The following is a 72,089-nucleotide window of genomic DNA, read 5'->3' on the forward strand; positions in this document are numbered from 1 at the left end:
CCTTACCATCTGAGCCACCAGGGAAGCCCAATATCTATATATAGTTTAAAATTACATCACTCATAATTTTAAAGTCTCCTCTGATTCTGTAGGCATGTCACCGTTCCAATCCTTTACCATTGTTGTTTGTGTCTTTACACTTTCTCCTTGATGAGACAAGTCAAAGCCATTTTACTAGTCTTTTTTCAAAGCTACTTATTCATGTACTGATCTTTCCCAAGAGCCAACACATTTGGTTTTAGGTCTTTTCAAAAAGGACTCTGTCTTGCTTTGTCAGTTATTTTTTTCTTTTTAAAATTTTTATTGGAGTATAGCTGCTTTGTTTTGTAAGTTCTATATGTCACAATTTTCTGCTGTTATCAAAAGATCTTTATTGTACTTTAAAAGCATTCTTTGTCATTCTTTTACCTTCAGTAAATTAGGCCTTTACTTTTTTATTATTTATCTTAGTTTTATATTTCATCAGTTGCTGCTCTTTAGAATATGCTCTTTAGTCTACTTTTTTTTAAATTTAATTTTATTTAACTTTACAATATTGTATTGGTTTTGCCATATATCAAAATGAATCTGCCACAGGTACACATGTGTTCCCCATCCTGAACCCTTCTCCCTCCTCCCTCCCCATACTATCCCTCTGGGTCGTCCCAGTGCACCAGCCCCAGGCATCCAGTATCATACATCGAACCTGGACTGGCGACTCATTTCATATATGATATTATACATATTTCAATGCCATTCTCCCAAATCACCCACCCTCTCCCTGTCCCACAGAGTCCAAAAGACTGTTCTATACATCAGTGTCTCTTTTGCTGTCTCATATACAGGGTTATTGTTACCATCTTTCTAAATTCCATATATATGCATTAGTATACTATATTGGTGTTTTTCTTTCTGGCTTACTTCACTCTGTATAATAGGCTCCAGTTTTCTGTCACTTTTTGTAGTGTCTTCCATCGAACGCTTAGATGATTTATTTACCATCTTTATTGCTTTCTAATAAGTATAATTAAGGCTATACATTTTTTCTTGTATGTCACTTTGGCCTTAGTCCCACAAGTTTTTATGTACCATGATCATATTGTCCCTCATTTCCAAATAACAATTTAATCTAACATAAAAATGAGCAAAATATGTAAACATATAAATGATAGACAAATAAATGAAAAATATAACTTAAATAATGAAAAAAATGTTCAACCTTACTTATAATAAGAAAAAGTAAAATATAATTTCTCACCTGTTTGGTAAGTCTCAAAGTTAGACAACACATTCTGTTGATAAGGCTTGGGAAAAGACATTCTCATATGTTACTGGTGGGAACACAAAATCTAACAAAATTACATTTGTATTTTTCTTCTAACCCAGAAATCACGCTTCTGGAAATTCATTCCAAAGATACTCTGGCAAAAACTCAAAAGTTTAAATGCTTGGATCTGCTCATTACAGCAGTACTGTTTGTAATTACATAAGACTGGAACCACCCAATTGACTATGAATAATGGTTAGGTAAAAAAACTAAGGTACATCCACATAACACGATGTTATACAATTGTAAAGGAATGAGTATCTTTATGTTATTATAGAATGTTATCCAGGATATTTTAATAAGATAAAAAGTCAAAGTAAGTAACAGTTTAGAGTATAAAAAGATAGTCAAAGTAAACAATAGAGTTTAGAGTATAAAAAAAGGAGCGGTTGATACCATGATGGTAGATACATGCCATTATAAATTTCTCTAAACCCGTAATATGTACAACACCAAGACTGAATCCAAATATAAGTTGGGCTGTAGATGATAATAATCCATCACTATAGGTTCAGTAGTTGTGAGGTCTGATAATGGAGGAGGCTCTGTTGTGAGGGCAGCAAGGGACATACATGGGAAATCTCTTCCCTTCAATCTCATTGTGAACCTAAAATTGTTCTAAAAAATAAAGTCTATTAAATAAATAAAGTCATTTTAATAAAAGAACAGGATAAAACTATATATGCAAAAATGCCTATATATTTTAAAAAAGAAACACTCAAAGTATCAAACAAAATTAATTTTTTAAAATGTTTACCTTTAGGCAGAGGGAGGTAACAGCGTAGGAGGAATAAGATTGGAAGATAGACTGGTCTGAATGTGCCTTTTAAAAACAGTTTTGAAGGTTTCCAAGTGGCTCAGTGGTAAGAATCTGCCTGCAATGCAGGAGACACAGGTTCGGTCCCTGGGTCAGGAAGGTCCCCTGGCAAAAGAAATGGCAACCCGCTCCAGTATTCTTGCCTGGAAAATCCCATGGACAGAGGAGGCTGGTGTGCTACAGTCCATGGGGTTGCGAAGAGTCTGACATGACTTAGCAATTAAACAACAGCAACCAGGAGAAAATCAGTCTAGTCCCACATATTCACATCTGATGTTATTTACAGGAAGATCATACACATTTAAAACATTAGTAGGAAAGTCCCTTCTGGAAGTGCTAACAACTTTCTAAGCAATATAAGTCATCAAGAATAAAAGCAGATTTGGCTTCATAAAAACGTAAAACATCTGCACATTTGGAAAACACCTTAAACAGACTATTAATGCAAATTAATGAAAGATACTGAGAAAAAAATAAAAATAGTTTTGACATTGGAACTATCTACATGCTTTACATAATTAAAATAAAATTAAAACTAAAAGACAGGGAAATCCCCAAATACTTATTTCAACTAGCCCAAGATGGGACAACCTGAAACCCAAAGTTTCAAAAACTGAAATGAATTGAAACAAACAAATTACATAAAAACCCTTGAGTTAATGTTTCTTCAGCTCTGAAAAATAATCTTCTCTGACTTTGAATGCCCTTCCATCTACTGCCTTTGTTCCTTCCATTACAAAACTCTCTAGACAGATGTAGTAGCTTCTGGAAATTCTTTATATCTTTGTCCTGTTTTGAAAGAGTTCCTCAGCTGAATGTTGCAGCTCGTTAAAATAATATTCATCTGTGCCCATGTCTGGCCAGGCCACTCCAGATGGCTGTTTTCTTGCCCTCTGTACATCCCCTGCCCGACCAGTGCCTGTTTCACCTACGCCCTACTCACAGGACTGAACTGCCTACCTGCCCCAGGCCCCAGCTGATGGTTGTTCTTATCAAAGAGGCAGTGAGGGGTGGCCCCCTCTGCTGGTCTCCTTGGTAACTAATGAGCCCACCTGACTTCAGTTCCCCTATCTTTGGTGATTTCTATCCCTGCCCTGGAGTGAAAAAGGTCTCCATGTCCTACCCGCCCTTAGCCGCACACGGTGAGGTGCTGCTCCGGGACTTTGCTACAGACAAGTGAGTGCCCCCATCCATTAAACAATGCCTCTGTTGCTGACTCCAGGTACTTTCTTAAAGCTGTGAAGCTGGGCGAGTGTAGGCCTTGGAGGCCTTCCAGATGCAGCCCAACAGGTTGTGTGGATATTCAGTCCAGTGTTAAGTATGGTGATTGTACGTTCAATAAGCCAGAAGTCTGGTTATTTCTCTCACCAGCCTGCTTTTCTATCTTATGGCTGCAGTAATCATTATAGTGAATGAAAGTTCTGATCAAAGAGCCAGCTTCTAGGGTGTGCAGAATAGAATATTGCCTCTGTACAGGTATATTATCCTGCTGTGGGAGTCTCTTCAGCAGCTGAGGTCCAGGAACCTCTTTTATCGGAAGCATCTTGTGGTTTCCTGTCGCCTCTTTCTACTCCAGTTCTTGTTGTATGAATATAGTCATCAAGTTCCTCCCTGTTTCTCCATCCAGAATCAGCTCTTCTGATGGAAGACCACCACCCAGGTTCACTGGTTGAAGCAGTTGTTGTTTTTTTTTTTTTAAAGAATTGATTAACTTACTTACGGCTGCACTAGGTCTTTGTTGCTCCATGCAGGCTTTTCCTGCTGCTGCTGCTAAGTCGCTTCAGTCGTGTCTGACTCTGTGCGACCCCATAGACGGCAGCCCACCAGGCTCCCCCGTCCCTCGGATTCTCCAGGCAAGAACACTGGAGTGGGTTGCCATTTCCTTCTCCAATGCATGAAAGTGAAAAGTGAAAGTGAAGTCGCTCAGTCGAGTCCGACTCTTCTCGACCGCATGGTCTGCAGCCTACCAGGCTCCTCCGTCCATGGGATTTTCCAGGCAAGAGTACTGGAGTGGGGTGCCATTGCTTTCTCCAGGCTTATTCCTAGCTGGGGCTCACACTTTGTTCCAGTGTGTGGGTTTCTCATTGCAGTGGCCTCTCCTTGCAGAGCACAGGCCCTGGGATGTGTGCGTCAGTAGTTGTGGCACTCTGACTTAGTTGTCCCGTGGCATGTGGAATCTTCCCAGACCAGGGATGGAACCTGTGTCCCCTGCTCTGACAGGTGGACTTTTAACTGCTGGACCGCCAGGGGAGTCGAATTGTTGAGGTTTTAACAGAGGAGCCGATATGTCATTGCCAGAACTTCAGTATATGAAGGACATGGTGGATTGTGATAAGCCCATCAGTTCATAATGCCATCTTTTAATATACTGACCAGATAATTGACAATTATCTGGCCCCTCCCTACCCTGTACTGTTAACCCTGAGCTTGAAGTTCCTTTAGAAGGTTAGTGTACAAAACGGCTGGTATCTTAGCAGTGTTCTTCTGCTGGCTTTCCAACCGCCCCCCCACCCCGCCCCACTCCACCTCCGCTTTTATTGTTCTTTCAATCCAATTCTTCATTCTCTTTTCCAGGGTATCTTCATATTTTCTGATCTTTGATTGTAACTTTTCTTGACTGTCATTTCAGTGGAATTTGGCAGGGGAAGGAAAAGCATACAGATGTGCTCAGCCTGTCAGTTTATCCTCATATCTTTTCTGACTGTATGAGAACATGAGTGGATATTATTTATAAAATTAGGATCACACTATTTATGTAATTTTGTATTTTGCTTTTTTTTCCCCATGAGAACGACAACACACATTGAAAATGTCATTCTGAATGAATGAGCCTTCCTAGTTCATCATACTGGAGTATATACACTAATTTCCTTCTATTTCTTTGTCACTAAATCATAAGGTGCTTGAGGAAAGAGAAACGTGTCAGATTTTTAGATTCTTAAGACTAAATGAAATATCTGGCATGTAGCAATTCATCAGCATTCCTGATTCAATCTGATTTTTTTTTTTTTTTTCGTTGAACAGGTGAGAACAAAGGGCAGCAGGTAGAGAGGGAACACAGAGAGGGAGGTTAATTTGGGAACAGAGAACGCTGAATAGGTGTGCTTCTGTGTTTTATTTGATTTCCCCTCTCCTCCATTTCTGTGCTATCATAGAAGTTGATCTTTGTGTAGCCACTATGGAAAATAGTATGGATATTTTTCAGAAAATTAAAAATAGAACAACCATATCCAGCTATTCCATTTCTGTGAATATATCCAAAGGGAAAAAACCACTAATTTGAAAAAAATACATACATTCCTAGGCTCACTGTGGCATTGATTACTATAGCCAAAATATGCAAACAACCTAAGTGACTACTGGTGGATGAATGAATTAAAAAAATGTGATATATGCACATAGACAGTGGACTATTACTCGGCCATAAAAAGGGAAAAGGAAAAAAGAAGGAAATCTTGCCATTTATGACAACATGAATGGAACTTGAGAGTATTATGCTAAGTGAAATAAGTCAGGCAGGGAAAAATAAATACTGTGTGATATCACTTGTATGTGGAATCTAAAAAAAGAAACAAAACCAACACCCAGATAGAGAACAGATTGGTAGTTATCAGAGGGGAAGGTGGGGGGGGGTGTAAAATGGTGAGGGGATCTCTTCTATAGTGATGAATGGCAACTAGACTTACATGTTGATCACTTTGTAATGTATACAACACTTTGATTATTATGTTGTACTCCTGATACTAACATAGTGTTATATACCAATTTTACCTCCAAAAAAAAAAAAAAAAAGAAGTTGATCCTTTTAGTTGGTTTGGGAAATATAGTAGAGATTTTCCTCCCTCTGACTAAAGCCTAGAAACAAGAACCTATCTCTAAAGAACAGTGTTTCTTTCAGCGCTTATCAAATAGGTATAAAATGCTTCAGAGGGGATGTGTTTCTAAATTACTGGTGTAGTAAGAAGTATAAAGATGGTGTTGATCTACCCAAGTTGCTATTCGCTGCCTCAGAAGGATGAGTCATTCTCTGTTACATTGAGACTGAGGTCATGTCCCCTCACAGCCAGGAGTGTAATCAAGTTGTGAAAATGCCATGGTAGGACCTGTAAACTCTCCTGGGATTGTGACATTCAGATGGTTAGAAATCTTTACTGAAGCATATTGGGAAGAATAGTTCACTATACTTGAGTAAGTGTTGGAAATTAAACCAAGAAGGCATAAGACAACATATTCAGAGGTTTTATCATCAAACCCAGAATTATTTTTTTGAATTTTATAAGTATAATTGGGAGCCTCAAGAGCTGATTATTCCCATTTTCATCCAGAGTTTTTTTTATTTCCCCTCTCTTTCCCTTTTTTCAGTGCATCTATTTATTTAATACGAGTCACTGGTGTCTAGCAAGCACATAAAGTTGAATCACTTATTAAAATGTTCCTCTCTGAATGAGAAGTTATATTTATACATAAATTATCATCTTTTCACATACTGTAGTTTCATAGATTTTCACAGATCTGTAGGGACCCAAGTTTATTTTTTGAAAGTTGAATGAAAGAAGATTGCTGGGAACACCTTGCTCCTGATGAGTGGAAGGGTAGCAGTGAATACCTTGGTGGGATTTTTTAATCAGTTGGTTTGGCTACATCAGGTCTTAGTTGTGGCACGTGGAATCTTTAGCTGTGGCATGCGGGATCTAGTTCCGCAATCAGGGATTGAGTCTCGGCCCCCTGCACTGGGAGCACAGAGTCTTAGCCGCTAGATCACCAGGGAAGTCCCAGTATCTGGTTTAAACTGAAATATGTGGTTTCTCACATCCCACGGTCCAACATGGAAAACACACCTAAAACAATTGTGATAACAATTTGCTGAGTACCACCATGTACCAGGTACTACCCATTTACCATCTCTGATTACTGCAACAGCACCACAAGGTAAATATGTAAGCTCTAACTGAGGTCAGAGAATGCTGAGTTCTGAGGGCATCAGTGAGTGACCAAGGTCATTTACAGCCAGTTTGCAAACCCTAATGAGCTCTACATCCTATACTCCTCACAATGCCTCTCCTGACAATTGAGTTTAAGTCTGGTGATTTTACTTGATTTACAATTGATATAATTACTGATTACTGCTTCTAATGGATTTTGCAAAAGTTCTAGACTCACAGTACTACCATTACAAGTGTATCAGTCAGGATGGGCTAGGCTTTACTTTGTAGCAACCTCCAGAGCTCAGTGACTTTAAATAACAAAAGTTTATTTCTTGTTCACTCACTATGGTCATCGTAGATCAACTGAGGCTCTGTTATAAGCTGACATTATCCCAGAGTAGTGAGGAACTATTCTCTAGAGCATGAACAGCCACAGTAGCCAAGAAGAAAGATGACCAAAGGGTCTTGCATTGGTGATTTAGTTTTGGCCCAGATGTGTCACACATCACTTTACTTACAACTCATTGGTGGTAATTGGCCACATGTCCCCCCGACCATAAGGGACCAAGAATTGAGAACCAGCTGTAGATCCAGAAGACTCAAATAGCCAGAAATATTTGCTGAGTGGCAATAACTCAGGCATGCACCTAGTTGCTGCGGGGAACACAAAGAGTAAGCCATAGTCTTTGCTCTTAGAAAACTTACTGTGAGACATGCAAACAAGCAATCATAAGGCAAAGGAAAGTTGAGTGCCACACTAGTATAAGCATCACAGTAGAAGATCATGGAGGAAAAAATTACTAATTTTAAATGGCAAGGGTACAGAAGCCTTTGCAGAGAAGGCTACAGATGAGCTTTGTAAGCTTGAAGGATTTCAAAGCATTGAAGGAGAGAGGGAGAAAGGCATTCCAACTAAGGGAACTGCATGAAGGGTTTGGCATGTTCAGGCAAAGACAGGTAGACCAACAGGATAGGAGAGGCAGGTAGGTGAGATAAGCAAGGAAATAACGACCGGAAAAGGCATTTTTGCACAAACCATGGAAGTGTAAATGCCATGTAAGGAAACAGTGCGTTTATATTGGGGTTGCCACATTTTATCAGAACTATATTAGAGACGTTGTCTCAAATAAAGGAGCATCTTGGCATGTTTACCATTCTTAGAAGGATATGTTTTCATGCCAGCTAGAATAAAATAAGACTGTCAGAGCAGAAGGCCCAGTACATAATAGGTAGTCAATAAACATGAATGAATTAGTAGGAAGAAAGTTGAGGAAGACATTTTATGTTAAAGTTTTGACAGTTTGTCAAATTCTGAGTCCCACACCTGATTTTTTTTTTTTTTTTAAGGAAGCAAGGGAGAAGGCAATGGCACCCCACTCCAGTACTCTTGCCTGGAAAATCCCATGGACAGAGGAGCCTGGTGGGCTACAGTCCATGGGGTCTCTAAGAGTCGGACATGACTGAGCGACTTCACTTTCATGCATTGGAGAAGGAAACGGCAACCCACTCTAGCGTTCTTGTCTGGAGAATCCCAGGAACAGGGGAGCCTGGTGGGCTGCCGTCTATGGGGTCGCACAGAGTTGGACACGACTGAAGCGACTTAGCAGCAGCAAGAAAGCAAGAATAAAAATTCCCAAGTAAAGTTGTTTGGGTGAAGCCTCAGTCATCCAGTTTTCCATGTTTAATTACTCCTCTTTCTTCCTTCCCTCAGCCAGCAAATGTTAATCTTTTACCATTTCCTCTTAGGTTCAATTCTCCAATTCTTTAACAAAATTTGTTCTTCTCTGAAATTTTTTTTTTTAGGTCCTCTATGTGTCTCTTAAAGTTTCAGAGCCGGAAACACTGGACAAAACTTGCTAAATGAGAACCTGTCCCAATACTTGAGATTATTTGCTGGAGCTTCAGGGGCAAAGGTTACTTCATGCTCCCTGCAGAGCCTGCAGCAAAAAGAGACTATACTAAAAAATATTTTTTTATTTTAAAAAGGAAACAGAACCCCTCGATTCTGCCTAGGGCTGTGAAAGAAGACTGAACTTTCTGGCAGCCAAGTTATCAGCCTTGGCTAGGATTTCACACCTTGTCAGAACAGGATGATCTAAAGGAACAGTATTAAAGTCGTGGGCGGAGCACAGCTGGAAGCTCGCTGTGTTTATTTTAAAACCTTGCTCTGCCTCCTTATGTAGAGAGTGAAAAGAGGACCTGCTAGAAATATGAAGCAACGCCTTGCAAAGCACGTGTGGCACGCTGGGATTTGTGACAGCAAATCAATAAGTGAGGGAAGAAATGGACGAAGAGCAGAGCAGGGGGAGGCAACGTGGCAGATACCACAGGGGTCCTCGGTATTGAGGCCTGTACTTCTCACACTGCAAGTCCGTGTAATCACGGTAGGAGCCTGAGAACCTACATGTTCTGATTCAGCAGGCCTGGGGTGGGGCTTGAAATCCTGCAGCTCTATCAAGTTCCTGCATGATGCTGATGTTGCTGGTCTCTGGACCCCTCTTTAAGCAGCAGAGGCTAGGTGACCGCTTTCCCTAATGGCCAGGTGTTTACAATACCTTGTGCTCAGGGTGAGTAACCCCTGCTTGGTTCCATGGGATGAGTATATCAAGCAGCTGAAGCCAATTGTGATAATTCTATTCCTGTAAGCTGGCTTGGGCCTAGTGGTGTGATGAATCTTGGCCAGTGAGATAAAAGGGAAGTCTTGTAGATGCTTTTGGGAAGGGCTGCTTGGTCTAATGAAGAGACCCAAGGTTGAGACTTGGCACTTTTTGGCTTTGGATACTACAGTAATGTTGTGGTCTTTGAAGCTGCTGTGTTCAACTTACAAGTGGAAGGAGCAACCTCGCTGACCGCCAGGTCCTTTCCACCCACCTCTCCATGGGATCTGTCTTCTTTGTAGGTACCAACCTTCTCTAGTTGAGCCCTAACCAATGGATTTCCTCATGGTTCTATTTTGGACCCTCTTTTCTTCTCATCATGTGTTCTCTAAATTAGACTTTTCAAACTGTGGCTAGTAACTCACTGTCAGGCCATTAAATCAATATAGACGTTTTGACCAGCATGGGGGAAAGAACAGACAGCCACTGAACATAACACATAGCAAAGGTAAGAACTGTCCAGGGGAATTGCATGTGTGTGTATGATGTAAAATACATTTCTTATTTTAGATCCTCATCAAAAAAGTGCAAGGACCAAAGGTATACATGATCTCATTTATTTCTGTGACCCTCAAACCTCCATCTTTACTTGTCTATCCGTATCAGTTCCAAGCCCATATCTTCAGCTTTCTGCTTGACTTGTCCACTCAGAAAGCGCAGAGCAATTCAGTCAAAGCTCAGCTCTCCATCGTCAGTTTCAGGCCTCCCTCATCCTCACCCCACTGCCAGCTCCTGCTCCTGTGTTTCTTCCATCAGGAACAGACACGGCCATCTACCCACCTAGACAAACTGGAACCCTGGGGGTCATTCTTGGCCCTTCACACTCTGCATTGTCAGTCTCTAAGTTTTATTTTATTCCTATGTACTTTTGTTTTTATTTATTTATTTATTTTTAATTGAAGGATAATTGCTTTATAGCTTTCATCCCTGTTCTTTACATGCTACCATCCTGGTGTAAATTACTGTCCTCTCCCTCCTGGACAAGGGCCTTTGCTTCCTAACTCGCCTCTCCACATCATCTCCTACCCTTTCTAATCCATTCCTCACTCTGCAGACAGAGGGATCTATTAACCATGTCACTTTCCTACTCAAATTGAAGGGTAAAGCCACAAGTCAGTCTAGCTTTTAAGTAGCTCCTTAACTGGTCCCTAAGCAACTGCCCCATCTGGCCCTCATCGCTTCCCATCTGGCACTGCTCTCAGCATTTCATAGGTACCATACTGTCTGATGTTTGGGCCCCCAGAGATGCTTTTCTTTCCAGGAGCTCTCTTCTCCCCTCACCTCTTATTGTATCCAACCCTCCCTCATTTGCTGAAGTCTCAGAAGGCTGTCACCTCCTTAGAAAGGCCTGCCTTGCTTGGCTCCCAAGTAAGATTCAGTCCTTCCAACATGACACAGAGCACAACTGTAATTATTTACTTGTTCTAAGATCTGTATTCCCCATGAAACTCAAAGCTCCATCAAGTTTTGCCTCTGCGCTTTTGACCTGCAGTGCCATGCCCAGGGTTTGGTGTACAGCAGTGGCTCAGTCATTCCTTTTTGAGTGGACTGAAGCAACTGTGTTTAAGACATTTCTTTAAGTAATTTCCATGGTCAATTGCAGTGTTGCATCCTCAGAAAAACATCTGATTGCCTGAAAGTGCAACACTGCCTTGTGATGTATTCTGGGAGGTTTGGACTTCTTTAATATTCCAAAGAAGGGCTATCAACTCCAACTGGAGTTTATCTAACAGAAGCATGTTCACCAGGATTTAGATTCTGCTGCTCACTTGATATTAAGTTGCTGGCTGCTCAGATGCCTACAATGGCTCATCCGACTCTGACTTCTCTGTCTCTCTAAGGATCAGAACACACATCCAGAGATGTGACCTAGTAACAGCGGAAGTAGCCTGATCCCCCTACCTCCTACTGCCTATCATTTTTCTGTCTCTTCTGCTCCTCTGCCAACCTCAGTCCTACAGAGAGGAGCCAGCGAGACCACCGACTCCTGATAACAGAGGCCTTGCTCATTTCACCTTTCCTACCCTTCGACATGGTACACGTCAAGATGTCCCGAGGGGATACTACAGTAATTCCTTTGGCCTCGCTTTGAAGTTGAAAATTAAAATGAGTTTTCTCCAGTGACTTTAAGTAATATAGTTAAATATTACAGCGTGGTTGACCCCTGCCTCCCCACTTCTCTCCTTTGACGTGATTCTGACCAGCCTGCTGATCAGACGGACATGGGTGAGCTACGCAAGGGGGTTAGCAGGGAAAGGGACGTGTTATACTTTAATAAAAACAACAAAAGAAGCCATTTCATGTTCCCAGGAAAGCTATCATGGGCCAGGCCTGGAGGTGCACATACTGGGTTCTAAAGAAACTACGAAGGCCACACCTTGCTCAGGTACATCTTCCCTCCTGCTCCAAGCAGTGCAGGGGATGGTGGAAGTGAGACTCCTTCCCGCTGCAGGTGAAAAGCCTGCACAGCGGTGGGGACTCTGCTGGCATCGCCATCACTTGAAGCCCCAGCACTGTCCCACAGGGAGGAAGCTTGGACCTGCTCCTACCTTTGCAAGCTGCTGTCCAGATGCAAATGCAGAGTAGTCATTGGTTCTCCCACGAGGCCACAGGGAGACCTCTGTGGTGGAGCAAGTTCAAGTTGCATTGAGATAATGTCCCTGGCAGTGCTTCCCTGTTCCGTCCACTCAGAGACAGAAAAGGCCGAGGTGGCCGCTGTATCTTCTTGGCTTTGGGGAATGATGTCTGCCATGGTTCCCAGAGAAGCTCCAGGGAAGTCTTAATGACCATTTTGCTTCTGGGAACTGTTCACCTCATCTCCACTCTATATTGTACATGGACTCTCCCAATTACTGTCTCTCTCTTTACTTTGCCCTCTTTCCAGTGGAATGTGTCTTGGTGAAATGAAGTGTTTCTCTTTCTTCACATGCTTTCTGTGAGTGCAGTGCTCTGCACACCAAAGTAATGCAGCCTTGGCTTGGTTTGGGTTCCCCGGAAACAGACTCTTGATAGACAGCTGCATGCAGGTTCACTGGGGAGCTCTCTGGGAAGCTGTACCAGTAAGGATGTAAGAAAGGCAGACCTGGGCAAGGCAAGAAGTTGGCCCATGATGGGGTTGCAACCCAAAGGCCTTAGCCAGTCCTGCAGGGGTCTGTGAAGCTGGATGGCCCCCGAGAGGTGTTCCAGAAGGAAGCTTGAGGTCAAGTCTTTGTTTCTCTATATCAGCCGGTCATTGGCCACAGCCTATCCTTGGGAAGGGGCTCGCTCTTGGACCAGGTCAGGGAGTTCCCTCCAGCAGAGCGAAGTTCTGAGGGTGGAGACGGTAGTGAGCTGCCCAGAGCTGATGGTCCCAGCAGCTGGCAAGGAACGCAGCAGCCCTCATCTCGAGAACACCACTGCATTCACTCCCAGGCTGAATTTGGTCTTCAGATACCTGTTTTCCTTTTCACAATATTTTAAAAACCGAATAATTCCATAAAATAATCTACATATTCCACTTCTCCTAATGTCAAAAGAACTAGTAGATCAATCAGAGTTCATTTAGGTAAACAAAACCTACACTGGGTATTTCAAAAGAGATTTAATGTAGAGGGTTCATTAAATAAGTATTGGGGAGGCTGAAAAGTAACAATGGGGAACATTGTGGTAACCACAGGTGGTAACTGCAGGAAGGAGCCACCACTCCTGGGTTTGGTGGGATGAAGGGAACAAACAGGGATATCAAAACCCAGAGGCTTAAAGAAGAGAGGTCTGTGGAGCTGAGGGGTAGCTGCTGGTTCCTTTGTAAGGACGCAGGCTGATTCTGAGAGTGGGAAAGGAAGCTGGCATCTGGAAGCAGATGTTGCTGCTGGGGTGAGGCTGGTGGTTCCAGCAAGCAAACAGGCCCAAGGGACTTGGCCCCCAACTCCTGCCATCCAGGCTCCCTCTAGTGCCCCCTGCTGGCAGAACCTACCAGGAAGGCAGTTAAAGAGAAAGGCCTCATTATCAAAACTGAATGTAGAGTAGATAATAGCTTCCTAACCTACGCATCTGGTGATTCTGCATCCCTGGTCCTGCATGATAACAATCCAAGAGCTGCAACTCAGTTGCCTCTTTTAGAAAATAAAGTATAGTTGATTTAAAATGTTGTGTTAGTTTCTGATGTACAAGAAAGTGGTTATACACATTTTAAAAATATTTTTCATTTTGGCTTATTATAGGATATTGGATATAGTTTCCTGTGCTTTACAGTAGGACCTTGTTGTTTCTCTATTTTGTATATAGTAGTTTGTATCTGCTAATCCCAAACTCCTAATTTATCCCTCCCAGCACCTTTCACCTTTGGTAACCATAAATTTGTTATCTATGTCTGTGAATCTGTTTCTCTTTTGTTTCAATATCTAAGTTCATTTCTATCATTTTATTTTCCTTCTAAAGAAGGTGACTTTACTTAGTTTATAATTTCTAGGTCCATTCATCTTGCTGCAAATGGCATTATTTTCTTCTATTTTATGGCTAAGTAATATTTACACATATACACACACCCACACACACACCCACATCTTCTTTATCCATTCCTCTGTCTGGACATTTAGGTTGCATCTGTGTCCTGACTTTTGTGAATAATGCCCCAAGCTGCCATTTTAAAGAGAGACAAATGAGATGTCCTTCTGGTCGCTGTCCCCTCTGGCCTGTGTCTCACTCATTTATCTTCCCAGCTGGCTCTTGTGGCTTTTCTTTGCTACCCTTGTACAAAAAAATTAGGCCCCCAAGGGATGCAAATCTTGAGGCGTTCTAGGAGTGAGTATGGGCGTGGAATTTAACACTCGATCCATGAATCACAGTCAGCACCACTTCATGATGTTTTTCCTGGGACTAAATTCTCCTCTGTTTTCTCCCCCAAACCATGGACACCCAACACCCAGCCTCTCTGACTGAGAGAAGGTTGGGGGCTTCCCTTTACTGGTTTTTCTGGAACTTGTTTGCAGCACTCAGCGCTGGGTTGGTAACCTGTCTGTCCCTCCTTCTTCTCTTTGGTTTCCCTCGCTGTCTTTCTACTTTGGAAAGGGAGCTGTAAGACTAGGCTGTGTTCCACGGTATGTGACTCAGCAAATGCTGTCTTGAGGGAATCAGAATTGTCTTGAGACAGACGAAAGCCCCAAGTGGAAATATTTCCCTTTGCTGTGGATTTAGTTTGTTTTATCTTTTGAAAATTAGTGTAATCAGGATTTGGCAAAAAAGTAAAAAAAGGCTTGGCTTTCTTGAGAAAGACTGCAACGTTTTCTCAGAAAGGCTACAAATGTTGCAGCCAATTACTAGATAGCATTGGAACCAATGATCATTTTGGAAATTAAGATCCTGGGTCTAGACTCTGGAAATATGGGTCTTCAGGGCGTGGAGCCCCTGATCAGCTCAGGAGAAGGGGGCCAATGGGACATCCAGTGGGAAGAGCACAGTGCTCAGAGGGGCCTGAGAGTCTGGCTGCCTCTCACTGCCTAGAGGTTACAGGGAAGGGTCCTGCAGCCCAAAGGCTCTGTGTCCTGACCCATGACCTGAGGAGGAGTGGATTCTGTGATCTCCCTTGCTTTCCAACAGTTCTAAGACGTTTATGATTGAACTGTCCTGTCTCTCCTTATCATCTATTTGGGACCCCTAGCGGATAAGCAGATTCCTCAGATCAGTAGCCCTCCCAGCTTCTTTACCCTGCCTCTGCCGAATGTGAAATGTCACACCCACCCACCCCTTAGCCCACCCCTGCTCTGCTGACACAGGGACAGCAGACACCCCAACCTGTGCTTCATTTCAAGAAGAGAAATAAGGTGGCATGGCTTTTCAAGAAGTGACCACTGAACACAGTGGGTTTTTGAGTACCTACTGTGTGCCTGGCTTGGTATATATGGGATGTCTGCACCTCTGAGGTGGTTCTCATTTTCAGATAGAAACCTGGGGCTCAGGGAAGTCAGATAACACAGGGCAAAGAAGGGACAATATCAGGTTTGGAATCCAGAGCACATAATAAGAGAATGAAGTTTGAGAGTCTTTTATCTGTTGCAGTTATGTTAAGGAGAAAGTCAAGTTTTATAGTGGCATTAATGCATACATTGAATTTTACTTTTTTTTTTGTCTTATGTTTTGGTTTTCATGTATTTTAAACACCTTGGTAACACCTGCTTCTCTCCTCTCCCACTCCTTCTTAACAAAGAGAAAGCAAATCTCTGATCTTGGCAGGCAAGAGAATCAAGCTGAAAGTTAATAACATTGTTCTGCACTCATTCTATCTGTTTTCATAGTTACCTCCTATTTATGGCAAGTGATACTGATTTTTCCATCTATGGTTAGCGACATGAAGTTTCCTTTGGAAACGAACTGAAGTTTAAAAAAACTTCAAGTTAAAAAAGTTCAGTACCTAGTAGCCAATGTGTATTGGCTATAGCAAATATCATGCAGGTATGACTTTGCATGGGCTTCGCTGGTGGCTCAGACAGTAAAGAATCTGCCTGCAATGCAGAGGATCTAACTTTGATCCCTGTCTCAGAAAGATCCCCTGAAGAAGGGAATGGCTACCCACTCCAGTACTCTTGCCTGGAAAATTCCACGGACAGAGGAGCCTGGTGGGCTACAGTCCACGGGGTCGCAGACAGTGACAGAATGACAAAGCACAGCGCAGCATATGGCCTTGCATAATGGTTCTGACCATCCCTGTGCCTCAGTTTCTCCCGGATAACACCTACCTCCCTAGGTGGCTGTGAGGATTGAATGTGTTAACCCATGTCAAGGACATAAAGAAGCTCCTGGGACACAGTAAGCAGTCACAGAAGTGATAGCCAGCATTATTACTATGCATCTGTGTGACATTTAGAGAAGATTTCCATTTGGTTCTTGTATGTCTCTTATGGAATGACAGGCTGATAAAGCAATGACAACCAGGGACATCTAAATTTTACACACTGATTTATTGGTAAAAGCCTTATCTAGTTGCATACTCGTCTGTAAAATTGCGGAGTGTGGGGGAAATTTTACTATAATTTATTGTTATCAGCATGCAGTTTACCTTTTTAAATATTCAAATTATGTTTATGACTGTAACGAACTTACGGCTTTTGAAGTATTTTATTTTCAACATGCTTTCCCTGCAGCCACCCCCCCACCCCCCCACCCACCCTCACCCCCTCTCACTCACCCTCACCCCCCCCACCCCCACACCCCCCCCACCACCACAAGAAATTGAGAACGGAAGTCAAGTTGTGGAGACTGCTCCAATAATCATTTACTAAGTACTAAGCTTATTAAGGAAAGTCCAGGGACTTTTACAGCACGTATTTCACTCACATAATGATGATGAGGTAAAACTTTGGCATCTTCTCAAACAACCAAGTGTCTGGAAACACAAAGTGGAATCTGTGTGTAGAGGCAAAACTTTAAAAGAGCTCATGGGGCATATTTTAGTGCTGTCATGGAGTTTCAGCAGGAATTATCTTTCAACAACCCGCCTTGTAATTTTGGAAGTTAAAGGCTGGTGTGAGGTGTTTCATGGGAAACTGAGGTAAAGTTTACCTGGGTTCTCAAGTGTGAGCTTTTTTGGTAGTCAGCAACAATTAAGTCCTCAGGATTGAAAGTAAAGGAGCATATTCCATGATATTTAAGATACAAGGATTCTAAAGGAATATACTGTCAACTGAAGAAAAATGTACAACTTGAATGATTCAAATTAAGTTTTATTCAGGGACTTTCTGAGAAGTATAGCCTAGGAGACAGCCTCTCAAATAACTCCAAGGAACTGCTCCAAAGAAGTTAGGGAGGAGCCAGGATATATAGTTTTGCTGGGAGAAAAACAAAACCATACAGTCAAACATCAAAAGATTACTGCTAATCACAAAAGCAGACACCTCAAGTTAGTGATTTTAGAGCTTGTCTGTGTATGGGAAGATACAAGAGTCTGGGGTCATTGACGTCTTTACTTGGGTATGCATCTTAACCATCCAGGCCCGTGTCTTCTTCTTCTCCATCCTGAATTCCCCTCAGTGTACGCCATCAGTGGCGGCTGCAGTGGCTGATGGCTCGATGGTGGCAACACCCTTTGTTCATTGAAATGGCAGGTGACCTCGACCCGCACCTTCTTTGGTGAGGGTATTTCAAAGAGGCCAGAGCTGGGCATCTCATCAGTTTAGCCATGGTTCTCACCCTTCATGAATCTACAGCCTGTCCATTGCATAAAGCTCTCACCCTGTCTCTCTGCACCTCTGGGCCGCAATATAATAAAAAGAACAGAGATCGTGATGGTTTTAGCCTGTTATCACAAAGACAAGCGAACCTGCCTTTCTCCTTCACCACTGTTTTCTCCAGGGCCTGGAACACTGTGTGCTACATGTGTATTGATGTGTTATTTGCTCAGTCGTGTCCGATTCTTCGTGACCCCATGGACTGTAGCCCACAGGCTTCTCTGTCCATGGGGTTCTCCAGACAAGAATACTGGAGTGGATTGCCATTCCCTTCTCCAGAGGTATGCTACATAGATGATAAATAGTTGAAAAAACAATTAGTGAGGCTGGCAGTAGAGTTTGTTATCAAGACGAAAAGTGGGGCAGAATTTTCTCCCTCAGACAACCAGGCAGAGAAGAGCAAAAGGGAAGCACTCGTTATAGAGTGCCTTGGTCAATCCAAGGAAATCAGGGTAAGTGTGAAAGTCCAGAAGGGAGGAACGGGGATGAAAACTGGAGACAGTCAGGGGCCAGGAGTTGGGCAGAACTGAACTTAAATGGGATCAAGGGAAAGAAATGAGATGAGGATAGTCCTGGTATCCATCAACTGCCTGGTACATGAGTAGGTAAGGTTGGCTTAGAGTTACATTAACTAATATTCAATAAATATTAAATCCCTGTTCTGTGCCAGAAACTAGTCTAAGTGGCACTTATGATTTTGCAGTGAATAGACAAAAACCTCTATAGTCATGGAGCAGATAGCAATTGGCTCTGGAGAGAATGTTAATAATAGCTACTTAATGACTGATAACAGCAACTAATGATGCTCACCATGTGCCAGGCATTGTCCCCCAGTAGCTCACTTAGACCTTGCAAATGGCTGATGAAGAAGTAGTTTCTATGTTTATCCCAAGTTTCACTTTTCCAAGACTCAGCCTTTTTTAGACCATCATCCTGGGAGCACAAACTTTAGGAGTAAGGCCAGATCTTATGGCCTGGAAAGTAGCATTTCAACTCAGTTACTAACATGGAGGCAGGCACATTATTACTGGTTCAGTTCAGTTCAGTTGCTCAGTCATGTCCGACTCTTTGCAACCCCATGAATTGCAGCACGTCAGGCCTCCCTGTCCATCACCAACTCCCGGAGTTCACTCAGACTCACATCCATCGAGTCAGTGATGCCATCCAGCCATCTCATCCTCTGTCATCCCCTTCTCCTCTTGCCCCCAATCCCTCCCAGCATCAGAGTCTTTTCCAATGAGTCAACTCTTTACATGAGGTGGCCAAAGTATTGGAGTTTCAGCTTTAGCATCAGTCCTTCCAAAGAAATCCCAGGACTGATCTCCTTTAGGATGGACTGGTTGGATCTCCTTGCAGTCCAAGAGACTCTCAAGACTCTTCTCCAACACCACAGTTCATAAGCATCAATTCTTCGGCACTCAGCCTTCTTCACAGTCCAACTCTCACATCCATACATAACCACTGGAAAAACCATAGCCTTGACTAGATGGACCTTTGTTGGCAAAGTAATGTCTCTGCTTTTGAATATGCTATCTAGTTTGGTCATAACTTTCCTTCCAAGGAGCAAGCGTCTTTTAATTTCATGGCTGAAGTCAGCATCTGCAGTGATTTTGGAGCCCAAAAAAATAAAGTCTGACACTGTTTCCCCATATATTTCTGGTTACAAAAGACTAAATAATATGATTGCATTTAATAGAATCAAAAGAGGCTTTGGTGGTGTGTTTATATGAATAATAAGTAAAGGAAATGTTGAAAAAAGAATGAAAAGGAAATGTTTTAAAAGAATGAGCATCAAATGTTTTTATCTCATGGCATGTTGTCAGAAGAACATTAATAATGAACTCTTCTATAAATTCTCTCCATAATGACTTTATAAAAAAATTACACTGTGCAATTGATAAGAGTTTGGTTATGAATTCCAGCCAGATGGTGATTACTTGAAAAATAATCCTTACAAGTTAAACAAACATCCATACTCTTGTGTAAAAAATTTCCATAATACAAATCTAGAAATGTCAGCTCAAAGTGCCTGCAGAACAAGAGTACTCCTAGGCATCAAATAGGCTTTTCAGAAATTTTCAACTTTATCAAGGGGTTCTCATTGTTCTCATACCTTCCACGCATGGAATTTGCTTATACTAAATAAATAAACAATGCTAGTTTAACCAATGACTGATTGTGAAGCATCTACACTGTCCTGGGTGCTAAGGACACACCAGCAAACAAGACAGACAAGGCGATTACCCTCAATGGGAAGACAGATCCTGGACAGGTAAAGCTCAGATGCTGAGAGCTGTTATGAGAGGGGAAACCAGGATATTACTGTGGACTTTCACTAGGTCAGGAGACACAGGGATGGGCTTCAAATGAGCCCTGTGGATGTTCAGTGGCCACCAGGCAGAGGGGAAGAGAGTTGCAGGGAGAAATAGGGGGTTCTTGTTGTGCTCAGTTGTGTCTGACTCTTCGTGACCCCATGGACTGCCACCTGCCAGGCTCTCGTCCATGGTATTTCCTAGGCAAGACTATTGGAGTGGGTTGCCATTTCCTTCTTCAGGGCCTCTTCCCATCCCAGGGATGGAATCTGCATCTCCTGCATTAGCAGGTGGATTCTTCATCACTCCACCACCTGGGAAGCGCAGGCGGAGCATAATGTATCCCTACAGAGTCAAGGCTAAGTCCCGTTTCTGGCTGGGCAGAGACAGCTTACAGCTCATTCAGTTGCTTCTTTGTTTTGCTCACAAGACTGTGAGAACATCTTGAGGGCAGGGGCCAAATCTTGCTTGTTAATGTAGGTCTGGCATCCATCACATCTGACACATCTGTATTTCAAGGAGAACTAACTTCAGAATGTGACTGAGGCATGTAGCCTGCTTGTCCTAATCATTCCAGAACATGAAGGCACTTTGACTCACAGTTGTCCCAGCCCCCATTTGTTTCCTAGCAGGAGATCTGGCCTTTTGCCTCATATACCTCTCCTTGTCTTTTTGGGATTCACCAGGTGAATGCTTTTGTGTGAAAGGGAAGAAAGCATAGCACTTAAGGGCCCAGCCTCAGTAGCCAAGCCACTTATTGGGTTCAATTTCTGGCACTGCCACTCACTAAGCTGTCTGATAATTAAACAAGTTATTTAATTTCCTCATGTCTCATTTTCTCCATCTATAAAATGGGATGGTAATAGTGCATCAGAGGGTGATGAGGAGTGTGCTCATACAGATAAAATGCTTGGTGTGGTCTCTGACACATAGTGTGTTTATGAAGGGAGCTGATCCTATTCTCTTTTAATCTGCCAGGCTGTCTTTTGCCCCTTCAGAGAGCCTAGACTGCCCTTTCTTCTGAAGTCTTTCATCTTCTATCCAGCTTGTCTTCCTTCACATTGCTGCTGCTATCCAATATCGCCCCTGCAGTTCCCCGCAGCCCAGAAGGACCATTAGTATAGAGGAGAGAGACTGCAAAGGCACACACCTTCTAAGACTGGCTTAGGGCTTGGGCCTGGCCTTTTCCACATGACCAGAGACAATTCTGCTCAACCACTCACTCCAGGCCTCCCACACCTCAGAATCTGCCTCCAGAAAATAGAACCCTGTTTTCCCCTCCCCCCAGGCTATGGTCCACCCCTGGAGCATCCTGTCCCTGGACAAACTCCTCTCTAGGATGGCAGAGAGTTGGAGCATCCCTACCCTTCAAGGTAAGCACTACCCTCCTCCACACACACACAGGGATGTGAGACAGCCTTGAGGCCCCCAGAGCCACTCCCATCAGGGTTTGATTTAGAGATTGTCAGAAAGTGCTTTGATAATTGCACATGGGCCCCCATCAGTCAAACCATGCTGTTCAGCTCCCATTCAGCGAATTCCTCCAAATCTAGATTCCAAAAATCTTAGGTCACCTGGGGTCACTTTGACCTGGGAGAGCTTGGGGTTCTGAGAGGCCCATGGGCTGTTCTAGGACTGAGTCCGCTGCTCTATCAAGGACTATTTTAGTTAGAGTTTAGGAAGAATTTGAGCATCCCCCGGGGACTTAACTCTATTTATAACATTGTTTCTATGGGAAAAGTGTTTCAAGTGACAATTTAGAACAGAATTCTTAGAACACAGTCTTTCTGCTGTTGGAGACTGCAAGTAATTATTTTTTCGTATATAGAGATGATGTTGAAGTTTTTTTTTAATGCATATAAGTATAAACAAATAGAACAAGAAAGCAGGTATTGCTTCTTGCATTTTCTGGCAAGTTTTAAAAATTGAGGGATTTTTCTTTTTAAGAAGAAAATATTTTTATTTCAAAAGGTATCATTTATTGAGTATTTACTATTTGCTAGCCACTGAGTTTAAGTCTGTTTGTGCATAATTTCATGTAATCTTCATAACAATCCTCTGAGGTGGTCTAATAAAGAATCGGACCCCATTTTAAGAAATTATTTATTTATTCATTTTGGCTGCATCAGGTCTCTGTTGCAGCTGATGGGATCCTCCCTTGAGGCTTATGGGCTTAGTTCCCCTGGCATGTGAGATCTTAGTTCCCTGGCCAGGGATTGAACCCACGTCCTCTACATTGCAAGATGGATTCTTAATCATTGCACCTCTAGGGAAGTCCTTGACCCCTTTTTTGATGCTTTGCTGCTGACAGCTGTCAGGCCCCACTTTGCCCTTTTACCCTACATCTTGGCAAGCTTATTAAACAAACAAACAAATAAAACACAAGCGCTCCGTACTTTGGTGCTGCTGGGAAATTAAAACAATGTAAACCTGCTGTAAGTGGGAACCCTTACTCCAGCCCCGCCCCTCATCATAAAACATCAAAGCCAATGTACCTCCCTTGTGCCCCTAAACTGTTCTTGGAGTTGCTTGGGAAACCACCTTAGAGTCCCCCAGAAAACCTCCTTATGTGAGTCATAAATCTTCCCAGACCCTCTTCGTGTGTCTGTGTGACATCCTTGGTCTCCACATCCAAACCAAATTTTGAGTGAGGGGTCCATTTCATTTCTACACAGTGACCACAGCAGGTGACTACAGTCTCAGTTCAGTTCAGTCCAGTCGCTCAGTCGTGTCCGACTCTTTGTGACCCCATGAATCGCAGCACACCAGGCCTCCCTGTCCATCACCAACTCCCGGAGTTCACTCAGACTCACGTCCATCAAGTCAGTGATGCCATCCAGCCATCTCATCCTCTGTCGTCCCCTTCTCCTCCTGCCCCCAATCCCTCCCAGCATCAGAGTCTTTTCCAATGAGTCAACTCTTCGCATGAGGTGGCCAAAGTACTGGAGTTTCAGCTTTGGCATCATTCCTTCCAAAGAAATCCTAGGGCTGGTCTCCTTCAAAATGGACTGGTTGGATCTCCTTGCAGTCCAAGGGACTCTCAAGAGTCTTCTCCAACACCAGTTCAAAAGCATCAATTCTTCGGTGCTCAGCCTTCTTCACAGTCCAACTCTCACATCCATACATGACCACAGGAAAAACCATAGCCTTGACTAGATGGACCTTTGTTGGCAAAGTAATGTCTCTGCTTTTGAATATGCTATCTAGGTTGGTCATAACTTTCCTTCCTTTTAATTTCATGGCTGCAGTCACCATCTGCAGTGATTTTGGAGCCCCCCAAAATAAAGTCTGACACTGTTTCCCCATCTATTTCCCATGAAGTGATGGGACCGGATGCATTCTCTATTTTCCAGAGGAAAAAAATGAGGGTTAGAGACATGAAGCTGCTTCCAAAGGTTACCGAGCCAGATAATAGTGTCATCTTAACCACTCTGTTCTTTCTCTGCTTCAGATCAGATGAGCTTGGTCTTTTGAAAACTAGCGAATAAAGTTGCATTGAGGGCTTATACCTCTTGCTAATAGCTAACATGTATGGAACACCTACCTGTTCCAAACCCTTTCCGTGCCTTAACTCATAGCATCCTTTTAACAATTCTTTGAGTTTTACACACCATTATTATCCCTATTTTTATAGATGAGGAAACTGAGAATCAGAAAACTTAAATAACTTATGGAGGGTCGATCAACTAAGAAATGGCAATGCTTGGAAATGAAATGGGCAGTCTGGCTCAGAACTCAGACTCTTAGTCATAGGGCTTCAATGCCTCAGACATAGTGTACAAATAAAGAAGCTGCTGTTAACCCAGGTTACCAGGATTGTATTCTTGCCACTTCTTATGTAGACAGCACTTGTTAAAATGCTATATTTAATGCTATATTAAGGACAAATTCACGGATTTCATTAAAATGAAAATGCTATATTAATGACAAATTCACAGATTTCATTAATGCTCTTATCCATATGTATGTCACTCAATATTGTATACTTCTAGAGGGAAAGGCCAATAATGTGTTGTCTTTGACATTCCTCTCCCTTCCCCCCTATAAATAGGAGACTGTTTTTGAGACAATGGAGGCTCAACAAATACCCTTTGAATAGCTTCAAATCCACGGGTGTTGCGGAATGAATCCCATGGGGTTTTACCTTCATCCTAGATGCTGCATTACACATCATTGCAAACAGGCCACGACTCTTCTGCAATCACCATGGAAACTCTCTAGAATTCTTGTTCTTTGTCTTGTGCCATCTGTCTGACTAAAGCTGTAACTTGGAAAATAATGATCTGTAATTTCTTATAGGAAAGTATCCCAAATTCACCAGGAAATAATTTTTTTAAAAAAGAACCATCTGCTTTTCCTTCAGGCTTTCCAACAACTTCTCTGCAGCCTAATAAATAAAACTATCCCCATTTTTTTTGTGACTGGTTCACCCTACATATCTATTGGGTTTAGAAACCCAGTTTTTGGATGATTAGGATTAAACAAACAAAAACTACAAATCAAAGAATATCAGCATAAATTATAGCACTAGAGTTGAAACAATTGTTAAAACTAGTCTCTTATTCAATCTGGGTACCAGAGAAGGTTTGCTTCTTTTAAATCTTGGCCCCGACCTTGTCTCTCTCAAAACCCTTGGGCAGTAAAGATTTATAATTTGCCCATGAACAAAGCTAGATGAATAGTGGCTTCCATGCAGAACTGTCAGAAGATAAAGGAGGGTGGGAAAGATTATGATGAGTAAAACTTTACATAGTTAAGTGTCAAATGTGTTAATTCCTCTGAAGAAACAGATGGAAGTTAGTAAAGTATTGGAATTGGAAGGTCTAGCTGCAGTGAGTGGGGCTTGCTCTCTAGTTGCGGTGCTCAGGCTTCTTATCCAGATGGCTTCTCTTGTTGCAGAGCACAGGCTCTAGGGCATGCAGGCGTCAGTAGCTGTGGCACGTGGGCTTAGCAGCTGTGGCTCCCAGGCTCTAGAACATAGGTTCAATGGTTGTGGCACGTGGGCTTTGTTGCTCCATAGCTTGTGGGATCTTCCCAGATCAGAAATCGAACCTGTGTCTCCTGCCTTGGCAGGCAGATGGATTCTTTACCACTGAGCCACCAGGGAAGCCCCATGGAATAATATTTTAATTTTAATTTTGAAATAATTTCAAACTTAGAGAGAAGTTGCATTAAGGGTAAAGAATTCACGAATACTTTTTACCCAGATTCACCAATTAACACTTGCTACATTTACTTTATCATTCACTCTCTCTCTCTCCCCCTCTCTCTCTATACATATATGTAAGTAAGTAAGTGTAAGTAAGCGTTAGTCGCTCAGTCGTGCCCAACTCTTTGCGACCCCATGGACTGCAGCTCACCAGGCGCCTTTGTCCATGAGATTTTCCAGGCAAGGATACTGGAGTGGGTTGCCATTTGCTTCTCCAGGGGATCTTCCCAACCCAGGGATCGAACCCAGGTGTCCTGCACTGCTGGCAGATTCTTTACCAACTGAGCTACAAGGGAAGCCCATACATATATGTATATGTATAATATCACATACGTGTCATATAATGAAAGTCTATGTGTGTGTGTGTATATATACACACACACATATATATATATATATATATACACTAATCTTTAGTTCTTAAGGTGTGGTCCTGGGAATAAGTATCACTTGGGTAGTTGGTAGAAATGTAAATTCCTGGGCCCCACCCAGAACTACTAAATCAGAAATTCTGGGACTGGCACCCCCTCCAGGAGATTTGGAGATTACCTGGATTTAAGAACCAGTCCTGTGGCAGAACACTTGAGGGGAAATTGTTCTGAGCACTTGCTATTTTTCTCATAAAACTAGAGTAGTTTGGAAGTGTAGCTTAGTTTTTCTAGGGTTATTGTTCAGTTGCTAAGTTGTATCCAACTCTCTGTGATCCCATGGACTGCAGCACACCAGTATTCCCTGTCCTTCACTTCTAGGGTTGACTGTGACATTAAAGAAAAAAAAAAACAAAACACAAATTAAAGGTTTAATAGAAAAACAACAACAAAAAAATAAAGTAAGTAGACTATTTCATTTAATGGAGAAATAGGAACATTTGATCTTTGCTTTGGTTGGATTAACTGTGCAATTGATATAAAATGAGTAATTTTACCTTATCACCATTTTAGTTATCTGTTTATAAACTAAGATTTTGATTTTAGTCTTAAACATACTTCACCCACAAACTGCTTAGCATGATGTAACTTAGACTGAGAAACTAGATATAGACTTTGAAAAATAAATATTTCTGTATAGACTAAAAAAAAATAAAATAAAATAACCATTGTTAAAATTTTCTCCAGCCCACTGAATTCACGTAAAGGAACTCCATAGGCTCAGGTAAGTTCTAAGGGCTTACAGCTCTAATTCAGGTTCAAATACAACTTTCCAAATTATTGCTTGGAATGGATTCCTTTCTGTGTACTTAATCCCTCTAAAATTGTTCTAACTTTATTCTCACACTCATACAGAAAAATCTTACAGAAAAATACAATCTTTACTGAGAAGCCTAATGACTCTATACATTACCATGTTCCCCAAAGTGGCTTATTATTTTCAGAGGATGAGAGTTCAAATTAAATCTAGAAAGCCGTTTAATAAGATTGTCAGACTTTGAGATAATCGATGAATTCATTGACTGTGTACAATTTCATTAGTCTTTACAATCACAAAATCACATTTATCCCTTTGAATAAATGATTCAGGGTTTTACAACCTGCAAAGTGAAGACTCCCAGCTTGAAAGTGTGTGTGCATGTGTGTATTTGAAAATGGAGACTGTCTTTACAACCATGTAACAGGTTGACATGGTTACATAATTATTTATTTCTATAGCCTGTTTCAGTTACCAGTCATCATAAAACAGGCGGATCATGGTTGTGTATAAAGAGCAAGGAATTAACTTCCAAAGAAATAACACTGGAAAGCATTTCTTTGGGCTGTAAAGTCCGGGTACACCTCTGATCTCTGTGGGCCTAGTCCTTTCAGAGAAGTTCCTTCAGAGTTACGAGAATATGACAATTAAGTCTTCCCAGGTGGCTCAGTTGGTAGACTCCACCTGACAATGCAGGAGACCCAGGTTCGATCCCTGGGTCGGGAAGATCCTCTTGCGTAGGAAGTGGCAACCCACTCCAGTATTCTCGCCTGGGGAATCCCATTGACCAGTGGGCTACAGTCCATGGGGTCAAAAGAGTCAGACACAGCTGGGCACGTGCACACTGTAAGTCAAATTACAATAAATAGCTTAAATTTCAGAGCCTAGATAGTGATACATTTATTTCAGAGAGAAGTCAATAAAGAGGAGGATGGGGAAGGAAGGAGGAGTGGGAAGACGAATAATAGTAATAATAATCAGGGACAGTTTCTTAGAGTGCTATAAAATGAAATCCTTCCTGTATTTACAGTTTTTGTGTGAAGAGGGGAAGGGCTTTATAAGCTGTGGGATTTTGATAGTATATTTTGTTTTTATTCTAAAACTTCAGAGATCCCCATCTTACGACATCTCAGACAACAAAGATGGTTGAACAGATGAATAAAGGACACAACCCTAATATATTTGAGGATTCTTTTTTTTTTTTTTTAATCCTTTCCTACAGGCAAATCGCTCTTTTGGAAACTGACCAATATCAATACTCTCCTTGTGACTTTGGTGCTACGTCTCGTCTCCTCCTCCCAACAATCCCAGCCATCATTTATATTTAAAAGTCTTCCAACCTCCTGCTCGTACCACCCCCGCCCCATTCAGTTCTCTCTCCTTAGGATTCACTTGGACAGCTGGCAACTCTGTCCTGTCCTAATTTCAAGCTCAAGATCCGGCATGTGAAGTCAGATCATGTTTCTGATGTGACCCATGAAAGATTAACAATACAGGTTTTATGGCAATGTAATCATAAGAACTCTGAATTTGGGGTCCAGAAACCTAAATTTGGCTGCTAATTAGTTTGTAACTTTGAACTCACACTAAAACTCATTGTCCTCATTTGTAAAATAAGTTGGTTGGAATAGGTGAACTAGAAAATATCCTTGACCAATCAACTCCTATGACATCTTTTCTCCTCCAGTTTTATTGAGATATAATTTACATATAGACTGTATAAGTTTAAGGTAAATAGCATAATGGCTTGTCTATATTGTGAAAAAATTACTACAAGAAGTTTAGTTAAGGGGACTTCCCTTTTTTTAAGACTCTGTGCTTCCAAGACAGGGGGGCACAGGTTCGATCCCTCGTAAGCAAACTGTGATCCCACATGCCATGTGATGTGGCAAAAAAGACAAAAAAGTTTAGTTAACATCCATCATTTCATATAGACACACATACACAAAGGAAACTAAAGGAAAAAAGAAAAAGGAAAAAAAATGTTTATTTACCTTTGTTGAGAATTCTTAGGATCTATCCTCTTAACAGCTTTCAAATATATCATATAGCAGTGTTAACTATAGTCATCATGTTGTACATGGCATCCCCAGTACTTATAACTGGAGGTGTGAAACTTTTGACCACCTTCATCCAGTTCTCTCATCCACTATCTTCTGCCTCTGATAACTACAAATTTATTCTCCTTTTCTATGAGTTTGGGTTTTTTTTCTTCTTCTTTTTTTAGACTCCACATATGAGATCATTGTTTGTCTTTGTGTGACCTGTTTCACTTAGCATAATACCCATCCATGTTATCACAAATGGCAGGATTTTCTTCTTTTTATGTCTGAGTACTATTCTTGCGTGTCTGTGTGTATATGTATGTGTGTATATATGTACATATATATACACACAGTAGAATAGTGTGTATATATATATTTCACAAGTTCTTTATTCATCCACTGATGGATACTTAAGTTGTTCCCATGTCTTAGCTATTGTAGATATCATGCTGCTATGAATGTGGGTATGAATATATCTCATTAATATCATATTTTTATTTCCTTTGTCTATATTCCCAAAAGTATAATTGCTGGGTCATATGGTAATGCTATTTCTAGTTTTTCGATGAATCTCTATACTGTTTTCCACAGTAGTTATAACAATGTACAACCCAAGCCAACAGTGCAAAAGGGTTCCCTTTTCTGAAAAGCCTCTTCAGCATTTATTATTTGTAGACTTTTTGATGATGGCCTTTCTGACTGGTTTGAGGTGATACCTCATTGTAGTTTTGATTTGTATTTCTCTGATAATTAGTGATGTTGAACATTTTTCTATGTGCTTTTTGTCCATCTGTGTGTCTTCTTTGGAGAAATGTCTATTTAGATCTTCTGCCATTTTTTTTTAAATTGAATTGCTTGGTGGTTTGTTTGTTTGTTTGAGCTGCACTGACTATTTCTATTAATAGATTTTGGAGATTAATCCCTTGTTGGTTGCATCCTTTGCAAATATTTTCTCCCATTCTATAGGCTGTCTTTTAATTTTGTTTATAGTTCTTTTGCTATGCAAAAAGTTTTTAAGTTTAATTAGGTCCCATTTGTTTATTTTTGTTTTTATTCATTACTCTAGGAGGTGGATCCAAAAAGATATGGCTGCAATTTATGTCAAAGAGTGTCCTGTCTATGTTTTCCTCTAGGAGTTTTATAGATGTGATCTTACATTTAAGTATTTAATCTATTTTGAGTTAACTTTTCTGTATGGTGTTAGAGAATGTTTTCCTTCTTTTACATGTGGCTGTCCAGTTTCCCCAGCACCACTTATTGAAAGACCATTCTCCATTGGATATTCCTGCTTCCTTTGTCATAGTTTAATTAACTGTAGATTTGTGGGATTATAACTGGGCTTTCTATCCTGTCCCATTCAACTATACTTCTGTTTTTGTGCCAGTACCATACTGTTTTGATTGCAAAATATTGCCTATATTCCCTGGGCTGTACAGTGAAAGTGAAGTGAAAGTGTGAGTCGCTCAGTTGTGTCTGACTCTTTGCAACCCTATGGACCGTAGCCCACCAGGCTCCTCTGTCCATGGGATTCTCCAGGCAAGAGTACTGGAGTGGATTGCCATGCCCTTCTCTAGAGGATCTTCCCAACCCAGGGATAGAACCTGGGTCCCTTGCATTGCAGGCAGACTCTTTAACCATTTGGGCCACCAGGGAAGCCCATATATCCTTGTAGTTTGTTTATTTTGTACATAGTAGTTGGTACCTCTCAATCCCCTACTCCTGTCTTGCTCCTCCTCCCTTCCCTCACCCCACTGGTAATCACTAGTTTGCTCACCGTGAATCTGTTTCTGTTTTGTTACATTCATTCATTTTATTTTTTAGGTTATGCATATAAGTAATAAGATACAGTCTTTGTCTTTCTCTGTCTGACATTTCACTAAGCATAATACCCTCCAGGTCCATCTAAATTGTTGTAAAGAGCAAAATTTTTATTCTTTTTCATGGCTGAGTAGTACTCCAGTGGGGTAGGGGGTGTGTGTGTGTGTATAAGTAGCACATTTCTTTACCCACCTGTTGATGGACACTAAGGTTGTTCCATATCTTGGCAATTGTAAATAGAGCTTCTGTGAACACTGGAGCATGTGTATCTTTTTGAATTAGTGATTTTGTTTTCTTTAGCTAGATACCCAGGAGTGGAATTGCTGGGTCATATGGTAGTTCTAGTTTTAGAACTATTTTAAGGAACCTCTATACTGTTTTCCAGAGTGGCTACACCAATTTATATTCCTTCCATCAATGTACTAGGGTTCCCTTTTCTCCACATCCTCGTCAATGGCTGTTATTTGTGGTCTTTTGATGATGGGTGTGAGGTATGAGGTGATAGGGCCTCCTTGGTAGCTTAGATGGTATAGAATCCACCTGAAATGCAGGGGACCTCAGTTCAGTTTCTGGGTCGGGAAGATCCCCTGGAGAAGGGATAGGCTACCCACTCCAGTATTCTTGGGCTTCCCTGGTGGCTCAGATGTTAAAGAATCTGCCTGCAATGGGGGAGACATGGGTTCAATCCCTTTGTTGAGAAGGTCCTCTGGAAGAGGGCATGGCAACCCACTCCAGTATTTTGGCCTGGAGAATCGCATGGACAGAGGAGCCTGGTGGGCTACAGTCCATGGGGTCACAAGGAGTCGGACATGACTGAGCAACTAAGCACAGCAATAGCAGGAGGTGATATCGCCTTGTGGCATTAATTTGCATTTCTCTGAGGATTAGCGATGTTGAGCATTTTTCATTTGCCTGTTGGCCATCTGTATATTTTCTATTCAGGTCTTTTTCCCACTCTTAATCAAGTTGTTTGTTTGATTTTTGATATTAAGTTGTATGAGCTGTTTATATATTTTGAATATGAATCCCCTGTTGATCATATCATTTGCTAATATTTTCTCCGATTCAGTAAGTTGTCTTTTCATTTTATCAATGGTTTACTTTGCTGTGCAAAAACTTTTAACTTTAATTAGATCCCACTAGTCTATTTTCGTCTTTGTTTCCTTTGCCTTAGGGACAGATAAAAAAATACGGCTATCATTTATGTCAAAGAGTATTTTGCCTATGTTATCTTCTAAGAATTTTATGGTTTCCAGTCTTACACTTAAGTCCTTAGGCCATTTTGAGTTTATTTTTTATGTGGTATGAGAAAACGTTCTAATCTCATTCTTTTACATGTAGCTCTTCAGTTTTCCTGGCACCACTTAATGAAGAAACGGTCTTTTCCTCACTTTAGATTGTTGCCTCCTTTGTCATAGATTAATGACAAGTTTATTAATGGGATCTCCATTCTATTCCATGATGTCTGTATCTGTTTTTGTGCCATTGTCATACTGTTTTTTATTACTGTAGTTATGTAGTATAGTGTGATATCAGCAAGCATGATACCTCCGGCTCTGTTCTTTCTCAAGATTGCTTTGGCGGTTTAGGGTCTTTTGTGTTAACATACAAAATTTAGAATGACTTTTGGTCTAATTCTGTGAAAAATGCAACTAGTATTTTGATAGGGATTGCATTGACTCTGTAGATTCCCTAGAGAAATTTGGTCATTTTAACAATATTAATTCTTCTAATCCCTGGAAACAGTGTATCTTTCCATCTGCTATGTCAACATCAATTTCTCTCATCAGTGTCTTATAGTTTTCCAAGTATAGATCTTTTACTTTCTTAGTTAAATTTATTTCTAGATATCTTATTCTTTTTGTTGTGATGGTAAGTGAGATTGTTTTATTAATTTCTATTTCTGATAGTTCATTGTTAATGTATAGAAATGCAACAGATTTCAGGGTGCTAATTTGTATCCTGCAACTTTACCAGATTCATTGAGCTCTGGTAGTTTTTTGGTGGTTCCTTTAGGATTTTTCTGAATTGTAGCATATCAAATGTAAATGGTGACAATTTTACTTCTTCCTTTCCAATTTGATTTCCTTTTATTTCTCTTCTTTGTCTGATTATTGTGATATTACAACCAGTTTAGACTGAGAAACTTGACCCACAAGAAATACATAACTCACTTAAGGATTAACTTTCTGATAGTAAAATTGGAAAGGAAGGAATTTTTCCATGTGGGTCTTCTGTAGATTTAGAAGTCAAAGATTTCACAGTGGGCATTGCAAAAACTATGTAGCCATAAGCAGTCTTCCAGGGAGAATGACAAAATGTACCCTCTGAATTAAACTTTTTAAAATTCAAGTAGTTATTTAACAAGCTGTAAATGTCTGTTTGGTGTCATAGGAGAGATCCTCGTGAATGATGTGCAAATGCCATCACCTGCCCGAGGGCCCTAAAAGCCATGGATTAGCTCTGGGCTGCATGGTTTGGGACATTTATTCAAATGACAAGGCTGATTTGGTCCTTAAGGAAAATAGAGCATTCATTTAAAGAAAGTGAAAATCTATTTTTCCCTAAGATGAGCCAAAAAAATTATGCAAATTCCATCCCACACAAGGTGTCACCAAAAAGCAAGTGTCAAAGGAAATACTTCTAATGGAAGAATACTGGCCAGTAAAGCTTAACTGCCCACTTTGCTTAAGTCCCTGATCTTTGCTAGGAGAGAAAGGTTCCTAGTTGGTTAATAAAGTAAACAATGCCACGCTACTGAGTTGACCATTTAGTGCTCTATGCCTGTAGGCAAGAAATATCCTTGGTAACATGTCCAGATCTAATGATTCATAGGCATTCAATACCTGATTATTGAATTGTCTCAAGAATAATAAGAATAATAAAACTTCAGAACTACTCTTCTGAAGAATGCTGCTGCTGCTGTTAAGTCGCTTCAGTCGTGTCCGACTCTGTGCGACCCCATAGACGGCAGCCCACCAGGCTCCCCCGTCCCTGGGATTCTCCAGGCAAGAACACTGGAGTGGGTTGCCATTTCCTTCTCCAGTGCATGAAAGTGAAAAGGGAAAGTGAAGTCACTCAGTCGTAGCCGACTCTTAGCGACCCCACGGACTGCAGCCTGCCAGGCTCCTCCGTCCACAGGATTTTCCAGGCAAGAGTACTGGAGTGGGGTGCCATTGCCTTCTCCAGTTCTGAAGAATAGTAGTTTTTAATTTCAGTAGGTATAGGGCTCTATAACAAACTAATGAAGGAGCTATTTGGGGGCGTTTTTGACTCTCTTTTACAACTGTTCTCTTTAGGGCTGATTCTATGCAAATTCTACATACCTCCTCACCCTGCAGTCTAAAGGCTATATTAAATCACCAAGAAACACCAGATCAACACATTTTTAAAATCAACATTAACTTTAGGTTCATTGGGCTCTCGTTTTTGGCATAATCAACTGGAAGACACCCTTGTAAAACTGTGTTTTGAAACATTTCTTTTCTAATTATGCTTTTATATACACAGTTGGCTTAGCTGGTAAAGAATCCACCTGCAATGCAGGAGACCCAGGAAGATCCACTGGAGAAGGGATAGGCTACCCAGTGCAGTATTCTTGGGCTTCCCTTGTGGCTCAGCTGGTAAAGAATCTGCCTGCAATGCAGGATACCTGGGTTCAATCCCTGGGTTGAGAAGACCCTCTGGAGAAGGGAAAGGCTAGCTACTCCAGTATTCTGGCCTGGAAAATTCCATGGACTGTATAGTCCATAGGGTTGCAAATAGTTGGACACAACTGAGCAACTTTCATTTATAGAGTTGGACAAAATGTCTATTTCCCCTAGAGAAAGAACCATCAGCATAAACAAAGGTAGTAAAACTACTTCCTTCATTTTGGTCTTTATTTCTTTCATTCATTCATGTACATAATAACTCATTAACTACATAACCTACTGGTTGCTGAAAAGTATAAAGTGACAGAAATGTAGTTTCTGTCCTCCAGAAGTATGAATTTGATTAGGAAAGATGAATAAGTAAATAGTCACTGAAATATGTGATAGAGAAAATTATTTGAGGATAAAAAAATGATTCTGAGCAAATGAGGCAATGACCCAAAAGTCAGGGAACAGAGAGAGATGAGGGAGCAGTCACAGCAGTGGGTTGCTTGAGTCTGCCCAGCAGAGACTAGGAAGAGGAGGAGGGTTATTCTACAGGGGACTGAGAGAGTATGTAGAGCTCCTGGCTTTTCTATTTCACATGAGCCTGAGAATCTATGGGAGAAAGAAGGGGAACTGCTGCTCTACTTTGGGGTCAATGTGATGTCCATGCTGAAGAGAGAGAAATGCAGAAGGGAAGCTTGCAGTGAAAGGATAAGCCCCTAGTTGGGTAATAAAGAGCTTAGGAATTAAGAATGAATATCCAGATTTATGAAGAAAAAATTAAAATGTCTTCAACTTTTTTATCTTGATTTTTAATGATGACTTGGGTGGGACATGATTTTTGTTCTTTAATAACAGCAATTGGTGGACGGCATATTCAGTTATGTTTTTCTGTTTGTTTTGGTTCAGTCAATTATGTGGTCATTTAGCTACTTTTGGGATTTTGGGTGATTAAGACTTGCTATTTTCTTTCAGATATTTAGTGTCCAGACTCTGCCCCAGTAGGGATGCTCTGTATCATTGACCCACACAGTCTAAGATGGATATGGCAGAAATGCATCCACAGACTCTGCATATCCAACTATGGGGAAGAACAGAAGGAATCCTTGTGGTTTATAAATGTATCTTTTAAGGTCACCCCTACCTCCCAATGGGCTTTCCAGGTGGTTCAGTCAGTAAAGAATCTGCCTGCAATGCAGGAGATACAGGAGATGTGGGTTTGATCTCTGGGTCAGGAAGATCCCCTGGAGGAGGGCTTGGCAACCCACTTCAGTATTCTTGCCAGGAAAATCCCATGGACAGAGGAGCCTGGTGGGCTACCATCCATAGGGTTACAGAGAGTTGGACACAACTGAAGCAACTGAGCAACCAACCAACTGCTTCTGAATGCATATCCTAGAACAGAGACGAAAACACATCTAGGATGTACAGCTCTGACCAATCGACTGTGGGCCTTGCAGAATCTCTGTCGGGAAGGGTTCTGCTGCTGTGCACAGACTATACTGGTAGAGACGCATGTTTTGACTGTGGATCTTGATACCACGTCTAGCTTTGCCACAAGATAGTTGTGTGATATTACAGGAGTCATTTCACCATCCTGGACCTCAGTTTCTTCACATCTAAAACACAGAAGTTAGGTTATCATTTCGTTCAGCCTTACCTTCAAATTCAAGATATGAAGAGGACTTTTTCTTTTACAGATTAATTCTCAGCTACTTCTTGTGCAGTTTACCAAAAAAAAAAAAAAAGGACCCTGGACACAGCATGTTAAGAAATAATTCATTTTCAACCTTAAGCTAATTTAATGGCAGGCTCTATTTTGATAGAGTGACAGTAAACGTTTGACACTAACCCACAATTCATTGTGACCATGTGTGCACATCAACATGTGAGACGTTAATGGTCTGAGTTGAAGCTGTGGTTGGGTGAGGCCCTTAGTTCCTACTTAGCTGCGTTTTCCATCTTTTCATTCTTTCCTTATTTGTTGTTCTTTCTGTCTTTATTCTTTTTGCTCCACTCAACCACCTTCCTTTTGAATCACGTTCCCTGGAGTCATAAGGGGACTGGATTCCTGCCTTGATGGAGGGCAAGGCCTAGTTCTCAGCATTTGTGTTTTGGTAGTAGATAGAAATGCTGGAGGATGGGTTGTTAGAGGGAAAGGTTATAGGGGAAGATGTCCAGATGAAGTTCTCAAGACAGAGAACCAGTTCAGTTCGGTCGCTCAGTCATTTCAACTGTTTATGACGCCCTGGACTGCAGCACACCAGGCTTCCCTGTCCATCACCAACTCCCCGAGCTTACTCAAACTCTTCTCCATCGAGTCGGTGATGCCATCCAGCCATCTCATTCTCTGTCGTCCCCTTCTCCTCCTGCCCTCAATCTTTTCCCAGCATCAGGGTCTTTTCAAATGAATCAGCTCTTCACATCAGGTGGCCAAAGTATTGGAGTTTCAGCTTTACCATCAGTCCTTCCAATGAACACCCAGGACTGATTTCCTTTAGGATGGATCGGTTGGATCTCCTTGCAGTCCAAGGGACTCTCAAGAGTCTTATCCAACACCACAGTTCAAAAGCATCAGTTCTTCAGTGCTCAGCTTTCTTCACAGTCCAACTCTCACATCCATACATGACCACAGGAAAAGCCATAGCCTTGACTAGACGAACCTTTGTTGGCAAAATAATGTCTCTGCTTTTGAATATGCTATCTAGGTTGGTCATAACTTTCCTTCCAAGGAGTAAGCGTCTTTTAATTTCATGGCTGCAGTCACCATCTGCAGTGATTTTGGAGCTCAAAAAAATAAAGTCTGACACTGTTTCCACTGTTTCCCCATCTATTTCCCATGAAGTGATGAAGATATAGTAGCACTGAGATCAGATCAGATCAGTCACTCAGTCGTGTCCGACTCTTTGCGACCCCATGAATCGCAGCACACCAGGCCTCCCTGTCCATCACCAACTCCCGGAGTTCACTCAGACTCACGTCCATCGAGTCAGTGATGCCATCCAGCCATCTCATCCTCTGTCATCCCCTTCTCCTCCTGCCTCCAATCCCTCCCAGCATCAGAGTCTTTTCCAATGAGTCAACTCTTCACATGAGGTGGCCAAAGTACTGGAGTTTCAGCTTTACCATCAGTCCTTGCAAAGAAATCCCAGGGCTGATCTCCTTCAGGATGGACTGGTTGGATCTCCTTGCAGTCCAAGGGACTCTCAAGAGTCTTCTCCAACACCACAGTTCAAAAGCATCAATTCTTCAGTGCTCAGGCTTCTTCACAGTCCAACTCTCACATCCACACATGACCACTGGAAAAACCATAGCCTTGACTAGACAAACCTTTGTTGGCAAAGTAATGTCTCTGCTTTTGAATATGCTATCTAGGTTGGTCATAACTTTCCTTCCAAGGAGTCGTCTTTTAATTTCATGGCTGCAGTCACCATCTGCAGTGATTTTGGAGCCCAGAAAAATAAAGTCTGACACTGTTTCCACTGTTTCCCCACCTATTTCCCATGAAGTGGTGGGACCGGATGCCACGATCTTTGTTTTCTGAATGTTGAGCTTTAAGCCAACTTTTTCACTCTCCTCTTTCACTTTCATCAAAAGGCTTTTTAGTTCCTCTTCACTTTCTGCCATAAGGGTGGTGTCATCTACATATCAGAGGTTATTAATATTTCTCCCGGCAATCTTGATTCCAGCTTGTGTTTCTTCCAGCCCAGCATTTCTCATGATGTACTCTGCATATAAGTTAAATAAACAGGGTGACAATATACAGCCTTGACGAACTCCTTTTCCTATTTGGAACCAGTCTGTTGTTCCATGTCCAGTTCTAACTGTTGCTTCCTGACCTGCATACAAATTTCTCAAGAGGCAGATCAGGTGGTGTGGTATTCCCATCTCTTGAAGAATTTTCCACAGTTTATTGTGATCCACACAGTCAAAGGCTTTGGCATAGTCAATAAAGCAGAAATGATGTTTTTCTGGAACTCTCTTGCTTTTTCTATGATCCAGCAGATGTTGGCCATTTGATCTCTGGTTCCTCTGCCTTTTCTAAAACCAGCTTGAACATCAGGAAGTTCACAGTTCACATATTGCTGAAGCCTGGCTTGGAGAATTTTGAGCATTACTTTACTAGCGTGTGAGATGAGTGCAATTGTCAGGTCTTAATTTCCTTATCTAAGGAGATAAGCCAGGTCTGCAGGAATCTGTAGGAACTACAAGGACCACCAGAACATCCTTGAAAGTGTCTTCTCCAAACTTAGCCTTACCCAAAGGGTATCTGAGGGCATTCCTATTGGCTTGTTTCTCAGGGCTGTCTCTGCTCCTTTGTTTGGAAGAGCAGCAGCAAAGCAGCCTGAAGATGATGGTCCTCCAACTTAGCTGCTCAGTAGACTCCTTAAGGAAGCTTTTGAAAAATAGTAATGCCCAGTCCCCACCCCCAAAGATTCTGGATGAATTGGTCTGGTATAGAATCAAGAACTCATTTATGACTATGTTTTTATTCTTTAACTATGTATTTTTATTTGGCTGTGCTGAGTCGTAGCTGTGGCATACAAACTCTTAGTTGTGACATGGGGGATCTAGTTCCCTGACCAGGGATCAAAGCTGGGTGGGGCCAGAGTCTTAGTCACTGGATCACAAGGGAAGTCCCTTATGAGTATGTTTTTTAAAATTCTTCATGTGATTCAAGTGGAGAACTGAGGTTGAGAGAGGACGAGAAGGGTATTATGCCTAGTGACATGAGCCAGACAGAGAATGACAAATGCCATATGATATGTGGAATCTAAAAAATACCACAAACTACTGAATGTAACAAAAAAGAAACATACTCACGGATACAGAGAATGAGCTAGTGGTTACCAGTGGGAAGGGAGGGAGTTGCAATATAGGGGTAGGGGGTTAAGTGGTACAAATGACTATGTCTAAATAAATAAGCTACAAGGATATATTATACAACACAGGGAATATAGCCAATATTTATTTTATAATAACTTTAAATGGATTATAACCTCTAAAAATTGTGAATCACTATGTTGTTTACCTGAAACCTACATCGTATTATAAATCAACTACACCTCACTAAAATAAGTAAATAAAAATTTAAAAGCTGCTCATGAAAGAAAGGATGGTCCACATCAGAAGTAACCCACTGGTGGCCTGTGAAGCTAGCATATGGACTGTAGATATATTTTGTTTGGCCAAAACAATGTTAAAATAAAAATTATCAAACAAACAACCCTGAATCTGAGTACCTTTTCAAGAGGCGTGACACTCAGCAGGCTTCTGTAATTTCTATTATTGAACACTTGCTTGGTGTTTAGTTATACAGCTGCTGGTTTGCTGAGACAAATGTACAGAAAGCCAGCTGTTGTCCCCTCGTGAGAGGAAGAACACTGGTAGAGCGGTAGTGATCATGCTGGGGGCGATGGAGTAAGGAGGTCATCAGAAGCTCACAGGTAATCCACCTGAAATTAAGACTCCTCCCTTCCCTGAGTTCCTACCCATTAGCCACACTGTTTTCATGGCTAGAATAGCGCTCCAGCCCCAGTTATATGACAGGTACTTCCGGGGGAAAGGGTCTCGTAGGATGGGTCAGTTTTATGGATGTTAATTGGACCCTGGTGCTAGAGGATCATGCAGCAGAGGTGCAGCACATGGAGCCCACTCCAGAAAAGCTTCTTTTTAGGCGCCTTGTTTGGAACAGTGAGTTGAGTCTGGGCAGGGACCCAGAAAGACTATTGTTGCAGGCTTCTACCAGCAGCATTGACTGGCAATGGGAAATATTCAGCAAGGTCAGGAGCAGGGCCTGTGCTCACATGTAGACAATCAGGAGACATAGGATGCACTCACACATTGGGACTTTCCTGCCCCCTTCAGTATTTCTCAATATATAGGAAATCTCTTTCTAGAAAATTACTAACACCCGTTATCTCAAACTGTCAACACAGATAGTGGTACTAACCCATCTTTTTTCTACAGCAGGTATTGACTCATTTTCTTGGCATCAGAGATTCTATCACAGTTTTCAGCCTGCTGCCCCTGCTCCTACGCTACTCTTCCCAGCTGCAGGGCAAGGCACACTGTAGATGTCAATGAATGGTAAATGGGTTTGGTTCATTCCCAGTTCCATGTTTGTATACTTACAGGTTGGGCTATACAAATCTCACAATTCACTTGGTGATCACACATTACTACTAGTAGTGAAAGCTCAGAAGTAATCGTAATTCCTCAGCCATAAAAAAGAAGGAAAGAATGCCATTTGCAGCAACATGGAGGGACCCAGAGATCATACCAAGTGAAAGAAGTCAGAGAAAGACAGATATCAATCGATATCACTTATATGTGAAATCTAAACTATGACACAAAATGAATCTATATACAAAACAGAAACAGACTCACAGACATAGAGAACAAACCCATGGTTACCAGAGGGGACAGGGCGAGGGGAGTGATAAATTAGGAGTGCGGGGTTAACAGATACAAACTGCTATACATAAAATAGATAAGCAACAAGGATTTACTATATAGCACAGGGTACTATATTCAATATCTTGTAATAATATTAACATATATCTCTACATTCAGTTATATGTATATTACAAAGTGATTCAGTTATATATACTTGCTTTTGAACTGTGGTGTTGGAGAAGACTCTTGAGAGTCCCTTGGACTGCAAGGAGATCCAATGAGTCCATTCTGAAGGAGATCAGCCCTGGGATTTCTTTGGAAGGAATGATGCTAAAGCTGAAACTCCAGTACTTTGGCCACCTCATGCGAAGAGTTGACTCATTGGAAAAGACTCTGATCCTGGGAGGGATTGGGGGCAAGAGGAGAAGGGGACGACAGAGGATGAGATGGCTGGATGGCATCACTGACTCGATGGACGTGAGTCTGAGTGGACTCCGGGAGTTGGTGATGGACAGGGAGGCCTGGCGTGCTGTGATTCATGGGGTCGCAAAGAGTCGGACATGACTGAGCGACTGATCTGATCTGATCTGATATATAACAATCACTTTGTTGTATACTTGAAACTAATATAATACTGTAAATCAACTTTAATGTTTTTTAAAAAGAAGTAATTATGGTGTGAATTAGCTGTACATCTTTAAACTGCCAAAGCCAGCCCCAGTTTGTGGTCAGGACTTCCATTTCTGCCTCCTTGAAAAGTTGTTACAAGGGTCAGTTCAGTTGGTGTCTTAATCCTTTAATTCACTGTGTACCCGTCTGGTTATGTCCACAGTGAAAAGGGCACATAAGCGGACAGACCTGCATTCAGATTCAAATACGGTGGAAAGGAAGTGGCCTGGGTTCCCTTTCTGCTTCAGGCACTGTCGCCCCTCGCCTTTCCAGACTCAGTATGCTGTTCCCTCAACTGCTGGGAACATAGCTAAGTGTCAGAATGTACTATTTTTTTGTTTGTTTGTTTGTTTCCTTGTTCATTTCTAAGACTCTGAAACACACAAGACTTATGTAACAAAGTCTGTATACCAGGATCTTATTTGGGTATGATTTTTGTGGCAGTTTCTCCCCAGTCTTCTAGGCTGGACGGCACAGGTGAGCTATGCATGAAACCCTCAGATTCACTGCACGTTTTTTCTACAGGACAACCCATGTTAGGGGTCCATCAATGGGAATGTAAGAAAGGAGAGTATCTTTATTTGAACATAGCTACCTCCTTGCTGCTGCTGCTACTGCTGCTAAGTCGCTTCGGTCGTGTCCGACTCTGTGCGACCCCATAGACGGCAGCCCACCAGGCTCCCCCGTCCCTGGGATTCTCCAGGCAAGAACACTGGAGTGGGTTGCCATTTCATTCTCCAATGCATGAAAGTGAAAAGTGAAAGGGAAGTTGCTCAGTCGTGTCTGACTCTTAGTGACCCCATGGACTGCAGCCTACCAGGCTCCTCCATCCATGGGATTTTCCAGGCAAGAGTACTGGAGTGGGGTGCCATTGCCTTCTCCGAGCTACCTCCCTATAGGAAGACAAAATTTCTACCAAAAAACTAGACCCATTTTGACTAAAATAAGCCTCACGAATGGAGGTCATTCTGGTTTTAATCTTTGCTCCTTCTTCTGGGATAGTGGATGGTGATGCAGTTCTCTGACTGTGAGCAGTTGGGACAGAGCCACTTTCTTGTTTATGAGGTTTTCACACATCTGTGTATTCTCTTCATCATCATGTAAGATATTTATGGGCACAAAAACTTATCTTCTGGGCTGTTTATTGCCACTCCCCATGGGGAGACTGACTTCGATCTCTTCTTTTTCTGTTCTCACATTGGACTCTGAATCACCTTCTCATGTTGCCCTGGGGATGGACTTGCAGGGTTTCATTTGCTCTTGGGTCACTCAATGATAGGTGCAGGGTCACATTAAACCCCTTCCTGTCCATTCTAAGGCCAGGACCAGGACCACAGTGGTCACATCTTTCTTGAGGTCACACTCACGCATGGGTGATTCCAGTTCTTTGGAAGGTTTGACTCTGGAAACCAACCCAGTTCTGCTGTCTCTGTCATCGGAGGGGCCTATGCCCAAACCCCAGTGTCCTGGATAAGGAGAAGTTAGCTCTCTGGCTGAACAATCTTTCTTTACCAAAATCTAATCCATAGAGCACTGGGTAAAGGGGATGTAAGTACACATAACATAAAGCAAAAACTGGCACCATGTGTGCCCTTATGGAGGGGTGGGGGCCTTGTACTTGTTCGTTGATCCACTCATTTGTTACACCCTCAGTGAGAACTCGAGGGGACACCCCTGACACACTTCCCAGGCCCCAGCTTTTCTGTGCTGCAGGGCTAGCTGCTTACGGTGTCACCTTTCCTCCAAGCTCTGACTGTGGCTGCTGAAGTCATCTTGTCTGCTTGGAGAGTGGGAGTTTATTACCCACTGTGCACTCCCTGGCCTCTGCCGCTCGGTGACTGACCTCACTGTGGGAGGGAATATTTGGAATACTGCCTTCCTTGCCTCCCAGAGGGACAAACTCTGAGGTGCAACTGACTTTCCAGAGCTCCCCTGGGACTCAGAGACCAGGACTTTCTTCTGCCATTGCACCATTTCTTGACAGCATCCTCTTCTCTCTCCAGCCTCCCTGCTTCCTTAGCAGTTTCTCCCAGAAGCATGTCCTTAATAAATCACACACACTTACATTTCTTGATTCAGGGTCTGTTTCTAAGAAAAAGCCATCTAAGAGAAGTACCTTCTATATGCCAGGCAATGTGATTATGTTCTAGTGTGAGAGACCACAATAGGAAAATTAAAAATAAAATATATCGGTTTTAAAACGTCATTTGACCAACAAGGACCTACTGTCTAGCACAGGGAACCGTGCTCAATGTTATGTGGCAGCCTGAGTGGGAGCGGAGTTTGGGAGCAAATGGATACATGTATATATACATGGCTTAGTTGCTCTGCTGTGCACTCGAAACTATCACAACATTGTTAATTGGCTATATCCCAATATAAAATAAAAAAGAAATTTAAATGTCATTAGGCATCTTGGATCTGTAATGAAATACATGCCGTGCCAGTCAGTGTCATTAAAAACTTAACTTACCTACAGGTAAAAGGTCTGTTCTCAGGAAGCTATATGACTAATGCTGATGAAATTGAAAATGACACAAACAGACAGAAAGATACACTGTGTTCTTGGATTGGAAGAATGTACATTGTTAAAATGACCACACTACCCAAGGCAATCTACAGATTCAATGTAATCCCTATCAAAATACGAATGGCATTTTTCACAGAATTAGAACAAATAATTTTAAAATTTTGTATGGAGACACAAAAGATCCTGAATAGCCAAAACAATCTTGAGAAGGAAGAACAGAGCTGGAGGAATCATGCTCCCAGACCTCACTACACTACAAAGCTACAGGCAGCACACCCCCACTTCATACCTTGTTATTTGTACTCTCAATCATAGACCCACCTTGCCTCTCTCCTCACTGTGGTCTTTGCTCCCATCTTGACTCTGGTTCAGATTCTCCTCCAGTTATGCTCCCCTGGCTAATATCTGCTTGCTCTTCCATTACCGCTGGGCTGGAAGAAGCACAAGCTGGAATCAAGATTGCCGGGAGAAATATCAATAACCTCCGATGTGCAGATGACACCACCCTTATGGCAGAAAGTGAAGAATAACTAAAGAGCCTCTTGATGAAAGTGAAAGAGGAAAGTGAAAAAGTTGGCTTAAAGCTCAACATTCAGAAAACTAAGACCATGGCATCTGGTCCCATCACTTCATGGGAAATAGATGGGAAAACAGTGGAAACAGTGGCTGACTTTATTTTAGGGGGCTCCAAAATCACTGCAGATGGTGACTGCAGCCATGAAATTAAAAGACGCTTACTCCTTGGAAGGAAAGTTATGACCAACCTAGACAGCATATTCGGAGAAGGCAATGGCACCCTACTCCAGTACTTCTGCTTGGAAAATCCCATGGATGGAGGAGCCTGGAAGGCTGTAGTCCATGGGGTCGCTGAGGGTTGGACACGACTGAGCGATTTCACTTTCACTTTCCCTTTTCACTTTAATGCATTGGAGAAGGAAATGGCAACTCACTCCAGTGTTCTTGCCTGGAGAATCCCAGGGATGGAGGAGCCTGGTGGGCTGCCTTCTATGGGGTCGCACAGAGTCAGACATGATTGAAGCAACTTGGCAGCAGCAGCAGCAGCAGCAGACAGCATGTTAAAAAGCAGAGACATTACTTTGTCAACAAAGGTCCGTCTAGTCAAGGCTATGGTTTTTCCAGTGGTCATGTATGGATGTGAGAGTTGGACTGTGAAGAAGGCTGAGGGCCAAAGAATTGATGCTTTTGAACTGTGGTGTTGGAGAAGACTCTTGAGAGTCCCTTGGACTGCAAGGAGATCCAACCAATCCATCCTAAAGGAGATCAGTCCTGGGTGTTCATTGGAAGGACTAATGTTGAAGCTAAAACTCCAATACTTTGGCCACCTGATGCAAAGAGCTGACTCATTTGAAAAGACCCTGATGCTGGGAGGGATTGGGGGCAGGAGTAGAAGGGGACGACAGAGGAGGAGATGGTTGGTTGGCATCACTGACTCAATGGACATGGGTTTGGGTGGACTCCGGGAGTTGGTGATGGACAGGGAGGCCTGGCGTGCTGCAGCCCATGGGGTCGCAAAGAGTTAGACACAACTGAGCGACTGAACTGAACTTCCATTACCACTACCTGCAAGACCGTTTTCTGTCAAACAGTAGCCTGCCCTCCCAGCAGTACCCAACCCGAACACTAGGGGCCAGTGCTTCCAGGCCAGGGAGTAGAATCCAGCCTACCCTCCCTCCAATCAGGAGACAAAAGACAAAATAGGATTGCCTCCAAAGCTCCCCGCTCACATGATCAGCCGCCCATCCTAAACAAAAAAGTCTTTTAACACTTTCATTTTTTTATTTTTATTTTTTTAGTTCTTTTCTACTCTTTAGGTACGGATTCCATGGATGCTAAAAGGCATGCATGTATTCAGACAGGAGATTAAGTGTTTTGCAAACAGGGAAAGAATTCAGATATTCCCGCTGGAGCCTATTTAACCTATGGCATAAAGCAAAATTCTAATGAGCTCTGTTACCTCCTTTCTGAGTCCACAGCAGATTGGAGAGACGTGAAGTCAACAGTGGTGTTAGAAATGGGCGATAAGACAGGGACAGAACAGGTGAAAATGGAAATAGAAGAGCTCAGAATGTAGGACAGGCAGTTCATATGAAGGCCACTAGGCTTGTAGTAGGAAAACGTTGGATAACCGTACTCAGACCTCTGCCACTTCTTAGCTCTTCATTGCCTTATTTACGGGCATAGAGTCATTTTTCACAAGGAGAAATAGGAGCCTCCTAGGAAATGATTAATGTTGGTCATTGTACTTTGTCATAGAAGGCAACAAAGAAAGTAATACACCTTTTAAAAACTGTTAATCTTCGGGTTAAATAGTAATAGCATTTGCTAAGTACAATGTGTTAATATATTTATTTGCATGCGTCCTCAGTTGTTTCTGACTCATTGTGACCCTGTGGACTGTAACCCAGCAGTCTCCTCTCTTTAGGGGATTTCCCAGGCAAAAATACTGGAGTGGGTTGCCATTTCCTTCTGCAGGAGATCTTCCAGACCCAGGGATCGAACCTGAGTCTCCTGAGTCTCCTGCATCCGCAGGCCAATTCTTCACCACTGAATTGTCATAACTCTGCAAGGTGGGAACTATCAGCACTCTCATTTTATAGGAAAGTGAGGTTTTGAAAACTTAAGTCAGGTGCCTGCCTGCAGGTGCCTGCCTGGTTAGCAGAACCAGCACGGGAAGTAGGCATCACAGCCCACATCTTTAATCATTATCTTCTATCTGCAAAACCTGACAAGTTATCCTGGTCCATGGGTTGCACTATCAGCTCTTGGGAGCGTTCTCTTTATTCATGGACCATGTCTGATAAACAGGGCTATATTCTACTACTTAATTTGGCTAATTCCAAGAGGACGTTCAAAGTCACAGAATAAATAGAACATCAACAAGTATTTTTTTAAAAAGACAATTAAATCATGAGAATTTATTTGATTCTGCTTCTAAGACATCTCGGTGTGTGGAACACGTCCACAAGCTCTGGCGGAGGTGACTCGTGTTTACCAGTCCCTCAGGTCAAGTTAGGGTTAGGGTTACTGACCAACTTCACTTTCACTTTTCACTTTCATGCATTGGAGAAGGAAATGGTAACCCACTCCAGTGTTCTTGCCTGGAAAATCCCAGGGACGGGGGAGCCTGATGGGCTGCCATCTATGGGGTCACACAGAGTCGGACACGACTGAAGTGACTTAGCAGCAGCAGCAGCAGGTCAAGTTAGTCTTTGCCAATCCCCGGGCGCAGTCCAGGTCTCTGCCCTTATGAGAAATGTGGACACCTTCTCCTGCCCTCCACAAGAGGGCGCTGGGTTTCCCAGTACAGGACCCACCCAAGTGCCAAGAGACCAGCTGAAACAGGACATAACCACTAGAGGGAAGCAATGAGGTCCCTATGCTTCATTCTTCCCTGAGGTTCAAATTTGTAGTATTTGTTTTTGATGTCATCATTTTAAAGATGCTCGTATCTGAGAGACAAATTTTATCGTACGTGGATGGTGCCAGAGAAAACCGGACTATGCAAACCAAGGGGGCACACTTCAGCTCAGCATTTCTATCTCATCAGGGTGAGTCTGATATCAGCAGCAGTTAACTTCTCAGCAGGCCCCAGGTACAGCTTACCTAGTAGAAAAGGCATTTTCTTCTGCTCAGTCTACTCATAAACATTTTGCAGGATCTACTGAATCCATTAATTTTTTCCCTGTTTCAAGAATGCATCATCAATCACGAACAACTGCAAAACATCACATTCTTGTCGTTTCTTTTTTGAGGGAGTTGGAGTGAATACAGAAATACAAGACACTAGAAGTGGGGTCAAGTCCGCACAGAAGTAGCCCACATAGTCATCAGATGAGTCATCTGTGTTCTGAAGGAACTGTGCCGCCTAATAGCACCACCTGAAGACTCTCTGCCAGACGGCAGAATGCTCCATCAGGTAAGCAATGGAAAGAGCTCTAAAGTGATTGACATAATGGGGATGATTACTCTGGGTTTGATTTTTCAAGTGCCCTCTTCTGTACATGTGGCTAAGAACACATCGCTCGAATGGATACAGTTAAGATTTTAACACGAATAGAAGTGGGAGATTGAAGACGGTTCAAGATGTTCTTCAATATGGACTAAAAAATGGCCGTTTAAAATGATGCTGGGGAATGTATTTATTTATATGGAAAGATAGTCACAGGATATTAAGTTTTCTAAAGTGGGTTCTAAAGCAGTATGAGCCCACTTATGTAACATAAATTTATATCCATACATTGAGAGAAGTCTGAAAGGCATAATATCTCTGGATGGTAGTATTATAAGTGTTATTTCTTTTTTCTTTCTTTTGCTTATGCATGTTTTCAAATTTTTCTACCCCAACCATGTATTACATGTACAATTTAAAGTTCACCAAAATATACACTTTATATCATTTGCTCTGCAACGGTTTGTTCAGGTAGAGTCATCTGCTCTTTTTACACAGGATGGTCTCAGAATCACACAATTTTTATCTGTCTGTACTTATCCAGATCCACAAGGTTGAATTAAGAACAAGCAGGAACAATTGCTGCTTTCACGAGATGTTGTGTTTGTCATCTTGCTTTCAGAAGGCAAGTCCATGTCTCCCAACTGTCTGTTTAAAGTCCCTAACGCCAACCCAGCTGTCTGACATGTCCCATCTTACTCTCTTTCCCCAGCTCTGTTCTTACATAGATTTTTTTTTCACCCCCTGCAGGGTGCCAGGCCATTGCTCAGTTTACCCATAAGCAGGTAAACTCTATCCTCTGGCCTCACCCATCGAAATCTCCATCCTCCAAGGCCCATTTCAAATGCCTCTTCACTGGAAGCCTTTCCTGAACTCCCATAGGCTGTGAGCAATTCAGTGTTGCAGGGGTGGGAGTCAGGGTGAGTGAGTGGTGAAGCCAGATGATGCTCCTGTGGTCTCTGCTTTTCATGGGTCCTTCTTAGGAACAGTAACTACATCAGTAAGCAACCAGCAATCCCCATCACCACCCCACCAGTAAAAGCACCTTTATAAGGCGAAATGACATAGCTTAATCAAGAATACATACAAAAATAAGAATTGGACTCTTATTAAAATGTTCCATCATAACTCACAGGTTGTTTAGGAGAATTTCAAAAGCATCTCTGAACACAACTCTCCCTCTAGAGTCATAGCATAGGTTTTGGCAGAAATAATTTTGCTGGCTGTCGCTCGTATAAAACAACAGGATAAGATGGTCTGGGTGCACACAGGGACATAAGAAGCAAGTCCACCCCACAGGTCCCAGGGAAATGGGGCATCTTCTGGCCTGGCACCCGTGGCCTGCCCCAGCCGCTTGTCCTGGCTGATGGACGTGGGCTCCGCGGGGCAGCAGGATGACAACTCCCCAACTCACTGCCTCCTCCTCACCCCAGCTGAGAATCCTGGCAGCCCTGGAGGCCCCCATTCCCTGTTTCCTGGTTCTGTCCTGCCCCTCCATCCTGCCTTGAGACACTGCCACTTTCCAAGTGGGAATGATACTTCCACTTTCCAAGCTCTTCCCAGCCCATCTCTCCCGGGCTTCCCCTCAGCCAGGCAGTGGGGGTCTCACTGGGATGTAGGTGGCCTGGAAGGATAGTCACAGACTCCTGGGTTGGAGAGAGGCAGGTCCTGACCCAGCTGGGCTCAGCTTCTCATGGGGCTCCAAACCCCCCATGTGCATACACCATGATCTCTGCCTGGAACTTTCTAAATTCCACTCCAACTCCCACCCAACCTCCAAGGCCACCTGAGGTCTCTCTTGCCTAGGAACCCAGCCCCTCCCAAAGCATCTGTCCCCACATCCTCACAGCACTAGCCTTACTGTCATCTGTCTAGTCTAGGGCACATGTGGGCTTTGCTGTCAGGCTACTAGTTCCCAGGCCAGGGCCAACCACTTGCTGGCTATGTGACTCTGGACAGCTTACTTCCCTGCAGCTTCCTCAGTTTCCTTACCTGTAAAATGGGAATAATCACAGTACCTGCCTTATAGAGTTGTTGTGAGGATTCTATGAACTAAGCCAGAGTTTCTGCTATGTAATAAGAAAATGTTCACTTTCCTCTGCAAAGCACATCTTTCTCGGTTTAGCACATTCTTACTTTACTTTCTATCATTTACGTCTTCTTTTCCTAACGAGGTTACAGTTCTTGTTTGTGCTATGGCTGAGGCATTTATCTATAGTCCTTTTTTGGTAGTCTTCACAGCACACACCCCATAACCAACACAGAGTGGGTGCTTAATAATTCCTAAACTCAACTTACAAAATGGCAAAGATATTGTCATCAGCAGAATAGACTAAACCAAACTTTCAGTCACAGGTCAGTGTACCCAACTCTGCAAAACAAACCGCCCTGAAACATGGTGACCTAAAGACCCTGATGACTATTTATCATGGTTCTGTGGATCATCAGGGGGGTTAATTCTGTTAGTTGGCAGCATTTGACCAGAGGGTCAGTGGGACTGGAAAGTTCAAGATGGCCTGACTCATGTTTGGCAGTTGGTACTGGCTGTTGGCTGGGCTTCTTGGTTCCTCTCAACTTTCCATTCTCCAATAGGCTAGACCGGGCTGCCCAGCCTGGTGAGAGGTGGGGGTGTCTCTGGAATCTGAAGTGTTCCAGTGAAAGACACCTGCATGTTGAGGTCTAGGCTCTGGTGCTTGCCGGGTCACTGTCACCATATTCTGTTGATCACAGCAGGTCCCAAGGCCAGCCCAGAGCTTAGGAGTGGAGAAACAGGCTCCCATTTGATGGGAGGAGTGGCAGAGTCATATTGCCAAAGGGGTGCAGATGGGTGGCGCCCAGTACACTGGGGGCCATTGCTGCGAGCACCTCCCACACATCCCTGCTAAGATGTTTGGTAAACTTGTGAGGTGACAGTCTCAGGAACCTTTCTCTGCTGCGCTTTATGGTCTAACAATGGATTGCACAAGCACTTGCAGTTTTGACCTTCACAACAACCTAGAATTCCTCTGAGGCAAGGAGAAGAGGTGTGGCCCTCTTTGTAATGTATTCAGTTCAGTTCAGTTCAGTTCAGTTGCTCAGTTGTGTTTGACTCTTTGCGACCCCATGAATCGCAGCATGCCAGGCCTTCCTGTCCATCACCAACTCCTGGAGTTCACTCAGACTCATGGCCATCGAATCGGTGATGCCATCCAGCCATCTCATCCTCTGTCGTCCCCTTTTCCTCCTGCCCCCAATCCCTCCCAGCATCAGAGTCTTTTCCAATGAGTCAACTCTTCACATGAGGTGGCCAAAGTACTGGAGTTTCAGCTTTAGCATCAGTCCTTCCAAAGAAATCCCAGGGCTAATCTCCTTCAGAATGGACTGGTTGGATCTCCTTGCAGTCCAAGGGACTCTCAAGAGTCTTCTCCAACACCACAGTTCAAAAGCATCAATTCTTCGGCGCTCAGCCTTCTTCACAGTCCAACTCTCACATCCATACATGACCACAGGAAAAACCATAGCCTTGACTAGACGGACCTTTGTTGGCAAAGTAATGTCTCTGTTCTTGAAAATGCTATCTAGGTTGGTCATAACTTTCCTTCCAAGGAGTAAGCGTCTTTTAATTTCATGGCTGCAGTCACCATCTGCAGTGATTTTGGAGTCCAAAAAAAGAAAGTCTGACACTGTTTCCACTGTTTCCCTGAATGAATGAAGTGATGGGACCGGATGCCATGATCTTCGTTTCTGAATGTTGAGCTTTAAGCCAACTTTTTCACTCTCCTCTTTCACTTCCATCAAGAGGCTTTTTTGTTCCTCTTCACTTTCTGCCATGAGGGTGGTGTCATCTGCATATCTGAGGTTATTGATATTTCTCCCGGCAATCTTGATTCAGCTTGTGCTTCTTCCAGCCCAGCATTTCTCATAATGTACTCTACACATAAGTTAAATAAGCAGGGTGACAATATACAGCCTTGATGTACTCCTTCTATTTGGAATCAGTCTGTTGTTCCATGTCCAGTTCTAACTGTTGCTTCCTGACCTGCATACAGGTTTCTCAAGAGGTAGGTCAGGTGGTCTGGTATGCCCATCTCTTTCAGAATTTTCCACAGTTTATTGTGATCCACACAGTCAAAGGCTTTGGCATAGTCAATAAAGCAGAAATGATGTTTTTCTGGAACTCTCTTGCTTTTTCCATGATCCAGTGGATGTTGGCAATTTGGTCTCTGGTTCCTCTGCCTTTTCTAAAACCAACTTGAACATCAGGAAGTTCACGGTTCACATATTGCTGAAGCCTGGCTTGGAGAATTTTGAGCATGACTTTACTAGCGTGTGAGATGAGTGCAATTGTGCAGTAGTTTGAGCATTCTTTGGCATTGCCTTTCTTTGGGATTGGAATGAAAACTGACCTTTTCCAGTCCTGTGGCCACTGCTGAGTTTTCCAAATTTGCTGGCATATTGAGTGTAGCACTTGCACAGCATCATCTTTCAGGATTTGAAATAGCTCCACTGGAATTCCATCACCTCCACTAGCTTTGTTCGTAGTGATGCTTTCTAAGGCCCACTTGACTTCACATTCCAGGATTTCTGGCTCTTGGTGAGTGATCACACCGTCGTGATTATCTTGATCGTGAAGATCTTTTTTGTACAGTTCTTCTGTGTATTCTTGCCACCTCTTCTTAATATCTTCTGCTTCTGTTAGGTCCATACCATTGCTGTCCTTTATCGAGCCCATCTTTGCATGAAATATTCCTTTGGTATCTCTGATTTTCTTGAAGAGATCTCTAGTCGTTCCCATTCTGTTGTTTTCCTCTATTTCTTTGCATTGGTCGCTGAGGAAGGCTTTCTTATCTCTTTTTGCTATTCTTTGGAACTCTGCATTCAGATGCTCATATCTTTCCTTTTCTCCTTTGCTTTTCGCTTCTCTTTTCACAGCTATTTGTAAGGCCTCCCGAGACAGCCATTTTGCTTTTTTGCATTTCTTTTCCATGGGGATGGTCTTGCTCCCTGTCTCCTGTACAATGTCATGTACCTCCATCCATAGTTCATCAGGCACTCTATCTATCCGATCTAGTCCCTTAAATCTATTTCTCACTTCCACTGTATAATCATAAGGGATTTGATTTAGGTCATACCTGAATGGTCTAGTGGTTTTCCCTACTTTCTTCAATTTAAGTCTGAATTTAGCAATAAGGAGTTCATGATCTGAGCCACAGTCAGCTCCTGGTCTTGTTTTTGCTGACTGTATAGAGCTTCTCCATCTTTGGCTGCAAAGAATATAATCAATCTGATTTCGGTGTTGACCATCTGGTGATGTCCATGTGTAAAGTCTTCTCTTGTGTTGTTGGAAGAGGGTGCTTGCTATGACCAGTGTATTTTCTTGGCAAAAGTATATTAGCCTTTTCCCTGCTTCATTCCATATTCCAAGGCCAAATTTGCCTGTTACTCCAGGTGTTTCTTAACTTCCTACTTTTGCATTCTAGTCCTCTATAATGAAAAGGACATCTTTTTTGGGTGTTAGTTCTAAAAGATCTTGTAAGTCTTCATAGAACCATTCAACTTCAGCTTCTTCAGCGTTACTGGTTGGGGCATAGACTTGGATTACTGTGATATTGAATGGTTTGCCTTGGAAATGAACAGAGAACATTCTGTCCTTTTTGAGATTGCATCCAAGTACTGCATTTTGGACTCTTTTGTTGACCATGATGGCTACTCCATTTCTTCTGAGGGATTCCTGCCCACAGTAGTAGATATAATGGTCATCTGAGTTAAATTCACCCATTCCAGTCCATTTTAGTTCACTGATTCCTAGAATGTCGATGTTCACTCTTGCCATCTCCTGTTTGACCACTTCCAATTTGCCCTCATTCATGGACCTGACATTCCAGGTTCCCATGCAATATTGTTCTTTACAGCATCAGACCTTGCTTCTATCACCAGTCACATCCACAACTGGGTATTGTTTTTGCTTGGCTCCATCCCTTCATTCTTTCTGGAGTTATTTCTCCACTGATCTCCAGTAGCATATTGGGCCCCTACTGACCTGGTGAGTTCCTCTTTCAGTATCCTATCATTTTGCCTTTTCATACTGTTCATGGGGTTCTCAAGGCAAGAATACTGAAGTGGTTTGCCATTCCCTTCTCCAGTGGACCACATTCTGTCAGACCTCTCCACCATGACCCACCCGTCTTGTGTGGCCCCATGGGCATGGCTTAGTTTCATTGGGTTAGACAAGGCTGTGGTCCTAGTGTGATTAGATTGACTAGTTTTCTGTGATTATGGTTTCAGTGTGTCTGCTGTCTGATGCCCTCTTGCAACACCTACCGTCTTACTTGGATTTCTCTTACCTTGGACGTGGGGTATCTCTTCACAGCTGCTCCAGCAAAGCACAGCCGCTGCTCCTTACCTTGGATGAGGGGTATCTTCTCACTGCCGCCCCTCCCGACCTTGAACGTGGAGTAGCTCCTCTAGGCCCTCCTGTGCCCACGTAGCCACCTCAATGTAGTAATAGAATAGAAAGCTGAAGTTGCACACATTCCCTGATTCACACAGCGACTATTAACAGAATTGGGCTTGTGTGGCAGTCTCCTTTTTTTTGAAAGTAAAAGTGAAAGTCACTCAGTTGTGTCCAACTCTTTGCCACCCCATGGACTATAGAGTCCATGGAATTCTCCAGGCCAGAATACTGGAGTGGGTAGCTGTTCCCTTTTCCAGGTGATCTTCCCAACCCAGGGATCGAACCCAGGTCTCCCGCATTGCAGGCAGATTCTTTACCAGCTGAACCACCAGAGAAGCCTTTTTCTAAAAGTTGTGAAATAGTTGTCTTACAGAAATTGTGGCAAGTAATACAAATACCCACCCATGTGACACTGCCAAGCTTAAAGATGGGAATGTGAACAATTGACTGGAAGTCCCAGTGTGCATCTGTTCCCATAACATGCCTTCTGTTTCCACATCACCACTCTCTCTGTGATGGCAGCTGTATTTATTATTTTTATTTTTAAATTATTTATTTTTAATTGGAGGATAATTGCTTTACAATACTGTGTTGGCTTCTCCATATTATCAACACGAATTAGCCATAGGTATATATATATATATATATATGTAACCTCCCTCTTGAATGTCTCTCCCACCTCCCACCCCATTCCCACACCTCTAGGTTGTCACAGAGCGCCAGGTTTGAGCTCCCTGCATCATACAGCAGATTTCCACTAGCAGCAGTCTTTAAATGGTGTTTATTATTTCTAAGCATAGTTTTTATGGTTTATAAATATATTTTTATTCATAAATGACAGCTACCATATTTCCTCATTTCTAAAGCACATATTTTTTCTCTTTTCCATTATAGTTTACTCCAAGATGTTGAATATAGTCCCCTGTGCTATATACGAGGATCTTGTTGGTTATCTGTTTTATATATAGTAGTTTGTATCTGCTAATCCCAAATTCCTAATTTATCCCTTTCCCCTCCCTTTCCCCTTTGGTAACCATAAGTTTCTTTTCTGTGTTTGTGAGTCAGTTTCTGTTTTGTAAATTCATTTGTATCATTTTTTTAGATTCCACCCATCAGTTCAGTTCAGTTCAGTCTCTCAGTCATGCCTGACTCTTTGCAACCCCATGAATCGCAGCACGCCAGGCCTCCCTGTCCATCACCAACTCCTGGAGTTCACTCAAACTCATGTCCATGGAGTCGGTGATGCCATCCAGCCATCTCATCCTCTGTCAACCCCTTCTCCTCCTGCCCCCAATCCCTCCCAGCATCAGAGTCTTTTCCAATAAATTAACTCTTCACATGAGGTGGCCAAAGTATTGGAGTTTCAGCCTCAGCATCAGTCCTTCCAATGAACACCCAGGGCTGGTCTTCTTTAGGATGGACTGGTTGGATCTCTTTAGTGATATCAAAATGTTGGTTTACGAAGCTGGATGGGAGGATGTAGCATGACTGTGAAGGCAAGTGGGTTTGCTAATATTCTCTTGTTCTGAACTTATCCTCCAAAATGTAAAACACACAACTTTTTTCCCATTTGAATATCTCTGAAATCATGATGCTCTTGTAACTGATGATACCTTCCAATAGCTGGGTGGCAATCGTTCCCTACTGCCTACACATCCAAAAGCAGCAGGACCAAACTTGCTGAAAATTGTGGAGACATTGGTGGGGGCACTCTTCTCCTTCAGGAATCAAGTGATTGTGAGGAGATCGTGGGGGTGATGATAAATCAGAAACGTCCAGCAGTGTTATAGAAGGAGGACTCCAAAGAAGCTCAGTTATACCTAACTGCAAAAATAGCTTAAGAACCCAGTGCCAATGGCTGTGAATTTTCTTATGGATTACTTAAGAATGCCTTGTTACCCATCCTGTAGTTGGATGGAGGATTTATTATTTGGGAAACACAGACATCTGTGACTTTAAGTCAAGAGAATTTAGAAGAGTTAAGATTTATATGTGTAAAAGTTGGGGGAACCCATATCTGATTTATTTCACTTCTATTCCCCCTTTTTATGCATGCATGGGAGTAATATATGGTGTAAAAGATTTTCTAATCAAGTATAAAGTATCTAATAAGTGACAAGAACACAGTTTGTCAGAGTTTAGTTCTCAGCATTTTTTTCTCTTAAGGATGTGTAAAGTAATGGTAGACCTTACAAACTTTTAAGTACAGGATGTCAGGTTGTACCTGCATTTCTGCATACCATGGCTCTTTGTTCAGCATTATGCTTTTGAGATTTTTCAGCTTGATAAATTCATCCCCAGTTCATTCATCTTAACTCCTGCATAAAAATCCATCATATAAATATAGCATGTTTTATGTATCACATTTTATCCATTCTCCTACTCATGGGCACCTAAATTGCTTCCATTTTTTATTTTAAAGAATATAGTTATGAGCATCTTTCTCATAACTTCTTGTGATGAAGCTTTCTGGATTACAGAGCACACATATCTTTGACTTTACTGCTGCTGCTGCTAAGTCGCTTCAGTCGTATCTGACTCTGCGACCCCACAGACAGCAGCCCACCAGGCTCCTCTGTCCCTGGGATTCTCCAGGCAAGAACACCGGAGTGGGTTGCCATTTCCTTCTTCAATGCATGCATACATGCTAAGTCGCTTCAAACGTGTCTGACCCTGTGCAACCCCATGGACAGCAGCCCACCAGGCTCCTCCGTCCACTAGACCTTCTCAAACTGTTCTCCAGCGTATTGTATTTACACGCCCAGAAGCAGTGATATGAGAGGCCCCAGGTGCAAGAGCCTCTTGACTGGATTCGCAGTCTCTTTTCTCATTCCCTCCAATTCACTCCCCTTACATAGTCCAAGTGGTCATGGAAACACACAGCAGGTCAAATCACAACTCAGCTTTAACCCTGCTGTGGGTTCCCGCTGAGTTTACTGACAAGGAGGCCATGGCTTCCCTGGCCCTCAATGGCTCTCAATGGGCTCTGTAGACTCTTCTCTTGCTAACTCTATATCGCAGCAGAGCCAGCCCTGACACGGGAGTCCAGCGACTTCACAATCCTTCTAGTTCCTAGCAAGACACACACTCCTTCTCTCTCCCAGCCTGTGCATATGCCATCTCCGCTCTCTGGGATGCTCTTTCCAACTGAACTACCCCCGCCCCACCTGACATCCTGTTCTGCTAAGTCATCCTTCATGTCTAAACGTATCCTTCTCTTTCTCCTCGGAGTCTTCTTTGACCTCTCCTGAACACACACACCACAACTGTTGCAGGAAGGGACCCCTTCCAGGGCCCAAAAGTGGGCTCTTGTCTAACACTCGGAAATGAACTGTCCGAGGAGACACATGTGCTGAGAAAGCAAGAGATTTTACTGGGAAGGGGCACCCGGGCAGAGAGCAGTAGGGTAAGGGAAACCGGGAGAACTGCTCTGCCTCGTGGTTCAACAGTCTCAGGTTTTATGGTGATGGGCTTAGTTTCTAGGTTGTCTCTGCCCATCATTCTGACTCACAGTCCTTCCTGGTGGCGCACACATCACTCAACCAAGATGGACGCCAGCGAAAGGGATTCTGGGAGGTGGTCAGACAGGTGGTGTCTCCTTTTGACCTATCCTGAACTCTTCCAGTTGGTGGTGGCTTATTAATTCCATGTTCCTTACCAGGACCTCCTGTCATAAAACAACTCATGCTAATGTTACTCTGGTGCCTGGCCGGGGTGGGGGCGGGGGGGTGGGGGGGCGTGGTTTCAGTCGGTGTGCTTCCCCTAACACAAGCACCACAGCCTCTTCCACCGCCGCCACTGGAGTATCCTCCATAGTGTCACCGACACTCCCCACAGCGCCTCCTCACATGGTGCTGAAGTGGCCTCTTTGCTTGTTTGGACGGTGCACTAGACTTTTATGCTCCCAAAACTGGGAGCAGGGGGGGCATTGTCAATCTTGCCCACTGCTGTGTTCTCACCTAGTAGCTAGCCTACACAGTCTTCAGCGAATTCTGTGTTTGTTGAGCGAACAAGAATATGAGTCAAGTCAGCCCTGAAACCCAGTTATTTGGGCCCAGTTCTTTGCGTTTCCCACTACAGGTTCCCATGCCATCCAGGACAGCTCTTCTTCCTAAACCTACAAATTATTAGCAGAGGGCCAGATGGGCTACACAAGCAACCATGAGGGGAACATACCAAAGAAATTCAGAATTTGGGTGTCAAACTAAAGAAATGCCTTTTGGTTCAGTGCAACTGAAAGCCGTTAAGTGGGCTCCTGGATCGAGATGAGGCGTGTTCACAGGAATGACTGTGTACTGTTCCCAAATGGGGAGTGAAAGGAAGGTGCCAGCGGGGCCAGCCCTGTTCGCAGCACGTACAGCTTGGGTAACAGAAGGCACCTTTGGAGATGTTCGAGAAGAAACTAGCCATTCTATAAATAGGATGGGAATAGAATGCAAAAGGGTGAAGTTAACATCAAGAGATTGTAGATAGTCTGGGATTATTTTGAAGGAATGTGCTCTAGATGTTCAGTTTGTTTTTTAAGATAAGGAATGAAATTGGCAGATCCTGACAGCCCTCTCCTACAACTCAAGAAAAAGGCAGAAACATTTTTGGTTTTGAAACATTGATGTTGTCACATGATTTTGGGCAGAATAACAAAATCCTGGATTTAGGAACCCAACAACTGCCTTCTGAGTTAAAGAGCCTGGGCTGACATCTCCTAAATTGGGAGTTCTTAGATGCTAGGATGCATTCAAGGAACCAAAAGAGGGCTCAGAGCTTCTCAGGCATTATGTCTATGTGAGGCAGGAAATTTACATTTCTAAAAAGTTCCTAGAACTATAGAAATGAATGAAATGTTAACACATGCTACAACCTGGATGAACCTCAAGAACATCATGCTAAGTGAAAGAAGCCAGCCACAAAACATCACATATTGCATGACTCCATTTCTGTGAAATGTCCAGAATTGGCAGGTCCACAGAGGCAGCAAGTGATTAGTGGTTGCCAGGGGCTGGGGGTGGGGGTTGGGGCTGGGGTGCAAGGAAGGAGTGACTGCTTACTGGGCACAGGCTTTCCTTTTGGAATGATGAAAGTGTTTTGGGACTAGGTAGAGGAGGATAGTTGCATAGTACTAAGAAAGTACTACATGAGGATGAGTGGTAGTCTTTAAAATGGTCAATTTGATGTTACGTCATTTTTTTACCTCAATTGTAAGAAAGATTCCTAAGTAATGCTGATACTCTGGTCTAGAGACTGCACTCTAAGAGCCACTGTCCTGAGTTACAGCGTAGAGAGGGGAAGAGACTGAAGGATAATTGACTTGCAAAGTGGATGGAAGCCTCTGTAAAGGGCCAAACTTGTCTATGGCTGAGAATTCTGAAAGCCTGAAACGGCTTATTACATTTAAATCTTTATTCTCAGTTTAGGTGGGGACCCAACAGCTGGTAGCTGCTTCCGCATTTCAGATCTAAGCCCTGGACCGCCTAAACCCAGGAGTGGCTGACAACTGGCTTTGCCCTTCTCAACTGATCACTCACCTCTAGCAGCTTATTCTTTATAAGCTTTATTGGCTTTGCAGGATGAGGGAACAGTTGCCAAATGTGGAGAGAATTTCTTTGGATGTAGTCATTGGTGTTCTGTGAATCTGACCACATGACTGGAGAAAGCGTGGGAATTCTTCCCTTTCACCTCATCAACCCTGTCTCCAGACACTCTTTGCTCTCCTTAGAACCATTTATCTTTGTAAAGAACTTGGAGAAGGTGGAGATGATTTAATCCCCATTGTAATATGTAAAGAAGTGGATTCATATGTAATATGAAGCCAGAAGTACTAAACTCTTCTGAATGCCTTGATCAATTTTTTCCTTTCTCTGTGCTTGTTCCTCAAGGGAAAATGGAATAAGAATAACCACCTTCATGAGACTCTTGGGAGACCCCAGCAAGATGCTTGTAATTATCATTGTTATTTCCCACGGTTACAGTGCTGCTCCACTCTTGTCTTCAGGATCCAGTCCTGTGTCTCACATCCTCTGAGGCCTCTCCTCACAAGGAGGGGCAGTTCTTCATCTTTGTTCCTATGGGCACACTTGAAAGATGGCATTTATGTATGCCACAACATAATATGCATTTTTATTGAAGTATAATTGCTTTGTGATGTTGTGTTAGTTTTTGGCTCTACCACAAAGTGAGTCAGCTCTGTGTATACTGTATCCCCTCTCTCTTCCCTCTCTCTCCCCTCCCACCACGCCCCATCCCACTCCTCTGGGCCATCACAGAGCACTGAGCTGAGCTCCTTGTGCTATACAGGATCTTCCCACGAGTTACCTGGTTTGCACCTGGGAGTGTGTGTGTGTCAGGGCTATTCTTTCAGTTCGTCCCACCCTCTCCTCCCCCCTGCTGTGTCCACAAGTCTGTTCTGTATATCCGCATCTCTATTCCTGCCCTACAAACAGGTTCATCCGTACCATTTTCTAGATTCCGTCTATAAGCATTAATATATGATTTTGTTTTTCTGACTTACTTCACTCCGTATGACAGATTCTAAGTCCATCCATGTTACTACAAATGACCCAATTTTGTTCCTTTTATGGCTGAGTAATATTCCATTGTGTACATGTACCACATCTTCTTTATCCATAATTCAAAAAGACGCATATACTTCATAGTATGCATTTGTGTATTATTTAAGAAAAATCAGTGCTGCTTTAGAAGACAAGAAAAGCAAATAGGAAGTGTGGATACATAGGTTGGTGGCCCAGGAGGCATGATAGGAATACAGAGCATGTAAGTGCTGAACAGAGAGAAGAAAGAATGGAGGGACCATGAGGTACTTAATGTTCATGGTGTTGTTAATATTCATAAGGCCTTAAGTGGACTTTGATTATGATGGCCGTTCTGGTGCCAAGAAACCCAGCTGGAGACCATAGCTGCTCATCAGGCTAAGGGGCAAACTGCAGCTTTGGCCAAGAGTGCTTACACCTGGGTTCCTTCAGAGGAGCCAGTGTGTTTTGCTGACTGTAGAGCTTTCGTCTGCCAGTCCCCCTTGTTCAAACATCCACTCTGGTCCATGTATTCATACTATGGGAAGGGGCAGGATCGATGGTTGCCAGGAGCTAGCGGTTGGCGATGGGAGGCTTGACCACAAGGAGGAGTAGGAGAGTTTGGAAGAGGAGGGAGAACTGATCTACATCATGACTGTGGTGATAGTTTCATGAGTGTATACACTGGCCAAAATCCACAGAACTGTATGCAAAAAAATATGAACTTTATTGCATGTAAATTGTACCTTAATGAAAAAATACAAAGAAGTATAATTTATCCCCCTCCCCAAATTATAGTTCATTTGTTCTAGGATAAAACCAAGAGACTGTTTTACAAAACTCCCCAGGTGGGGAGTATCTGCTTCAGTCTAAGATGGAGTAAGAGGGAATGGATTTTCCTTCCTACCTGAGACAACTAAATAAACAGGCAAAGTATAGGAAACAGTCATTTCCAAGTCAGTGGACAGCAGGGAATACCAAGGATAGTAAGCCTTGCAATTTGGAGTTGATAAATATATTTATTATCTTGATTTTGGTGGTTTCATGGATGTGTATGTATGTTAAAACTTATAAAATTGCTAACTCAATTTATAATATATTGAATGTCAGTTATATCTCTATAAAAATTGTGTTTTTATTTAAAAGTCCCCAGGTGATTCTAAGTGTATAGCCAGCATCGAGCACCATCCACCCAAACATATGGCCTTACTTGGATCTAGTCTATATTTTTCAACCATGTTACATTAAATTCAAATTACTAGAATCATATGAGGTTAGATCCTATGGTCTAATAATTTGAATTTAGTGTAACTTGGTTGAAAAATATAAAGTACTAATGTTTATTAGAAGACATATTCTGCATAAACAGAACTCATGTTGGAAAATAAGTTTGTATTTGCAGGAATAATACTTATTGATAATGATTCTTTTGATAGCTCACTGTAAAGAAAGAGAAACCAGACCTTACATGGAGAGTTTTTAATTGTTAGTACAAAATATGTTGATAAGGACTGCTAGGCAATTTGGAACATGTATTAAAAGTCTCAAAATTTTTCAGAACATTTAAACCAGAATTTAAACTAAGCACATAAGAAATGAATGCAAGGGTACCACTGAAGCAGCATTGGATTTTTCTCTTTTTTTCAAAGAGCAGAGAAAATTTTCCCAGAAGTTCCCTAAAGACTTCCTTCCTGTCTGTTTGGCCAAAATATTGTCACATGTTTATTCCCAAGCCATTCACTGGCAAGATGAGTAGAATTTTTCAGAATGACCTAGACCAGTTAAGTTGCATTTCCTCAGGCCAGAGAAGGTCCCAGTCTTCCCTTGGGCACATGGCTGTCCTATATTTGAACAAAATCAGGGTTGACTTGCCGAGGAGAAAGCAGAGAAGTGGCTGTTAGGTAACATGGTAAATGGGATATGATTCCATTTTTAGAAAGAAAAGTGAACATAGATAGGCACCCCCCCAAACAATGGATGAAGTGTTACACATTTTCAAATATCATCTCCAGCTGATGGAATTGCAATACATACTTATTTTTCTTATTTGTGCTTTTGTTTTCTTTTCTAAATTTTCTGTAAAGCATATGTAATATTTGACCCAAAAATTTAACCCAAGAAATGTCATTTTAAAATAAAACATGTTTAGCCAGGCTCCCCCGCTGGCTCAGCATTGCTCTCCACGCAATGCAGGAGACATGGGAGACTTGGGTTTGATCCCTGGGTGGGGAAGGGCCTGGAGGAGGGCATGGGAACCCACTCCAGTATTCTTGCCTGGAGAATCTCATGGACTAGGGAGCCTGATGGGCTACAGTCTGAACAGTGACAAAGAGTGAGACACAGCTAAGCACAGAAAGAGCTTTTTACAAAGTGTATTTTAATAGTAATTATGTAAGATCTAAGCTAGGGCGTTCGGTGGTGGTTGGAAGGGCCTTTGAGTCTACATGACTCGCTGGGACCCGGAGGCCCCACAGGGATTTCAGCACCTCCCTGAGGGGCTCCCCCGCTGCCTGAGGGGCTCCCCCGATGCCTGTGAGACTGGGTCTGGTAATTGTTTTCCCAAACAGAGGGATGGACAGCAGATTCTAAGCCAGTCCTTGGGTGCTGTAGACCAGACTAGCGAAAAGGGTTACACAGAGACCCTTGCCCCTCCCCACCCACCACAAGCCAGAAGACAGGGGTGGAGGAATGGAAATGAAAACATGAAAAAGAAGGGCAGTAAGGCCACTCTGTGCCCTCAGACTGCATGTCCAAGAGCTTGACCCATAAGCTCACTGATGTTGTGGCCAAGTCAGAGTGGAATTCTAGTGTGTCCTAAGAGTCACCCATGATCATTTCTCAGTCTGTACGTGGGATTCAAAGGGATGAAGGAAACCAAGAATGGCCCGAGCTGACCAAAACTGAGGGAAGACAGTCAATAGCCAAGACATTTCATGGCTGCCTATATTTAGTCACCAAACCTCTGAGCACATGTCAAACCCAGCCAAATGTGGTCCCTGCATCCAACTCAGTCTCTCTCTTCAGCCTGGTCTTGGGAGATCAGGGTAAGGCGGTTCCATCAGGGAGATGGAGAGGCAGCCCAAGAGGGAAAGACACTTACTTTGGAGTAACACAATTTCCCCGGTAGCTCAGTTCGTAAAGAATCTGCCTGCCATGCAGGAGACTCCAGTTCAATTACTGGGTCAAGAAGATCCCCTGGAGGAGGGATAAGCTACCCACTCCAGTATTCATGGACTTCCCTGGTGGCTCAGATGGTAAAGAATCCACCTGCAATGTGAAAGACCTGGGTTCAATCCCTGGGTTGGGAAGATCCCCTGGAGGAGGAAATGGCAACCTTCTCCAGTATTCTTGCCTGGAGAATCCCCATGGACAGAGGAGTCTGGCAGGCTATAGTTGATGGGGTCGCAAAGAGTTGGACACAACTGAGCGACTAAGCACAGCAGTTCCTATCTGACTCCATCAACCCTTGGCTGTGAAAATTTAGGCAAACTGCTTCCCCTTCCTGTGCCTCAGTTTCATCACCTGTAAAATGGGGATATGGCTGTCTAAGGTACTCAGTGAGCTGGCATATGCAGGGTGTGACAGACCTCATGTCCATATAACCAAGTGGAGAAGCTGGGGGAGAAGCAGCTGAGTATGAACGGACCTCTGATGCTTGCCCAAGAGATCCCTCTCTCCCTCACCTTGGACTTGGAGCATGGAAATTAATCGAGGACCCCACAGCCAGGAGTTTGGAGCTGTCAAATTCACTTCTTTGAATCCAAGTTTTAACGGAGGCTGATAACAGGGGCTTACTGTTGCCCCCCCCCAAAAAAAAAATTTTTTTTTTTTTTTTAATTATACCCAGCTCCCTTCACCTGCTCACAGTCAGACCACCTGGTGCTGGGGAAGTGAGCTCTGACTCTGGAAAAGAACAAGTTGTGCCCAAGGGACAAAGGGAGAAAGTAAGTTCAGATCACCAGAACCTTACATCTCTGTGAAGGATGATGTGGGCGGCTGGAAGGAAAGCAGCAGAGAGGGAGTAAAGGAAAAGAAGTGGAAGGCAGACACTGGGGTGAATCCTCTGTCTGGGAGTAGCTGACTTCGATTTATCTTTCCTCTGGAAATGTTGAGCTTTCTGCTGCTCCTTGTTCAGGAGCTTAGCACAGCAAGGGAACCAGTTCATGGGAGCCTGAGGGGAGGTGGAGAAGAAATTCTCTCCAGTGAAAATTTCTGAACCATCTGCTTCATTAGTTCCACCCAAGACATCTTACGCCTGCAAGAAGCACTAGGGATCTCTCCAAGGGGAAGATTATTCTTAATGGCTTATCTGGACACTAAATTCTGGTTCAATAACTATTGAAACTGTCCTGAGGGGAAAAATGTGGCATGTGAAAATGAGAACTCTCAAGGTCATATTTATTTATCCATATTGCATAGACTGAAAATGGATCTTTTACAAAGCTTGCTAGGCTATTAAACATGATCCATGACAAAACAGGGCCAGTATGTCAGAGTCTTTGTACTTCTTTCTTCTTTTTTAACCTAAAATGTTTTGTTGTGTTTTAGTATTTTATCTATGAAAAAGAATTGTGCTTGTGAAAATAAGGAGTGACTTTTTTTTTTTTACAGGTTTTACAAGGTATTCTACAAATTCATGTTTTGATGACAGCACATTTGAGATTTTAGGGATTGTAGGTAACAAGTTCAAACCTCCCACCTACAAATGGGGAAACTGAGAGGGGACCCCCAGGGGGCTTAATCCAAGTCACAAAACTTGCTGGTGTGGTTGATCCAGGACTGGAACTCAGGGCTTCATGTTGATATTAATATTCATTAGTTTTTAAATAGTAATGTAATCTTTAAAATATGGACACATACTGCTCTGAAATAGAGTCAAACAGCACTACCCAATTGTAACTGGAAACATAAACCATAAAATCAATATAGAGATGTTATTGGTTCAAAGGATTTACTCATGTCCAGTTGAAAGCAAAACCCAGAAGTGCTGATGTTAAGGTTGCTGTTAAAGTGCTGATGTCAAAGGTCAAGGTTGATATTTCCAGGAACCGGGACAGGGACACACCCCAGAGACCAAGACAATCTGGTCAGGCAGCCTTGCTAGCAGCTGTTGCCTGCAGTGGTCTCCATCCTTGAATATAGCTCCTCAGAAGTAACCACTTCCAAATCTCTCATGCGCTTCATCCAGCACGTGCCTCCATGTTTTTAAATAATCTGCTAATACTGATTTCTTGGTTTACCAAATTCAGGCATCATCTACTGATTTCCCAATTTGCAAGATGCAGATTTAACACTTCCCTGATTTTTCCTCCCCTGTTCCACCATGTCTGGCAGTTACTTTAAACTTTCTGATTAGATCAGTCATCAACAGAAAAAATTATTGAAACCATGTCAATATTCTTGCCTGCCAAGTCAAATAATAATTATGATTTCCGTTTTTCAACATTTTCTCGATCTTAGAGTTAACAATTGCCTTATATTTTTATTTTTTTTTGAATTAGAAACATTTTTTGACCGTACCACAAGGCATGCTGGATCTTAATTGCCCAGCCAGGGATCAAACAAACCCTCAGCCCCATGCAGTGAGAAGCACGGAGTCTTAACCACCGGACCACTAGGGAATTCCCTTGCCTTATATTTTTTATGTCCTCGGTTATCCAGGTACTGTCATTAATTCTTCTCAAACTTGCTGCCCTCTGGCACTGTTTTCCAAACACATTAAGTCTCCTACCAGTTTAATATTGTTCCTGGGCAGGGCTCCCCCACAGCCCTGCCCTCCTGCCTCAAGGCCCTTTCAACAGATTCCCTTGATCTCAGGTTGGATTGCTCTGTTTCCTAACCCTGTGTATTCTTCTTGGGTGAATAACTCACTCCTTTGGATGGAGTAACTTCTGTGGAAGGGCCCATGGGCTGCAAAATATGTCATGCACATGACCTGTATTCTACCCTTATCCATATTTGATAGTTTGTCTGGGTAAAGACTTTTCCTAATTTTGAAGGCATTGCTCTTTGGAAGTCTGATGCCACTTGGACTTCAATTTTTTTTTTTTATGTGAGCAATTCCTAGGATATTCTTTTTATGCCTTTACATGGAAACCATATGTTGAGAATCTACCATATATGGGACTTTGTATTAGGTGGTTTCCATGTGCTTATCTTATTTAGTCCTTGCCAAAACCAAAAATAATGGAGAAGGCAATGGCAACCCACTCCAGTACTCTTGCCTGGAAAATCCCATGGGCGGAGGAGCCTGGTAGGCTGCAGTCCATGGAGTCCCGAAGAGTCGGACACGACTGAGAGACTTCACTTTCACTTTTCACTTTCATGCATTGGAGAAGGAAATGGCAACCCACTCCAGTGTTCTTGCCTGGAGAATCCCAGGGACGGGGGAGCCTGGTGGGCTGCCGTCTGTGGGGTCGCACAGAGTCAGACACAACTGAAGCGACTTAGCAGCAGCAGCAGCAAAACCCAAAATAAAACCCTGAAATAGAAACTTCTCTTTTTAAATAAGGGAACTAAGATTCAGAGGAGGTAAGTAATTTACCCAACATATGAGAGATGTCACTGTAGGTTTTGCTTATGCTGTAGTGACAAGCACAAATCTCATCAAAGTTTCCCATGGATATCACATGAATGTCAGTGGGCTCTGCTTATCTTAGTCACTCAGAGACCCTGGTTCTGGAGGTTCTAATTCAACATGTGTTTCCATGATTAGTGCAGCAGAAGGAACATGGCAAATCTCATCATGATTCTGTTTCTGCCTGGAAGTAACATGTTCCACTGATGAAAGCCTGCCACATGCTACCCCTCACTTTTAAAGGCAGTGGTATGGTGAAATGCCTTCTGGGTATTTTTCTAGAAATCTATATGTTTTTCCAAATCCCAAGTCCCAGTAAAACTCAATCAAGAAATGGGGAAAATGTGAAATATGATTCTTCTAAAAGTGTTAAACCATGAAGAATCAACTGGTTCAAGGGATTCACTCATGTCAAGTTGAAAGCAAGACCAAGAAATGCTCTTGTGCAGAATCGAAGGTTAGGGTTGATTTTTCCAGGAATGGGAAGAGGAACACCCCAGAAGCCAAGGTCATCTGATTAGGCAGCCTTGCTGGCAGTTGTTGCTATGTTTCAAGTGTGTGTTCATGGCCCTTGCTGCTGGGTGAGCCATTCTTTCAAATAAATATCAATAAATTGTGTGCTTCGTATACTTCATAAGAATCCTTTGAGTGGTGTTCTAAGAAGTACGTTTTGTAAACATTCAGCATATGTTCCTCTTTAGTGCTATTAACTGCTATATTGGAGAAGGCAATGGCAGCCCACTCCAGTACTCTTGCCTGGAAAATCCCATGGGCGGAGGAGCCTGGTGGGCTGCAGCCATGGGGTCTCAAGGAGTCAGACATGACTGAGCAACTTCACTTTCACTTTTCACTTTCATGCATTGGAGAAGGAAATGGCAATCCACTCCAGTGTTCTTGCCTGGAGAATCCCAGGGTCGGGGGAGCCTGGTGGGCTTCCATCTATGGGGTCGCACAGAGTCGGACACAACTGAAGTGACTTAGCAGCAGTAGCAGCAGCAGATCTGAGTGTGATGTTGTTTGGACATAACCCCTGTGGCTCAGCAGTAAAGAACCTGCCTCCTAGTGCAGGAGACACAGGTTAAATCCCTGGGTGGGGAAGATCCCCTTAAGAAGAAAATGGCATCCCCCTCCAGTATTCTTGCCTGGGAAATCCCATGGACAGAGGAGCCTGGCTGGCCCCAGTCCATGGGGTCTCAAAAGAGTCAGACACAACTTAGCAACTAAACAACAGTAACATTCATTTGTGTTTTCCAGTGGTTGAATATTCCCTCTAGGCTACAATTCTTTGTAAACACTTTAGCCAAAAGAAATGCAAAGAGCAGATGATGCAACAATTGTTGTGGAACACTCTGATAGGAAATCAGAAAATGAATAGAAATCTGAATTAGCAAAAGCAATATCAATTTCAACAGCAAAAGCAAAACCAGGGCAAGCATAAGAGACAAATAATTTTAAATTTTCATCAGTAGAAAAGGAAATGAACTTATACAAAGCAATATGTACTCTAGCATTTGACTTGAATTGCTTTTGGATGCTCTCCTAACAACTGGGCAACTGTCAAGGCATAAAGGAAAATTGGTTAGACAATGTTCTGTGTGTTCTAAATTTTCATTTTAATAATAATACCTTATAGAAATATGCACTGGCTTATATTCCATTTTTCCACAGTTTATTGTGATCCACACAGTCAAAGGCTTTGGCATAGTCAATAAAGCAGAAATAGATGCTTTTCTGGAAAATTCTGAAAGAGATGGGAATACCAGACCACCTGATCTGCCTCTTGAGAAATTTGTATGCAGGTCAGGAAGCAACAGTTAGAACTGGACATGGAACAACAGACTGGTTCCAAATAGGAAAAGGAGTTCGTCAAGGCTGTATATTGTCACCCTGTTTATTTAACTTATATTCAGAGTACATCATGAGAAACGCTGGACTGGAAGAAATACAAGCTGGAATCAAGATTGCCGGGAGAAATATCAATAAACTCAGATATGCAGATGACACCACCCTTATGGCAGAAAGTGAAGAGGAACTTAAAAGCCTCTTGATGAAAGTGAAAGAGGAGAGTGCAAAAGTTGGCTTAAAGCTCAACATTCAGAAAACGAAGATCATGGCATCCGGTCCCACCACTTCATGGGAAATAGATGGGGAAACAGTGGAAACAGTGTCAGACTTTATTTTTCTGGGCTCCAAAATCACTGCAGATGGTGACTGCAGCCATGAAATTAAAAGACGCTTACTCCTTGGAAGGAAAGTTATGACCAACCTAGACAGCATATTCAAAAGCAAAGACATTACTTTGCCAACAAAGGTTCATCTAGTCAAGGCTATGGTTTTTCCAATGGTCATGTATGGATGTGAGAGTTGGACTGTGAAGAAGGCTGAGCGCCGAGGAATTGATGCTCTTGAACTGTGGTGCTGGAGAAGACTCTTGAGAGTCCCTTGGACTGCAAAGAGATCCAACCAGTCCATTCTGAAGGCGATCAGCCCTGGGATTTCTTTGGAAGGAATGATGCTAAAGCTGAAACTCCAGTACTTTGGCCACCTCATGTGAAGAGTTGACTCATTGGAAAAGACTCTGATGATGGGAGGTATTGGGGGCAGGAGGAGAAGGGGACAACAGAGGATGAGATGGCTGGATGGCATCACTGACTCAATGGATGTGAGTCTGAGTGAACTCTGGGAGTTGGTGATGGACAGGGAGGCCTGGCGTGCTGCGATTCATGGGGTCGTAAAGAGTTGGACACGACTGAGCGACTGATCTGATCTGATCTGATATTCCATTTTTATAATAATTTTCTTGGATACTTATCTTGTGCTACTATCTCCTTCTTTTAGTATTTTTATTATCAAATGTCTATATAAAGAAGAGATTATTGGTGCATGTTATTGAAATACATCATCTTGTCACAAGAGATTGATCTATAACAATAATAAACCATGCTTTTATTATTATTATTTTATAAAAAACCTCTGGCAGTATAATCCTATCTTTGAAATATGATTTGATGTTCATTATTATGGCTACCTATTATTATTTAGATGCATGTAAATTGAATGTCATGAAAAATATGGAATAATTCATGATTTCAGAATTCCTGAAAATGCCTGGAAGTCCTGGTCTCTTACTCCCAAATCTCAAAGACTAATGCCTTCTGGGAATTTGGAAACACCTAAGCAGTGTGGGATAGAACTACAAAGTGCCTGAAATGAACATACACAGAAATATTTGGCTAATACTTAGTACTTAAGAACCACTCAAATGATAGAGCCAGAATTGCACTCTTGTTGATTCCAGAACTCATCTTCTGTCCTCGACCTGAAACTTCCTCTTTTGTCACTAACTGTGTGTTAGTATTCATCCATCCATCCATCCACCCATCCAACAGGCATTTACTGAGCCCCATGTGTGGGAACCATACTGGTCTGGCACAAGAAGTTCAATAATATTTGCTGACTGCCTGACTACCAGGCACAAAATGTACTTAGGCATGAAACAGTGGCCCTGCGGGAGTGAGACACAGGGCTGTCTACTTTTGATTAGGAGTAGAAGGGAAGGTCCAGGGAACAGTGGGGCAGTTTGGATCTAGAGTACAGTAGATGTCTGCTGCAGTCATACCTGGTCTTGTAAGTGTACTCATGAGACCAAGAAAGGAAAGAGGGAAGGTCCCAAAATGGAGACCGTGGGATTTTTTTTTTTAATTTATTTTTTATTGAAGAATAATTGTTTTACAGAATTTTGTTGTTTTCTGTCAAGCCTCAACATGAATCAACCAGAGGTATACACATATTCCCTCCCCTTTTGAACCTCCCTCCCATCTCCCATCCCATCCCTCTAGATTGATACAGAGCCCCTGTTTGAGTTTGCTGAGCCATACAGCAAATTCTCGCTATCTATTTTGCATATGGTAATGTAAGTTTCCATGTTACTCTTTCCACACATCTCACCCTCTCCTCCCCTCTCCCCATGTCCATAAGTCTATTCTCTATGTCTGTTTCTCTATTGCTGCCCTATAAATAAATTCTTCAGTACTGTTTTTCTAGTTTCCTATATATGCATTAGGATATGATATTTATCTTTCTCTTTCTGACTCACTTCACTCTGTATAATAGGTTCTAGGTTCATCCACCTCATCAGAACTGACTCAAATGTGTTCCTTTTTATGACTGAGTAATATTCCATTGTGTATATGCACCACAACTTCTTTATCCATTCATCTGTCGATGGACATCTAGGTTGCTTCAATGTTCTAGCTCTTGTAAATAGTGCTGCAATGAACAATGGGATACATGTGTCTTTTTCAATTTTGGTCTGCTCAGGGTATCTGCCTAGGAGTGGGATTGCTGGGTCATATGGTGGTTTTATTCCTAGCTTTTTAAAGAATCTTCATACGGTCTTCCATAGTGGCTGTATCAATTTACATTCCCACCAACAATGCAAAAGCATTCCCTTTTCTCCACACCCTCTCCAGCATTTATTTTTTGTAGACTTTTTGATGATGGCCATTCTGACTGGTGTGAGGTGATATCTCATTGTAGTTTTGATTTTCATTTCTCTAATAATGAGTGATGTTGAGCAACTTTTCATGTGTTTGTTAGCCATCTGTATATCTTGTTTGGAGAAAAGTCTGTTTAGGTCTTTTTCCCACTTTTTGATTGGGTTGTTTGTTTTTCTGTGTTGAGTTGTATGAGCTGCTTGTATATTTTGGAAATTAATCCTTTGTCAGTTATTTCATTTGCTATTATTTTCTTCCATTCTGAGTATTGTCTTTTCACCTTGTTTATAGTTTCCTTTGCTATGAAAAAGCTTTTAACTTTAATCAGGTCCCACTTGTTTACTTTTGTTTTTATTTCCATTACTCTAGGAGGTGGGTCAT

The 72,089-nt window shown here is 42.5% G+C and overlaps 1 long non-coding RNA gene across 4 annotated transcripts; it reads left to right on the forward strand.

Annotated features, from left to right (window-relative positions):
* Nucleotides 1-3,201: 3,201 nt before the first annotated feature.
* LOC147366989 (uncharacterized) lies at nucleotides 3,202-47,616 on the forward strand. Of its 4 annotated transcripts, none has more exons than XR_015169693.1 (3): nucleotides 3,202-3,299; nucleotides 21,504-21,588; nucleotides 24,267-24,404. It is a non-coding gene; the product is annotated as an uncharacterized LOC147366989 (long non-coding RNA). The 4 variants fall into 4 exon arrangements; XR_015169694.1 differs by lacking the exon at nucleotides 3,202-3,299 and adding an exon at nucleotides 8,852-9,432 and having other exon boundaries at nucleotides 24,267-24,624; XR_015169695.1 differs by lacking the exons at nucleotides 3,202-3,299; nucleotides 24,267-24,404 and adding exons at nucleotides 9,813-9,943; nucleotides 47,482-47,616.
* Nucleotides 47,617-72,089: the final 24,473 nt, after the last annotated feature.

Source organism: Bos grunniens, chromosome 8 (assembly GCF_055505025.1).
Source record: "Bos grunniens cultivar Pamir isolate PY7600 chromosome 8, Bosgru_T2T1.0, whole genome shotgun sequence".
In the NCBI taxonomy this organism is placed as follows: Eukaryota; Metazoa; Chordata; class Mammalia; order Artiodactyla; family Bovidae; genus Bos; species Bos grunniens.